The following is a 72,089-nucleotide window of genomic DNA, read 5'->3' on the forward strand; positions in this document are numbered from 1 at the left end:
CTAGGAAGGTGGGTTAGAGGCTTGACATGGCAATATGGGAGGCATGATAAACAAGTGGTAGGTAGTGCGACATAGCGATATAGCGAACAACTAGCAAGCAAATATAGAAGTGATTTCGAGGGTATGGTCATCTTGCCTGAGATCCTGCAAGGAAGAAGAATGAGTCCATGAAGAAGACAAACGGACGTAGTCGAAAGGATCCTCACAACTCCGGAACGAAACCGAAGCTAACGAGAGAGGCAACCCGGAAAGAAGCAAGCAACATAGTAAACAACCATCACATGAACATGGCATGATGCACAACCAAGGATGATGCATGTCGGGTTTAAATATGCATGGAATGGCAAAGTGCACAAACAATACTACAAATTAATTTGAGCTCAATATGCAACGAGTTGCATATTGACGAAACACCACATTCGATTATTTAGTTCTCTCCCGTTTATGTACCCAACAATATTAAATGTTGTTAAACATGGCAAGAGGTGGGACAAAAGTAAACTACACCTTCTAAACAATTTAAATGGGGCCGGAAACATCAAACAACAATTCCGGTAAATCCTCATGTGCATTAGCAATTTAATGCAACAACAATTCTAAACATTTTAAATGTTGTTAACATGATGCAGATGACATATGAAAGTTTATGCAATTTTATGAAAATGTTGACATGAGCATATTATGAAGCATTTCTCATCGTGGTGGAAATGAAAAGGGGTGCCACGGGGACGAATCCGAAAATGATGCCATGACAACATATCAGTTCTGGTAACTCATGGAGATACCGATGCAAAAGGAAAAGTGATGGGAGCGTGTCATGCAAGGGTGGTGGGGTGCTCCCAGTTACCGGGTTCCCACATGCCGGTGACAAGGCAAAAGAAGGGCAATGTGCACTGACAGTTCAGACTCGAGGCAAACAAGGGTGGATCTCATACAACATGCATTCATTCGCGGGCAGTCATTCTCGACGGTTATACCTTCAAAGCGTGTGTTTCGAAGCGGATCGGTTCGTAGATGGAGTAGTCGTTCACGGGTCGTCGAGGGAAGTAGTGGTTCATGACGACGGTAGAGGTACTCGCGATATGGGCGACGGTAGAGGTACACGTTTTCTTGTCAAAATCACAGCGACAGTAGTTGTATATGGTTCGTAGATGTTCGAGTCACCAGTAGAGGTACTTTGCATAGCGTTACAAGGTCGGTCTCGCCGGTCTCAGTCTCGGCAGCGTAGTTGTACAAGCGCTACATCGGACTTGTGGAATCCGAACTCTTCGGGGGCGTCGTAGTACTTGGTGAATCTGCGTAGTCGTGCATGTTCCAACATCAAATTGGAGGGACACCGACGACGTGGTACTTGGCGAATCCGGGAGACGGTACTTGACGATCCAGGTATGGTTCTTGGCGGGCTCAACGATTCCAAGTGGCACCGGCACACATCCACGGTAGTCTTCAGATTTGGTCTCCGGATAGATGACTTGAAGGTCTCGGTCAGGAGCACTCGCGGCAAAGAAGTGCCCGCCTGCGAGACGGAGCAGCACAAATAGGAGGTCGAGCAAGCTGCTAGTGGCCGAGGCCCGTCGACGAAGGTGCAACAGAGAAAGGGCGTGGGTAGCAAGGTGTGATGCCCCGAGACCGATGTGCCAGGTGTCCTCCAGTAATTCGCTGTTGTTTCCTTGTCATTGCTTGCGTGTCATGCATGTCATATCATGTCATCATGTGCATTTCATTTGCATACATGTTCGTCTCATGCATCCGAGCATTTTCTCCATTGTCCGTTTTGCAATCCGGTGCTCCGATGTCATCCGGTGTCCCTTTCTACCTCTTTTCGTGTGTGGGTGTTAAACGTTTTCGGATTGGACCGAGACTTTTCATGCGGCCTTGGTTTACTACCGGTAGACCGCCTGTCAAGTTTCGTGCCATTTGGACTTCGTTTGATACTCCAACGGTTAACCGAGGGACCGAAAAGGCCTCGTGTGTGTTGCAGCCCAACACCCCTCCAAAGTGGCCCAAAACCCACCTAAACCTCCTCCATCATCTTGGTCGTTTGATCACGATCGCGTGGCCGAAAACCGCACCTCATTTGGACTCTCCTAGCTCCCTCTACCTATATATATGTGGCTTCCCCCGAAATTTTCGCGGATGAAACCCTAGCTCCTCCTACCTCGCGCCACCGGACAAAATCTCCCCGCGCCGGACATGTCCGCACCGCCGCCTCCAGCCAACCGGAGCTCGCCACCTCACCGCCTCCGCCATCTGTCTCCTCCCACCGCGCCAGGCCCGCCGAGCCCAGATCAGGCCCGCGGAACCCGTCCCGCCGCCGCCGCGTCCCTGGCCGCCCCCGCGCCGGCCCCGTCTCCCGCGCCGCCGCCCTTCGCCGAGGATCGCCGCCACACGCCTCCTCGCCGGTGCTGGCCACCGCGCGCCGCCGCCCGCCGGTGACCCGCGCCCTCGTTGCCGGCGCAAGCACCCCGCCGCCAACAGCCGCCCGGCGCCCTGCCGAACCTCGCCTCCGCCTTCCCGTGCCCAACCACCACCGCCGTGCCCGGATCCGGCGCCGTCCGGCCAGACCTGGCCATCCCCGCTGCCGGATCTCCTCCTCGCCGTCGTCCAAGCTCGCCGGAGTCCGCGCCCACCTCGCCGGAATCCGCTCCAGATCCGATCCGGCAAGGTGGATCAGATACACCAATTCCCTGAACCAAACACCCTCGCCCAGATCCAGATCCCTCCGTCCCGCATGTCTCAGTCCCGGGTTGACTTTCTCGGAGAGGTCTAAATTTCGTCTAAGTCCCAGTAATTTTATGCACTTTTCATCGCATCATAACTCCCTCATCGTAGCTCCGATTCGCGCGTGTAGCATATCAAAATGTTCGTCTCGACGAGTACATCATTTCATCTCATTGCATCATTTTCATTTGAGCTCATCTTGATGCCCGAAATACTGTTGGAAGAGGGCTATATGAGGAATATGTCAGATCTGTTTCAGCAAATGGCCTTTTGTCATTTTTGCCATGATTAATGTGTGTATGCTATGATCCTGAGCTCTACATGTGTTTTGTAGATTGCCATGCCATCTTTACAGGGGTGTATGCCATGTATTTTTGTGATCTATGTGGTGACTAGCACAAGCATGCAAAGTAGCTTACTCGATGATGCTGATTTCAGTGACTTAGAATTTCACTAAGTCCTTGCCCTGTCATTATTTTTATGCCATATGTTCATGTTGTTTCCTAGTGATCCGTGCCTCTTTTGAGGATGATCAGCAAGGATGTTTTGTTAATATTGTTGTGCTCTATCCATCCATGTCTTTGTTTGCAATTATGGAGCACCCTAGCTTGAGTCAGTCGAGCTCTACTTTTGGTATAAATTGTTCCTGGCAGATCGTTAACATGTTTAGCGATTTTGCCAAGGTTGTCGTAGTTGATCTGTGCATGCTATATTGTTGTTCTTGCCATGTCTAGCTTCTATGCCATGTCTATTTGCTGGGTGTATGCTTAGTTTGTCATGCAATGCCTCGTAGTGAGTGCATCGAGCTTGTAAACATGCCTACTCGTTAACTGTTTTGCCGTGCTCCAGTTTTTCACTAAGTCTAAATCTGTTTATGTTTTTGCTATGTTCACATGCTTGCAATTGTATTTTCTGATCCCTTTTGGCTCAAGGTCACTAAGGGACTTTTGTTATATGATTAGAGTAGCTTCTTGTCATGCCTTGCTTTGCCATGATATGTTCCTGTAGCACGTAGTTTTCATGCTCTAAAGATTGCTTCCTGATGATAAATTCCTGATGTGCTGTTAATTTCACTAAGTCTGAAACCTGTTATCATTTGCACTTTTGCCATGATTGTTTGAACCTGTTAATGAGTGAATTAGCCTTAGCTCAGTGTTCATCTTTTGTCAAGCATCATGAGTGGATTCCTGCCATGTATTTTGTTGTCATGTTTGAGTGATGTAGCATGTTTATCATGATGCATTTAGATGGTCACTTGCTGATTATCGCAGACCGGTGCCATATTTGTTTTGCTTGCCATTTCCAAACCATGCATCCGATTTCGGTGATCTTTATATTGATTTCGACCGAAATCAACTCCCCTTTCCAGTGGCACTCTTGGAATTCCATGTTGAGGCCAGGTTCAATCATTCCTTTCCAAATCATGCATATGCATCGCATACCGCATCCTGCATATTATGCCATGTTCATGTGTTGGTTGTTTACTATGTTGTGTGCTTCTTTCCGGTGTTGCTCCTTTGGGTTGGTTCCGTTAAAGTCGCGTTTGTCAGGACCCGTTTGACTACATCCGTTTGCCTTCTTCATGGACTCGTTCTTCTTCCTTGCGGGATTTCAGGCAAGATGACCATACCCTCGAAATCACTTCTATCTTTGCTTGCTAGATGCTCGCTCTTTTGCTATGCCTATGCTACGATACCTACCACTTGCTTATCATGCCTCCCATATTGACATGTCTAGCCTCTAACCCACCATGTCCTAGCAAACCATTGTTTGCCTAAGTTACCGCTTTGCTCAGCCCCTCTTATAGCGTTGTTAGTTGCAGGTGAAGATTGGAGTTTGTTCCTTGTTGGAACATGGATATTTTGTTGGGATATCACAATATCTCTTATTTAACTAATGCATCTATATACTTGGTAAAGGGTGGAAGGCTCGGCCTTATGCCTAGTGTTTTGTTCCACTCTTGCCGCCCTAGTTTCCGTCATATCGGTGTTATGTTCCCGGATTTTACGTTCCTTACATGGTTGGGTTATAATGGGAACCCCTTGACAGTTCGCCTTGAATAAAACTCCTCCAGCAATGCCCAACATTGGTTTTACCATTCGCCACCTAGCCTCTTTTTCCCTTGGGTTCCGCGGACTCAAGGGTCATCTTTATTTAACCCCCCCGGGCCAGTGCTCCTCTGAGTGTTGGTCCAAACTAGAGCCCTTTGCAGCGCCCCCTCGGGGAAACTCGAGGTTTGGTTTTAGTTGTACGGAGCGCTCATCTGAGTGTGCCCTGAGAACGAGATATGTGCAGCTCCTATCGGGATTTGTCGGCACATTCGGGTGGTGTTGCTGGACTTGTTTTACCATTGTCGAGGATGTCTTGTAACCGGGATGCCGAGCCTGATCGGATTGTCTTGGGAGAAGGAATATCCTTCGTTGACTGTGAGAGCTTGTGATGGGCTAAGTTGGGACACCCCTGCAGGGATTTGAACTTTCGAAAGCCGTGCCCGCGGTTATGGGTAGATGTGAATTTGTTAATGTCCGGTTGTAAAAAACCTGAAGTTGATCTTAACTAAAATACACCAACCGCGTGTGTAACTGTGATGGTCTCTTCTCGGCGGAGGGAAGTGGACACAGTGTTGGAGTAATGCTTGACGTAGGTTGTTCTAGGATCACTTCTTGATCATAGTTGTTCGACCGTGCTTTTGCCTTCTCTTCTCACTCTCTTTTGCGAATATGTTAGCCACCATATATGCTAGTCGCTTGCTGCAGCTCCACCTCATACCTTTACCTTACCCATAAGCTTAAATAGTCTTGATCGCGAGGGTGTGAGATTGCTGAGTCCCCGTGACTCATAGATACTTCCAAAGCCAGTTTGCAGGTGCCGATGATACCGTGCAGGTGACGCAACCAAGCTCAAGGAGGAGCTCGATGAAGATCTTGTCCTTTGTGTTGTTTCGTTCTAGTTGAACAGTAGTGGAGCCCTGTTGGGGTCGATCGGGGATCTGTGTAGCATTTGGGGTAGTCTTCTATTATTTTGGTTCCGTAGTAGGACCTTGTGTGTATCTGGATGATGTAATGCTATATTCATGTATTGTGTGAAGTGGCGATTGTAAGCCAACTATGTATCTCTTTCCCTTATGTATTACATGGGTTGTGTGAAGATTACCTCACTTGCGACATTGCTTTCAATGCGGTTATGCCTCTAAGTCGTGCTTCGACACGTGGGAGATATAGCCGCATCGAGGGCGTTACAAGTTGGTAATCAGAGCCTTCCCCGACCTTAGGGCCCCCTGCTTGATCGAATCGTTGGTGTTGTGGAGTCTAGAAAAATGTTTTGAGTCTTATAGGATTATATATATCGGAGAGTAGGATTCTTTTTACTCGTCAGTCCCTTCACCGCTCTGGTGAGGCATCCTGACATAGAGTTTTGACTCTTCTCTTCTCAAATTTCACTAAATTTGTTTTAGGATCACGTGGGTATCTTGGAATCGTTCCGATGGTTTTGTGACAAGAACATTGTTCTTGGTGCCTCCTGGCATTTAGGGGTTGTGGCCGTGTCCCGGGGAGTTGAGCTCCGAGGTGTTGTTGTCACAATTTTATCGTTGAGATTCTGGAATACCTTATTTTTTTCGCCAACATCGAAAATCTCTTTTATGCAGTTGTTGGTGAGATAACCTCGACGCCACCCAGTACTGGGGCGGGAGTTCGGGAGGATTGCCATAACTCGTATAACAGATGCTTTTCGAAGGTTGAGGTAAACGATTTCCGAAGGTTTCTTGGTTATGTGTTGAAGGATGGATACAGCTGGATGTAGGATTTGTTAGTTTTGGGTGAGATATTATGCTTCCCCTGTATCCCCAACACCTGATTGCATAACCGGAAAGGTTCAGGAGTTTATAAGTGGGAATTCAAGTAACTCTTAGGATATCTTTTCGACAGATGTATGATATGAAATTGGGGTTCGACGTCTAGTGGTCCGCCTATCCATGGTTGGTTTTACAGTGGTCTCGTTGTGTCTTAAAGAGTCCTTGGCTATGCCGACTCGGGGACGCTTCATATGTCATGTGCACTGCCTTGTACATGATGGTGCTGTACGATCGAGCCCGTGTAGGCCCCACCACGAAAACTTCGGACGAAATCTCTATCATATGTTTGTTCCGGCTTATTCTGCAAGTCAATCCTTTGTTTTGTTTTGAGTTGTGGTATTCGAGTTGCTTCAATGTCAAATGTTGATTCCATACCTTTCCTAAGCGGTGTTCTCATACTCCGATGTGAATACCAATCCTTCTTGATCTTCGAGATTGTTTTGTCAATCCTTTTTAACCGGTGTGCTTCTCTTCAAGTGGATCCGATCATTTAAACATCCGCAAGATCAAGTATCAGTTCTTCTCAACGGTGTTTGTTTCATCCGTCTCCAAGTTGCCTTTATTTTTCCCGCCCACCCACCCTTTTTCTTCAAGGACTAAGTTTTCTTTATCAAGTATCTATCTTATGATTATGAAGTCGCTCCATTCTTTTCCGTCAATGCTCTTACCCGGTGGTTTTCATGAAGATGCTCTACTAGTTCATCATTCTTCGCTCTCTTTCTTCACCGGTGGAACCAATTCAAGCTTTGTTGATCGTATTCTTTCCTCGTTTCAAATGCCTTCTCATACCAGTGCACCTCATAATAATTCACTTCTCGCTATTCTATCGTTGCGGAGTGCTGAAAATATCTCGGATGATTCGTTTCCATTGTCAATCCGTTCAAGATATTTCGAGGATGTTATCTCATTCAAGCCTTTTAATTCAACCGGTGCAATATCTCTTTTAAATCGTTCTATGGTGTTTCTTTTGAGTGGGCCCTAACCCACAGGTCTTTTCCAGGATCTTACCTGACTCTTCGTATTTTCCCGGAGTTTTTCTCAATTCTTTTTCGAAGTTTGACATAAAAATGATTTATCATCAGTCAAATGCCTTTCTCCAAGATCTTTCAATTCTTTCATTGTTGGTTCAACCTTTCTAATTTTTGTCCCGGAGTGTCTCAACGATTCTTGGTGGTGTTTCTCATCGTCATTTTCAACACTTGAAGACCGAAGAAGAGTTTTTTTCCTACATATCTTACCCGTTCTCTCAAGATTCATGATTCTAGCTTGTTGCCATCCCCTTATAATTATTTTTGATTGTGGGAATTCTTTTCACCCATCCAGAGAAAATTCAGGAGTTTTCTCAGTTTGATTATCCGGAGTCCATAAATTCAGGTTTATTCATTCTTAGTGGTCAATTATCATTCTTCAATCATACCGGTGCATCATTCAAGTATTCTCTTATCACCTCGTGATTTCTAAGCTCTCATGTATCTAGATTGTCTCAAGTATCTTCGTTCATTTCACAATTCTTACCCGGTGATTCATCCCTTTATTTCGTTCATCTCCAATTCTTACGGTGGTTCTTCCAAGTTTCTTCTTCCTTCGTTTATCATACCTACGCATTCCCGCTTTCAAAATCCTACAGGTGGATCCATCAAGACCTTCTCAAGTTGACGCTATATCTATCTTAATTCTTTCTCCGAGAATAAGTAGTATGCCAAATCCGCAGCTTGTCATCAATTTAAAATGGTGAAGGATAAGCTTAACATAATTCTTTTTTTGTTCATCCAAGTGATTAATTCCTTATTCCGGAGGCTCATCAAATTCTCGGTTTCATTTGTTTCATTTTTTCTTTCCCGGAGTTCCAAGCTCTCGCATTTACATCACCACAGAGATCCATCTAAATCATTACAAGGATTCACCTTGTGTTTTCAAATTCTCTTTCTTTTTGTTTGATCATTCCTTTTGTTTTCCGGAGTTCTTCATGGAGGCCCATCATGGTGGTTCATCAAAGGATTTATTCCCTTCTCCAAGTGTTCATTGAGATTCTTTTCAGAGTAGCTCAAGTTTTGTTCATCCTGCAATCCGGAGTGCAATTCTTTCTACCGTATCATCGGAGGGGATATTATGTCATTCTTGATAATTTGAGTTCATGTTTAATGATTCACATGTTGTTAAGAACGAGGTATTTTAAATCCATCAACCTCTTCGTTGGGGTTATCTTGTGTCATGTTTCACCTAAAGCCTTCCCTAAGGATTGTTCCTATCTTCTCCGTTCTTTTGTTCCAACGATCCAACTTCTATTCTTTCTCCCAGAGGTCTAGCGATGTTGCTCTTTTCACCCCTCATCTCGGTTTGTCAAGACCATATTCTTTCCTTTGCTAATCCTTTTCCAACCGGAGTGTCGTGTTTTCATTCAAGTATCTTCTCATCTTATCAAGTTCTTATTTAATTCCTTTTCTTTTCAATCGGAGTGCTGCCCGAAATTGTTCTTCCATGTTCCTCTTGTCTAACGGAGTGTTTTCAACTTCATTCATCTTCATTGTATTCTTTTCTTGAAATGGCTTAACCTTTTCAAGGTTCTTTGGTCTCACTTGTTTGTCAAAGAAGCAACTTAGTTTTACATATTCTTTTCTCTTCTGTTTTTCCCTTTGGTGCCATTCTAGATCTTGGGACGAGATCCTGTCGTAGTGGTGGAGTGTTGTGACGCCCCGAGACCGATGTGCCAGGTGTCCTCCAGTTATTCGCTGTTGTTGCCTTGTCATTTCTTGCATGTCATATCATGTCATCACGTGCATTTCATTTGCATACATGTTCGTCTCATGCATCCGAGCATTTTCCCCGTTGTCCGTTTTGCAATCCGGCGCTGCTATCTCACCCGGTGTCCCTTTCTACCTCTTTTCGTGTGCAGGTGTTAAAAAATTTCGGATTGGACCGAGACATTTCATGCGGCCTTGGTTTACTACCGGTAGACCGCCTGTCAAGTTTCGTGCCATTTGGACTTCGTTTGATACTCCAGCGGTTAACCGAGAGACCGAAAAGGCCTCGTGTGTGTTGTAGCCCAACACCCCTCCAAAGTGTCCCAAAACCCACCTAAACCTCCTCCATCATCTCGGTCGTTTGATCACGATCGCGTGGCCGGAAACCGCACCTCATTTGGACTCTCCTAGCTCCCTCTACCTATATATATGTGGCTTCCCCCGAAATTTTCGCGCATGAAACCCTAGCTCCTCCTACCTCGCGCCACCAGACAAAATCTCCCCGCGTCGGACATGTCCGCGTCGCCGCCTCCAGCCAACTGGAGCTCGCCACCTCACCGCCGCCGCCCTCTCTCTCCTCCCACAGCGCCAGGCCCGCCGGGCCCGGATCGGGCCCGCGGAGCCCATCCCACCGCCGCCGCGTCCCTGGCCGCCCCCGCGCTGGTCCCGTCTCCCGCGCTGCCGCCCTTCGTCGGGGATCGCCGCCGCACGCCTCCTCGCCGGCGCTGGCCACCGCGCACCGCCGCCCGCCGGTGACCCGCGCCCTCGTCGCCGGCGCAAGCACCCCGCCGCCCGGCGCCCTGCCGAACCTCGCCTCCACCTTCCCGTGCCCAACCACCACCGCCGTGCCCGGATCCGGCGCCGTCCGACCAGACCTGGCCATCCCCGCCGCCGGATCTCCTCCTCGCCGGCGTCCAAGCTCGCCGGAGTCCGCGCCCACCTCGCCGGAATCCGCTCCAGATCCGATCCGGCAAGGTGGATCAGATACACCAATTCCCTGAACCAAACACCCTCGCCCAGATCCAGATCCCTCCGTCCCGCATGTCTCAGTCCCGGGTTGACTTTCTCGGAGAGGTCTAAATTTCGTCTAAGTCCCAGTAATTTTATGCACTTTTCATCGCATCATAACTCCCTCATCGTAGCTCCGATTCGCGCGTGTAGCATATCAAAATGTTCGTCTCGACGAGTACATCATTTCATCTCATTGCATCATTTTCATTTGAGCTCATCTTGATGCCCGAAATACTGTTGGAAGAGGGCTATATGAGGAATATGTCAGATCTGTTTCAGCAAATGGCCTTTTGTCATTTTTGCCATGATTAATGTGTGTATGCTATGATCCTGAGCTCTACATGTGTTTTGTAGATTGCCATGCCATCTTTACAGGGGTGTATGCCATGTATTTTTGTGATCTATGTGGTGACTAGCACAAGCATGCAAAGTAGCTTACTCGATGATGCTGATTTCAGTGACTTAGAATTTCACTAAGTCCTTGCCCTGTCATTATTTTTATGCCATATGTTCATGTTGTTTCCTAGTGATCCGTGCCTCTTTTGAGGATGATCAGCAAGGATGTTTTGTTAATATTGTTGTGCTCTATCCATCCATGTCTTTGTTTGCAATTATGGAGCACCCTAGCTTGAGTCAGTCGAGCTCTACTTTTGGTATAAATTGTTCCTGGCAGATCGTTAACATGTTTAGCGATTTTGCCAAGGTTGTCGTAGTTGATCTGTGCATGCTATATTGTTGTTCTTGCCATGTCTAGCTTCTATGCCATGTCTATTTGCTGGGTGTATGCTTAGTTTGTCATGCAATGCCTCGTAGTGAGTGCATCGAGCTTGTAAACATGCCTACTCGTTAACTGTTTTGCCGTGCTCCAGTTTTTCACTAAGTCTAAATCTGTTTATGTTTTTGCTATGTTCACATGCTTGCAATTGTATTTTCTGATCCCTTTTGGCTCAAGGTCACTAAGGGACTTTTGTTATATGATTAGAGTAGCTTCTTGTCATGCCTTGCTTTGCCATGATATGTTCCTGTAGCACGTAGTTTTCATGCTCTAAAGATTGCTTCCTGATGATAAATTCCTGATGTGCTGTTAATTTCACTAAGTCTGAAACCTGTTATCATTTGCACTTTTGCCATGATTGTTTGAACCTGTTAATGAGTGAATTAGCCTTAGCTCAGTGTTCATCTTTTGTCAAGCATCATGAGTGGATTTCTGACATGTATTTTTTTGTCATGTTTGAGTGATGTAGCATGTTTATCATGATGCATTTAGATGGCCACTTGCTGATTATCGCAGACCGGCGCCATATTTGTTTTGCTTGCCATTTCCAAACCGTGCATCCGATTTTGGTGATCTTTATATCGATTTCAACCGAAATCAACTCCCCTTTCCAGTGGCACTCTTGGAATTCCATGTTGAGGCCAGGTTCAATCATTCCTTTCCAAATCATGCATATGCATCACATACCGCATCCCGCATATTATGCCATGTTCATGTGTTGGTTGTTTACTATGTTGTGTGCTTCTTTCCGGTGTTGCTTCTTCGGGTTGGTTCCATTAAAGTCGCGTTTGTCAGGACCCGTTCGACTACGTCCGTTTTCCTTCTTCATGGACTCGTTCTTCTTCCTTGCGGGATTTCAGGCAAGATGACCATACCCTCGAAATCACTTCTATCTTTGCTTGCTAGATGCTCGCTCTTTTGCTATGCCTATGCTACGATACCTACCACTTGCTTATCATGCCTCCCATATTGCCATGTCCAGCCTCTAACCCACCATGTCCTAGCAAACCATTGTTTGGCTATGTTGCCGCTTTACTCAGCCCCTCTTATAGCGTTGTTAGTTGCAGGTGAAGATTGGAGTTTGTTCCTTGTTGGAACATGGATATTTTGTTGGGATATCACAATATCTCTTATTTAACTAATGCATCTATATACTTGGTAAAGGGTGGAAGGCTCGGCCTTATGCCTAGTGTTTTGTTCCACTCTTGCCGCCCTAGTTTCCATCATATCGGTGTTATGTTCCTGGATTTTGCGTTCCTTACACGGTTGGGTTATAATGGGAACCCCTTGATAGTTCGCCTTGAATAAAACTCCTCCAGTAATGCCCAATATTGGTTTTACCATTCGCCACCTAACCTCTTTTTCCCTTGGGTTCCGCGGACTCAAGGGTCATCTTTATTTAAACCCCCCGGGCCAGTGCTCCTTTGAGTGTTGGTCATCTTTATTTAAACCCCCCCGGGCTTGCTCTTGCTCCCCATTGGGCATTGAATACATTTCAATAATGGCCTGAAAGAAAGCAGAGAGAGAACAAAGTCAGTCGACACAGTATAGGCAGCTGCACGAGTCAATTCAGATTACAAGCAAAAGCCCAGAATCAAACCTTCTCTGGTACATGGGAATGGACAAATGGAGGAACTCTCCTGGCTCCCCTGGGGTTGTCCTTGTTTCCAGTCAGGCCCGACAGCCACTTCTCCAGTGTGTCATCGTCGACCTCCTCCGGGTGGATCCGAGTGGAGTCTTCAAGACCCGAATACATCCACACCGGGTGGTCTCGGGCTCGAAGAGGCTGGATGTGCCGCTGAACGAATACCTCCAAGTGATACATACCGGTGACACCGTCACGGATAAGCTGGACCACTCGCTCGACCAAAACCCTCACCTGCGCCTTCTCCTCCACTTTACAGTAAAACCAGGTCGACTGCCATCCGCGAACTGAGTCGGGAAGAATCATTGCCGGAAAGGAGCTTTTTCCTCTCATATGGATACCAAGACCCCACACATCTGGATCACTTGAGTCCTCTCGTCACTCAGATTAGCCTTTTTCACTGTCTGGGAGCGACAGGTGAAAATATGCTTGAAAAGACCCCAGTGAGGGCGGCAACCCAGGAAATTCTCACACAAAGAAATGAAAGCGGCGAGATAAATGATTGTGCTGGGAGTAAAATGGTGGAGTTGTGCCCCAAAGAAATTCAGAAATCCTCGAAAGAAAGGGTGAGGAGGCAAGGAAAATCCACAGTCGACGTGGGTGGCAAGAAGAACGCGCTCACCCTCCTGGGGTTGCGGCTCGGATTCCTTCCCCGGAAGCCGCGCTGAGTCATAGGGGATCAGCCCTCCCTCGGCCGGGTCGTCAAGGTTGTCCTGGGTGAGCTTCGAGTGGATCCAGTCGCCCTGAATCCAGCCCTTCGGCAGGCCGATTCGCGAGGAGGATCCGCCCCGGCTGGTCGCCTTCCCCTTCGACTTCGCCGTCGCCTTCTTCGCCCGCTCCAGAGCCGCTGTCTTCTCCTTCCCCATCATCGCCGGCGAGACGCGTGCAGAACGGTGGCGCGAGGGCGAGAGCGGGCGCAGCGGAGGAGCGTGAAGAGGAGAAGAGATAATGGGGACGCACTGTTCGGGGAACCCCGGTCCAACGCCTTATATGAGGCAGCTTCCGAGTGGCTGACTAGTAGGCCCGGGCGGTTCTGTCAAATCCCGTAACGATCGCGCGCGCGATACGTGGCAAAAAAGGTGGCGCGGGGATCGAGGCAGCTCCGCTCTATCCCATCCAATTACTGCGGCCTCCCCCGTCCCGCGCACTTCCCAAAATTCGGATCCCACAAAATCTGCGGGCAGCGGAACAACTTGACAGACCAAAGATCTCCTCCGCACCGTCACTCGGAGCCTTTCAAGTAAAGAAACTCACTCGACAAAACCCTAAGAATGGATCAAGGCGACTGGAAAGGAAGTCGCTGTCATCGCTCAGGTTCATTGATCCGAAACAAGAATCACGGCATGAAAAATGAGTCGGAGAAGTGCTCAATCCCTTTCCCACTCAAACCTCAATCCATTCGGGGGCTAATGATGAAGCTATGTACCTAGGGTAGGGGCATGGGCCTGTCCAAACTGACCTACCCAAGGACATCTCCAGAAGAAAACATCTTTCAGTCGACTTAGAGGTGTTCCACTCGACAGACTCAAAGATACTCGACCAAGAAGCAACCACTCGACCAAGACCAAGCCACTCGACAGTCAGGAGACTGAAAGGCACTCCGCATGACAACGGTCGGTTATTAAGTAGCTTTTATGGTCATCATAACACTTTATTACTAGCGTTACCAGTAATGCCCTGCCTTAATGTACATTGAACCCTTTGTAACGTGGGATGGCTGGGGTCCTGGCGCACTCTATATAAGCCACCCCCTCCTCCGAGACAAGGGTTCGCACGTATGTAATTCATACACACATAATCCAGTCGACCGCCTCCGGGCTCCGAGACGTAGGGCTATTACTTCCTCCGAGAAGGGCCTGAACTCGTAAACCATGCGTTCTTACAACTTCTCCATAGCTAAGATCTTGCCTCTCCATACTTACCCCCCTACACTATTGTCAGACTTAGAACCACGACAGTTGGCGCCCACCGTGGGGTCGGTGTTTTAGAGTTTTGTCGGATGAGTTGCGACCTTTTCCGACCCGAATCATCATGGTTTTTGGCGGAGTTTTGGTGGAGGGCCACGAGATCCGTCTCGGCGCACTCACGTTCATCGCCGATGACTCTGCTTGGCTTCAGGAGGCTCCGCTCGACGTGGACGCGCTCCCTGTTTGCGGGGCAACACACTTTAGCGCGTGCGTCCGCGGCGTTCTCCTGTGGCAACCGTCGACCCCCTACCGGTCGGCTCCTGTGTTGTCCTCCCTCCCTGTTTCCCGTCGGCGCAAGCGCTCCGGTCGGTCGAGACTTCAGCGGTGGGTGAGACACGCGGTGGCACGCAAGCCGGCCACCCCTCAAGTTGTGGCGATCGAGCCCGATGAATCCCTCTACGGCCTTTTCGACTGGCTCCGCAGAGACCGCATCCGAGTGCGACAGCAGCGATCCGGCGGCGGAGGTTCTGATGGTCGATGGACCGCCCAGTCCTCCCGGTTTTCCCCGCACCGACGGAGGCGCGGGTGGAGGCGACCTGTCACGTCCCCATGAGGAGTATCTTCCCGAGCCTCTCACATCGCTGCAGAGAGAAGAACTTCGCCGCCGGAACATGGATGCACTGCATACTCCTATCGTTGGAGAAACCCCCAAGGCTCGCGCCTTGGAAGACGCGCGCCTGGCAAACTTGGCCGAGCGCGCTCGACTGGAGAACCTTCAGCGGGCACTCGACGAGCGTGCGCGACAACGGGTTCCCGAATCTAGTTGACGTCAGCTCTTCCCGCCCCCGCAGGTATATCGAACTCCGATTCAGAATTTAGCAGCTGCAACCCGTATAGTAGAGTCGATTCAGCCTTCCCAGTCGGAGGCTGGCAGAGGCTTGCTGCAGATCAGAGCGTTACTCCGGGCAGCAGGAGACCAGAATTCCGCTGTTTCTTAGTCGCGGAACAGGATTCATAGCAGATTTGTTGCCGCAGACACAGTCTAGTTGGCTCATAGCCCAAGATCGCCCCCGAGGCGTGAGGGACGTGGAGACCGGCGTAATCAATATGGGAACCATGAGCAGTATGATCGCCGAGTCGATCGTGACGGTCGACGTCGAGTGCCCACCCCTCCCCCAAGGAGCGGGTCGTATGTGCCACGCCAGCAGGATGACAGGCGCCCGCATAGTGTTGGGCGAAGGATTCCAGTCGACCCCAGGGAGCCAGGCTTTGATGCGAGATCCATTCTCGTTTAGGGTTTGGTCGACAGGAACAGAGCTCACCGAGAAGGTCACGACAGAGATGCACAGACCAACAGCAGAGTACATGTTCCGGGGCCAGAGTGCTTTAGCAGAGCCATCAGGGCCGCTGTGATTCCTCCGAACTTTAGGTTGGCGACTGGAGTCAGTAAGTTCACTGGCGAGTCCAAGCCCGATACTTGGCTTGAGGACTACCGAGTGGCCGTCCAGATTGGCGGCGGCAATGATGAAGTGGCCATGAAGCACCTTCCTCTCATGTTGGAGGGCTCGGCCAGAGCGTGGCTGAACCAGTTAGCGCCTGGCAGCATTTACACTTGGGAAGATCTTTCCCGAGTGTTTGTCACCACATTTGAAGGCACATGCAAGCGACCGGCAGGGCTGACGGAACTGCGGTCTTGCATGCAGAAGCGGAATGAAACTTTGAGGGATTACATCCAGAGGTGGATCACGTTACATCACACGGTGGAGAATGTTCCCGACCACCAAGCAGTTTGTGCCTTCAAAGAAGGCGTCAAGTACAGAGAACTGAATCTGAAATTCGGTCGAACCAGAGATATGTCCCTGAATCGGATGATGGAGATTGCCACCAAGTACGCTAATGGTGAAGATGAGGATCGACTCAGGAGTGGCAAGCTCAAGTCAGTCGCCCAAGAAACCGGAGGAAATTCCAATCGGAAACAGAAGCGGAAAGCCGAGCCAGCTGCTCCCGGGGAAGCCTTGGCTGTAACCCAAGGAAAGTTTAAAGGGAAACCTAAAGGGCCTTGGAACCCCAAGAAGGTTAAAGACCAGGACGGAAATGATGTGTTGGATTTACCATGTCTCGTCCACACAAAGTAAGATGAAGAGGGTAATTTCATTTACCCGAAACATACCACTCGGCAGTGTCGACTCTTGATCCAGCAGTTCCAGGGCAAGCAGCCCAAAGATAAGGAAAAGGAGTCGGACAAAGTTGAGGACAAGGAAGATAGTGACGACGGATACCCTCAGGTCAATTCCACTCTGATGATTTTTGCTGATGTTGAAAGCAAAAGTCGACTGAAAGTTATTAACCGAGAGGTGAATATGGTCGCTCCGACGACACCCAGTTATCTGAAATGGTCTCAGACTGCCATAACATTCGACCGGTCCGATCACCCAACGCACATCGCCACCCCTGGGAGGCAAGCTTTGGTGGTCGACCCAGTTGTTGAAGGCACTCGACTGACCAAAGTCCTGATAGATGGTGGCAGTGGTTTGAACATATTGTATGCTAAGACATTGAAAGGGATGGGCATTCCGATGTCCAGACTCAGTGCCAGCAACATGAGTTTCCATGGAGTCATTCCTGGGAAGAAGGTGAGTCACTCGGCCAGATTGCTCTTGATGTGGTTTTCGGTGATTCCAAAAATTACCGCAAAGAAAAGTTGACATTTGAAGTCGTAGACTTCCAGAGTGCCTACCACACTATTTTGGGCAGGCCGACTTATGCACGCTTCATGGCCCGACCATGTTATGTGTATCTCAAATTGAAGATGCCCGGCCCCAAAGGTGTGATCACTATCACGGGCAATCGGAAGAAAGCGGAAGAATGTTTTCAGAAAGGTTCGAAGATCGCTGATGCTCAGATGGCAGTGGTGGAGTTGCAGGAATACCAGAAGACTGCAGACCCGAGTGATTTGTTGCGAGCCAAGAAGCCTGCTACAGAATCAACTTTTCGGTCGACTGGCGATACAAAGACAGCTCACATCCACCCGACCGACCCCAGCGCTGCTCCAACTCATATCTCGACAACACTCGACTCCAAATAGGAAGAAGCGCTCATCCAGTTCCTCCATGAGAACTGGGACATTTTCGCATGGAAACCTTCTGACATGTCGGGTGTTCCCAGGGAGCTGGCTGAGCACCGCCTAAGAGTCGACTCAAAAGTAAAACCTGTCAAGGAACATCTCCGACGGTCCGCCGTCCAGAAGAGAAAGGCCATTGGTGAGGAGGTGGCTCGGCTCTTAGCAGCGGAGTTCATCCGAGAAATCTACCACTCCGAGTGGCTCACCAACGTTGTCATGGTCCCCAAGAAGGACAAATCACTTCGCATGTGCATTGACTTTAAACATATCAATCGGGCCTGCCCGAAAGATCATTTTCCTCTCCCCCGCATCGACCAGATAGTCGACTCGACTGCGGGATGTGAGCGACTGTCTTTTTTAGACGCCTATTCCGGGTACCATCAGATCCGTCTGTATGGGCCTGACGAGATCAAAACAGCTTTCATCACTCCATTCAGGTGCTTCTGTTATGTTACCATGCCATTCGGCCTCAAGAATGCCGGGGCCACGTTCATGAGGATGATTCAGAAGTGTTTGCTCACCCAAATCAGTCGGAATGTGGAGGCGTACATGGATGATATTGTGGTCAAGTCACGGAAGGGTTCCGACCTGCTGACTGACCTTGCTGAAACCTTTGCCAACCTCAGAAGGTATGATATCAAGCTTAATCCATCAAAATGCACATTCGGAGTTCTTGGCGGAAAATTACTCAGTTTTCTCGTTTCCGAACGGGGAATCGACGCCAATCCAGAAAAAGTCGGTACTATACTCCGAATGAAAAGTCTTGTGCGAATGCATGATGTCCAGAGGCTTACTGGTTGCTTGGCGCCCTAAGTTGATTCATATCTCGTCTCGGTGAAAAGGCATTGCCTCTTTACCGATTGATGAAGAAGTCCGACAAGTTCGAGTGGACTCCTGAAGCTGACGCAGCGTTTGCAGAGCTCAAAACTCCGCTCTCCACCCAGCCGGTGCTTGCTGCCCCAATCAGCAAGGAGCCTTTGCTGCTTTACATTGCAGCCACAGGACAAGTCGTCAGTATGGTACTTACGGTCGAGCGGGAAGAAGAAGGAAAAACCTTCAAAGTTCAGCGCCCAGTATATTATATTTCTGAAGTCTTGACCCCATCGAAGCAAAGATATCCTCATTATCAGAAGCTTGTATATGGGATTTATATGACCACAAAGAAAGTTGCTCACTACTTCTCTGATCATTCCATTACAGTCGTCAGTGACGCTCCATTGTCAGAGATCCTGCATAACAGGGACGCAACTAGTCGAGTGCCAAAATGGGCGATTGAACTCCTTCCTCTAGATATCAAGTTTGAGGCAAAGAAAGCTATCAAGTCCCAGGCAATCGCGGATTTCGTCGCCGAGTGGATTGAACAGCAACTGCCGACTCAAGTTCACTCGGAGCATTGGACCATGTTCTTCGACGGTTCCAAGATGCTGAATGGTTCCGGCGCCAGAGTGGTGTTGGTCTCCCCCAGAGGAGATAAACTCAGATATGTTCTTCAAATCCACTTTGATTCCTCTAACAACGAGGCAGAATACGAAGCACTTTTATATGGGTTGCGCATGGCCATTTCACTCGGCGTCCGTCGCCTCATGGTCTATGGCGACTCAGATTTGGTGGTTAATCAGGTGATGAAGGAATGGGACGTCAGAAGTCCAGCCATGACTGGTTATTGCAATGCAGTGAGAAAGCTGGAGAAGAAATTTGAGGGGTTAGAGCTTCATCACATACCCCGACTGAAAAATCAAGCAGCTGATGATCTGGCAAAAATAGGTTCCAAAAGAGAAGCCATTCCCAGCAATGTGTTTTTGGAACACATCCACACACCATCAGTTTAGGAGGATCCCTTCACTGAAGAGGTCCTGCAACCAAAAAGCGCCACGGATCCGACTGAAGTTGAAGTTCCAGCTGTGGTCGAGCTGATCATGAAAGTCTTGGTCATCACTCCCGTCTGGACAGTACCGTACATCACGTACATCCTAAGGAAAGAACTCCCAGAAGACGAAGAAGAGGCTCGACAGATCGTCCGTCGATCCAAGGCCTTTACAGTCATAAAGGGACAATTATATAGAGAAAGCGCGACTGGGGTCAGCCAGAAGTGTATTACACTAGAAGAAGGTCAGATGATCCTTAATGATATCCACTCGGGGACCTGTGGTCATCATGCGTCCTCTCGGACCATTGTGGCTAAAGCATACCGAGCGGGGTTCTACTGGCCAAGAGCCAATGAGATGGCAAAAGAGATAGTCGACAAATGTGAAGGATGTCAGTATTACTCCAATATGTCGCACAAGCCCGCGTCAGCCCTGAAAACCATTCCACTCGTTTGGCCCTTCGTTGTTTGGGGGCTGGACATGGTTGGACCACTGAGAACAGGCAGGAGCGGCTTCACTCATGTACTGGTAGCGGTCGACAAGTTCACCAAATGGATTGAAGCCAAGCCTATCAAGAATCTTGATGCTTGCACCACTATCAGTTTCATCAGAGAGTTGATATTCAGATATGGAGTTCCGCACAGCATCATCACCGACAACGGGTCAAACTTCGATTCCGACAAATTCAGGGCCTTTTGCGCCTCTCAGGGCACTCGGGTCGACTATGCTTCGGTCGCTCACCCCCAGTCGAATGGGCAAGCAGAAAGGGCGAACGGCCTAATTCTCAAAGGACTGAAGCCCCGATTGATGCGCAATCTCAAGCACGCAGCAGGTGCATGGGTCGACGAGCTTCCATCAGTCCTTTGGGGATTAAGGACAACCCTGAATCGATCGACCGGAAGAACCCCATTCTTTCTGGTCTACGGAGCCGAGGCAGTCTTACCGAGTGACCTGCTTCACAACGCCCCCCCGAGTCGAACTCTACTTTGAAGATGAAGCAGAACAAGCCCGGCAGGACGCAGTCGACCTCCTGGAAGAAGAAAGAGAAATGGCCTTGATTCGATTGACCATCTATCAGCAAGACTTGCGTCGATTCCATGCCAGAAACATGAAGAGTCGAGCCTTCCAAGAAGGAGACTTAGTCCTCCGAGTGGATCAGCAGAAACCACACAAACTTGCTCCTACTTGGGAAGGCCCCTTCATAGTCACCAGAGTCCTCCACAATGGAGCATACCACCTCTACAATGTCGATCGCCAGATTGATGAGCCACGAGCCTGAAATGCGGAGCTACTCCGCCCCTTTTACACTTGAATTATCATTCAGATAAGATGTAATAAGAAAAAACTACTGTAGTTTATTTATCAAAAGACAAGAGCATTATAATTTTCCCAGTGATTATTATTATTTTTGTTTACGTAAGAAATCCCCCAGTGGGTGGCTTAGCTGTGAATCCACTTCGCCTAAGTTTATAAAAATGATTTCCTACCGAGTGGTGAGCCAGCCTCCCACTCGGAGTCTTAGCTGCGAATCCGTTTCACCTAAGTTCGAAAAAAATCCTACCGAGTGGAGAGCAGCCCTCCCACTCGGGGGCTTAGCTGCAGTCCAGTACTCGCCTAAGTTCTCTCACTTGAGGACTTAGCTGCAGTCAGGCACTCGCCTAAGTTTGAAAAAATCCTATCGAGTGGAGAGCAACCCTCCCACTCGGGGGCTTAGCTGCAGTCCAGTACTCGCCTAAGTTCTCTCACTTGAGGACTTAGCTGCAGTCAGGCACTCGCCTAAGTTTGAAAAAAATCCTACCGAGTGGAGAGCAGCCCTCCCACTCGGGGGCTTAGCTGCAGTCCAATACTCGCCTAAGTTATCTCACTTGAGGACTTAGCTGCAGTCAGGCACTCGCCTAAGTTTGAAAAAATCCTACCAAGTGGAGAGCAGCCCTCCCACTCGGGGGCTTAGCTGCAGTCCAATGCTCGCCTAAGTTCTCTCACTTGAGGACTTAGCTGCAATCAGGCACTCGCCTAAGTTTGAAAAAATCCTACCGAGTGGAGAGCAGCCCTCCCACTCGGGGGCTTAGCTGCAGTCCAGTCCTCGCCTAAGTTCTCTCACTTGAGGACTTAGCTGCAGTCAGGCACTCGCCTAAGTTTGAAAAAATCCTACCGAGTGGAGAGCAGTCCTCCCACTCGGGGGCTTAGCTGCAGTCCGGTACTTGCCTAAGTTCTCTCACTTGAAGACTTAGCCACGGTCAGGCACTCGCCTAAGTACAAAAACACATCCCGCTCTGCAGTAACAAGCTGCAGGTAGACGGCCGCCTCCTTCTTGGAGAGCTTCGCCACAAATACAACATGCACTCCATCCTGCCCTGCAGTAACAAGCTGCAGGTCGACGGCCGCCTCCTCCTTGGGGAGCTTCACCACAAATACAACGTGCACTCCATCCTGCCCTGCAGTAACAAGCTGGAGGTCGACGGCCACCTCCTCCTTGGAGAGCTTCGCCACAAATACAACGTGCACTCCATCCTGCTTTGCAGTAACGAGGTGCAGGTCGACTGCTACCTTCTCCTTCGGAGCTGTGCCACAAGTACAAAAAAGTTGTCTCGAATGAAGAACTATTTCCACTCGACGGGAGATTTATAAAGATATTCAACGATAAACCGAGTTCAGATAAATCCTAAAGGTTCTGGACCACAGATCAAAGTGCTTAGGCATTCAGCCCGAAAGAGTTTAACGGTTACAAAAACCACTCGGCATTCCGAGGCAAATTTAAGGTGGGGCATAAAAGTTTGTTCACTCCGCAGGAGGAGGGCTGGCAAGCTCGACGAACTCGTCCAGGTCGACGCCATCGGCAATCCGAGTGGCGGCAGAGATGAAAGTCTCCATAAAAGTTCGGAAGTCATGCTTCTGGGTGTTGGCGACCTTGATTGCGGCCAGCTTATCTTGTCGCACCTCCTTGCAGTGGACACGAACCAAAGACAGAGCCACATCAGCGCCACACCGAGCAGAAGACTTCTTCCACTCCTGCACTCGGTCAGGGATTCCGTTAAGTAGAGTCATCAGGGACTCAAGATCGTTTTGGAGCGTAGCTTTTGGCCAAAGTGCCGGGTCGATCCGTGACATGGCAACCTTCAGTCGAGCCAAGTAGTCCACGACACCGTCGATGCGAGATTCCAGTCGGAGCAGATTCATGGCAGTTTCATCTTTCACGGGAGAATTGATTGGATCCAAACCTGGTTCGATCCGCCCAGTCTCCTCTTCAAAGTTCTGGCAAAACTCTGCATTCACGATCCAAGGATAAGTCAATTTTCGTACACTGAGTCGACACAAAAAAAATCAGTCGGAACAAAATGAGCACCTTCAAGCTTGATGAACAACTTCTTGGCAAGGCTCCTCAGATAGCTCTCCAGATCGTCCCTCCTGCGAGCAATGCTTTCCATCTTCTCGCCTAAGATGAGATTCCCCTTCTTCCAGCGCGAGCACTCCTTGTTGGTGTCGTTGAGAGCAGATTTCAGCCTGGTATTCTCTTCTTCCAACTGGCCGACCGAAGCCAGTTTCTGTTCAGCTAGAGCGTTTCTGTCGTCAGCTTCCTTTCGAGCAGCAGCCAAATCTTGGTCCTTTTTCGCCAGAGCTTCTCTCAGCTTTTCTGCAAAGAAATGGTGCTTGATTCAGAAAGAGCAGAAGGGTACTCAAGCCCAAGACAAACCAGTCGACGAACTCGTCTTACCATTGGCGCCATCCTTAGCCTTTTGCAGCTCAGTCTTGGCCAACTCCAAGTCAAGGTTCAGTTGGATCTGCTGTTTCTCCAAATCAGCAAAGCGAGCTCCAAGATCACAAGATTTCTGCAATCAAAGAGGAGAAGTTATTTTACAGCGAAAAACAACAAAGACAATAAATACTAAGACTACGGTCGACTGCCCGCAGTCCACCATAGTCTCGGGGACTACACCCAGTGGGTGCACTTTGCGTGCCCCCACCGGTTCTGATCCCACTCGACCGGTCCGCCGAAGTCGAGTCCAGGAAGTAAAAAAAAGGCAGAAAGAGAGAAAGTAGAACTCAGACTACAGTCGACTGCCAGCAGTCCATCATAGTCTCGGGGACTACACCTAGTGGGTGCACTTTGCGTGCCCCCACCGGTTCTGATCCCACTCAACCAAACCGAGTGGAAGAGACAAACTACCAGTTTGGTTTATACATTCGAAAAAATACAACAAGTACAGTCGACTGCCAGCAGTCCACAGTAGTCTCGGGGACTACACCCAGTAGGTGCACTCAACGTGCCCCCACCGGTTCAAAAATTTCAATCAACGCACCCAGTGGGTGTACAGATGCAAAGATTTTTCGGAAAGAGTCTTCAGATAGCATATCCTAACAGAATAAGCAGTGACCAATTAACCTGAACATTGCTTTGGAGGGCCGAGCTGGCATCGTAGGCGGCCTGAATGGCGTCCCGCACCGTCCTCATCTTCTCCATCATGATGCCCGCCTGACATATGGCTTCCTTGGCAGCATTCGCTTCGTCCTCTGGGACATGATGGGTCGCAAAAACTGAAGGTGGGACAACGGGAGCCTGAGCAGTCGACGAAGAAGGCAAGGCACTCGACAGTGGCACAACAAAGGTAACAGAACCTCGATTGGCGTCGCCAGCGTCCTGAACGACTGGTTCCGTCCTCGGCGTCGACTGTAGCGCCTCGCTTGTAGGAGCCTGCCTACTCTTCCTCGTCAAAGGCCTCTCGGGCTCTTCATCATCATCGGGGAGGTCAATAATGTTGGGAGCTATGCAAAGTTCAATTGCCAAAACCACATCACCCAATGATGCACATTGCAGTTGAATCGACCAAACAAAGACAGTATGGCGGAAATCATACCTGGATTAGAAGTGACCGCATCCTCCATCACCTCATCATCGTCCCTGTAAGCTGAGGTCCCTGAAGTGGCAGCGCTGACAGTTCCAAAGTTCGTCCGGTTAAAACAAGAAAAACAAACAGCACAGAGCGTCGAGTGAATACAAAGGGAGACACTCACGCGGAGGCGACAGGGATGTCAATCTTGATCTTCGGCAACGCCTTCCGAGTCTGCGGCTCGGCAACTTTGGGATGCTTTGGTGCTTTCTCGGTCGGGGTTGGTGAAGAGATCCGAGGACGCTTCGAAGACTGACCAGCCTTAGCCGTTGCCTTTTCACGGGCGCTCGGTCGTTCTTGGGCAAGCTTGGATCGCCTCTCCCTGCGAGGAGGCGACTCGACTTCTTCTCCGTCGCTTGAGTCGTCGCTCTCTCCGTCCCCTTCACCGTCGGAAGTCCACTCGCCACTGTCGCCGCTGCTTGCCTCACCTTCCAGAGCTTGCTCTTGCTCCCCGTTGGGCATTGAATACATTTCAATAATGGCCTGAAAGAAAGCAGAGAGAGAACAAAGTCAGTCGACACAGTATAGGCAGCTGCACGAGTCAATTCAGATTACAAGCAAAAGCCCAGAATCAAACCTTCTCTGGTACATGGGACTGGTTGAATGGAGGAACTCTCCTGGCTCCCCTGGGGTTGTCCTTGTTTCCAGTCAGGCCCGACAGCCACTTCTCCAGTGTGTCATCGTCGACCTCCTCCAGGTGGATCCGAGTGGAGTCTTCAAGACCCGAATACATCCACATCGGGTGGTCTCGGGCTCGAAGAGGCTGGATGTGCCGCTGAAGGAATACCTCCAAGAGATCCATACCGGTGACCCCGTCACGGATAAGCTGGACCACTCGCTCGACCAGCACCCTCACCTGCGCCTTCTCCTCTGGGAGCACCTTCAAAGGAGATGGTTTCCTCACTTGGTCCATGGTAAAGGGAGGGAGGCCAGTCGAATGCCCTGGCGTCGACTGGTCTTTACAATAAAACCAGGTCGACTGCCATCCGCAAACTGAGTTGGGAAGAATCATGGCCGGAAAGGAGCTTTTTCCTCTCATCTAGATACCAAGACCCCCACACATTTGGATCACTTGAGTCCTCTCGTCACTCGGATTAGCCTTTTTCATTGTCTGGGAGGGACAGGTGAAAATATGCTTGAAAAGACCCCAATGAGGCCGGCAACCCAGGAAATTCTCACACAAAGAAATGAAAGCGGCGAGATAAACGATTGTGTTGGGAGTAAAATGGTGGAGTTGTGCCCCAAAGAAATTCAAAAATCCTCGAAAGAAAGGGTGAGGAGGCAAGGAAAATCCACGGTCGACGTGGGTGGCAAGAAGAACGCGCTCACCCTCCTGGGGTTGCGGCTCGGATTCCTTCCCCGGAAGCCGCGCCGAGTCATAGGGGATCAGCCCTCCCTCGGCCGGGTCGTCGAGGTCGTCCTGGGTGAGCTTCGAGTGGATCCAGTCGCCCTGAATCCAGCACTTCGGCAGGCCGATTCGCGAGGAGGATCCGCCCCGGCTGGTCGCCTTCCCCTTCGACTTTGCCGTCGCCTTCTTCGCCCGCTCCAGAGCCGCTGTCTTCTCCTTCCCCATCATCGCCGGTGAGACGCGTGCAGAACGGTGGCGCGAGGGCGAGAGCGGGCGCAACGGAGGAGCGCGAAGAGGAGAAGAGATAATGGGGACGCACTGTTCGGGGAACCCCGGTCCAACGCCTTATATGAGGCCGCTTCCGAGTGGCTGACTGGTAGGCCCGGGCGGTTCTGTCAAATTCCGTAACGATCGCGTGCGCAATACGTGGCGAAAAAGGTGGCGTGGGGATCGAGGCGGCTCCGCTCTATCCCATCCGATTACTGTGGCCTCCCCCGTCCCGCACGCTTCCCAAAATTCGGATCCCACGAAATCTGCGGGCAGCGGAACAACTTGTCAGACCAAAGATCTCCTCCACACCGTTACTCGGAGCCTTTCAAGTAAAGAAACTCACTCGACAAAACCCTAAGAATGGATCAAGGTGACTGGAAAGGAAGTCGCTGTCATCGCTCAGGTTCATTGATCCGAAACAAGAAATGCTCACGGCATGAAAAATGAGTCGGAGAAGTGCTCAATCCCTTTCCCACTCAAACCTCAATCCATTCGGGGGCTAATGAAGAAGCTATGTACCTAGGGTGGGGGCATGGGCCTGTCCAAACTGACCTACCCAAGGACATCTCCAGAAGAAAACATCTTTCAGTCGACTTAGAGGTGTTCCACTTGACAGACTCGAAGATACTCGACCAAGAAGCAACCACTCGACCAAGACCAAGCCACTCGACAGTCAGGAGACTTAAAGGCACTCCGCATGACAACGGTCGGTTATTAAGTAGCTTTTATGGTCATCATAACACTTTATTACTAGCGTTACCAGTAACGCCCTATCTTAATGTACATTGAACCCTTTGTAACGTGGGCTGGCTGGGGTCCTGGCGCACTCTATATAAGCCACCCTCCTCCGAGACAAGGGTTCGCACCCCTATAATTCATACACACATAATCCAGTCGACCGCCTCCGGGCTCCGAGACGTAGGGCTATTACTTCCTCCGAGAAGGGCCTGAACTCGTAAACCCTCCGTTCTTACAACTTCTCCATAGCTAAGATCTTGCCTCTCCATACTTACCCCCCTACACTACTGTCAGACTTAGAACCACGACAATGCCCGCGGTTATGGGCAGATGTGAATTTGTTAATGTCCGGTTGTAGAAAACCTGAAGTTGATCTTAATTAAAATACACCAACCGCGTGTGTAACCGTGATGGTCTCTTCTCGGCGGAGTCCGGGAAGTGGACACGGTGTTGGAGTAATGCTTGACGTAGGTTGTTCTAGGATCACTTCTTGATCATAGTTGTTCGACCGTGCGTTTGCCTTCTCTTCTCGCTCTCTTTTGCGAATATGTTAGCCACCATATATGCTAGTCGCTTGCTGCAGCTCCACCTCATACCTTTACCTTACCCATAAGCTTAAATAGTCTTGATCGCGAGGGTGTGAGATTGCTGAGTCCCCGTGACTCACAGATACTTCCAAAACCAGTTTGCAGGTGCCGATGATACCGTGCAGGTGACGCAACCAAGCTCAAGGAGGAGCTCGATGAAGATCTTGTCCTTTGTGTTGTTTCATTCTAGTTGAACAGTAGTGGAGCCCAGTTGGGGTCGATCGGGGATCTGTGTAGCATTTGGGGTAGTCTTCTTTTATTTTGGTTCCGTAGTCGGACCTTGTGTGTATCTGGATGATGTAATGTTATATCCATGTATTGTGTGAAGTGGCGATTGTAAGCCAACTATGTATCTCTTTCCCTTATGTATTACATGGGTTGTGTGAAGATTACCTCACTTGCAACATTGCTTTCAATGCGGTTATGCCTCTAAGTCGTGCTTTGACACGTGGGAGATATAGCCGCATCGAGGGCGTTACACAAGGCGACGATGACAGAGCTGCCATGGATGGCAGTAGCGCCATGGAAGATGCAGGGGCGTGAGGGCGGCGGGAAGCAGCAAAGGTGGACTTGGGCGCCAGAGGAAGCAGCAAGGCAGCGTCATGGAGATCCTGGACGATGGCGGCGCGCCTGCTGGCCCCTGGAGTGGCGGAGCGACGGGGACCTGACGGCGAGATCCAGCGATGAGGCGTCGAAGATGGCCAGAACCAAACCAATTCGGGTCAGGGAGGTAAGGTAGCAGGCCGGTGGCGTGGTGGTTGAGCACCTGGAGAGAGAGAAGTCAGAGGAGAAGAAAGAGAGAGGGAAGGAGAGAGACAGCGGGAGGCGGGCGGAGGAGCTACGGCCTCTTGAAGGTCGAGGTCGCCGGCGGGGGTCTGGAAGTTGCCGCTGGAGGGTGCGACTTCCGGGGTCGACGAGGTCGACAGGGAGGCCTCGGGCGCGAGGAGAGAGGGTGAGGGCTCGGGGCTTCTTCCTAGCGCGTGAGGAAAGAGAGCGAGAGGAGGGAGAGATGGGGATCGAGCGATGCGGGTGTGGCGGCAGGCACAGGAACGAGAGGGAGAGGTCGGGGCCTAGGGTTAGGGGCGCGCGGGCTGGGCCTTAGAGGCCTCAGCGCAAATGGGCCGGCCTGGCAGGACTAGGCCCAAGAAGCTGGTGGGTGTAGGCTCTTTCTCTCTCCCTTATGCCCTTTCTATTTATTGCGTAAACAAAAATAGAGAGAAAATTACAGAGGGTTTGGGGTTGAAGTAGGGATGGAGGGACATATTTCTGGAAACCATGAAATATTCCCGATTTAATCAAATTAGTTTGGGAATTTTTACATACTATAAATTTAAACATGTTCGAATTTAATTCAAATATGCATGAATTTATAACCTAACCAAACTGAATCCAAATGGGCTTAAATTTTATAGGATGACCCTACATAGTAAATATGATTTACTGGCAAAACATGAACATTTATTTGAGCAATTCTATTTGCAAATCAAATAAATAGAGAAAAGGGAAAGAAGGAAGTGGCATAGGGATTTGAATCTTGGGTGAAACCAAGTTGGAAGTGAGCATGGGGTTGATGGAAGGATCAAGAGAAGAAAAAGAAGTTGCAATGCACATGAGCAACTAAATTAAACAAACACAACAATGGTATGGAGAAGATGCATGATGCAAAATAAAATAAAACAAACATCACAAGCGAGCAAGCACGCATGAACATAACACAAAATAACAATAAAAATGGAGGTCTCGGTCTTGGGGCATCACACTAGTATCTTCAACATCCTTCCCTCCCTTTCGCCCTCCACTCCCATTTGAAGGTAGATTTTGGCCTGATTTCCTCCAAGATGGTCCATCACTTCCCCAACCATTGCCACTGTTAGCCCATCCATACTTCCTTCTATTCAGCCCGCCAGTATTCTCTACCACAACCCTCCTTCGATCATCCAAACCCTGGTTGCTCTTAGGTAAATATCGGAGCCATCTCCCATATTGGGCTACCTCTCCACACTTCAACTTCTGCTTACATTCGCGATCTGTGTGACCCATTCTACCACAAGTATAGCAGAAATCTGGCAAAAACTACTGAAAATGGCACCAATTTTTATTTCCATCCTCACCATCCTTGCCTTTCCCCTTCTCCCCCACTATTGTGTCACCATCCTTATCCTCTTCATCATCTAAGAACATTCCTCTCATAATTGGTTCCTCCACCCTGATACGAACCTTAACTCTCAAAAATTGTGCTAGAGCCGTACCATCCTCCTCGGTATCTACTTCCATCAATTCACCAATTTGTTCCCCCGTATCCTATGCAAGCTCCTTACACATCATTCCCAAAGGCACATTAAATATGCGTACCCAGATTGGCACCTTCTCGAACTTATACTCGTCTAGAGTTTTTGCTGGGTTGAACTCCTCCATGATCAACAGTTCTTTTCCAAACGTCCATGGTCCGTTTTCCACGGCCTTCCTCTTCGCCGCTTCCTGCTGGAACATAAACAAAAATATGTTTCCGCCCATCTCCTTGACTTTCAGTCTACTCATCGGGCACCATGCTCTTGGCAAAGCTACCTCCATACCTGAAGCATACCCCGGTTTGTTCGACAGTAGTTTCCACATCGCCTTAACTACACCCCCTCAACATTCTTCTACAGAGTCCTCCTCCATCCTACCTTCACCCCTTCCTTTCAGCCTCCGATAAGTTCATCCGCTTGAGCATCCCTTCCACTCTCTCCATCCCTCCTAATCTGCCTCTAGATCATGAACTAGGTTCAAGTGTTTTACGACTAGGTGCCCTAGTACATCCAGAAGGCCTTTGGTGGTGGGAAGGTTCGAAGCACAAGAGATCACGGAAGGACACGAGAACCCCACTCCTCGCAAGGAAGACGAAGAGAAGGATCAAGATTGGTTTGGCGTGGACGCTGAACCTTAGCGGCGGCTTGGTTTTGGTCGTGGGGCGGATCGCCAGACATAAAACCCTAACCGTCACCCACGGGACGGACCTCTTCATCAGCGATAACCCACAACTCTCAAAAATGCTCTATGAGTAGTATTTCCATATGTTTGTGGTTCACGAATCATACAAGATACCCATGGTGATACTCAATTTAATTGGCCCTGCAGGCATATGGTTGCGGTCAGTTCATAAGAAACTGACTGGGCTGACATGGTAATCCTTCGCTTCCTTGTTATGCACACAATTTGGACGAGATAAAGACCAATCGCTAATTTGGTGGTTTCATGCGATCGAGCAACTTACATTTGTTGTTGATTTTATCGAGCACTTTGAAACATTGATGAATCATTTAATCTCATATTCAAAACTGGCGCATCCTTATTTTGTCCTACCCATTTTTTCGAGGGACTGCGGCCATATATCCGAGCAGAGGTGCTCATGCAACGACCGCCGGGTCTCAAAACAGGAAACACCATGGAGTGTGGTGGTTGACTAAGCGTGGCAAGAAATGTTGCTCTATGCTAGGTGCATCGGCTGCAATATAAATTTTGTCTATGCGTAGATCAATCAGGAACATGCGACGGGAGATGGATCATAGATTGTTACCACTAGACGTGCAATGCCGTGCAGGGGATGTAGAGTTGAGGCAGCGCGTCTCCGGAGTCATCTTCTCCTCGTCGATCTCCCACGTAACCGATCGAATCCCATGAACAGGTTTGTCGGAGCGGCGCAAGTCCACCGCCTCTAATGGTATCCGCGCGAGCAGAAGAAACATCGTGTGACAGACTGCTAGGTCCAATCATATAGCCGGCGGCGAGTGGAGGTGGCTATTTGCAATACATACAAAGCCCTTGTGACGGCGCCAAAGTGATCAATTGAAACCGTATGCCGCACCCCCACTATATATATGCATCTGTTGCGGGCTCAACACTTGGGCCTCGCACGGATTCTAAAGCCCGAAGTCTTTTCGGCATGGATCCAAGTCCGAGTAGGATCACATCTGATTTGTGTAGTCAAATCCAGCCTCACAAGTTCATTCCCTTAAGCGTGCGACCCCTTATGTTCAAGTCGGCTTGGTCGCAGGTCGGATTATCTCCGATCTGCTCGGCTGGTAGCGGCCTCTAGCAAGCCGCACCAACCACCAAGTAGACAATGAAGCCGGTTGGTGAACCCGTACAACATGTCACATTTTGGTTCCATTTGCCTATGTTGTTGGGATCAAGGCGAGTTTATTATCCTTGTGCTAGCCGATCTCTTTCCCGTTTCAGTGATGTCGACCATAAAACGGATTATCACATAATCCCTATCGCATGGCCATGCTTATCTTGATCAGATCACACGATGAGCCCAGAGTATATCTCTCCTGATCGGAGGGGCGAATCACATCTTGCTCAACCATGTCTCCAAGCATGGGTCTGGACAAGTCCGAAATCTACTTTTATAACTATCCAGTTACGGAGTAACGTTTAGTCAGCCCAAAGCAGGTCTATTACCCTCCCGACTACATGCGCTAGCTCAGATCGATGCGTCTCGTGGTTGGGTCTGCCGACTCGGACCTTATTTGAACTCCGATCCAACTACGTCAAATCTGACCAGATCTTTCTGAGTCCATATTTCTAGCATCCAATGCTCCATGACTAGTGAGATCGAGCCATCCACCGTGTTATATGCTAGTCTAGTCAGCAGCGCTTTCGACTAGGGACTTTTTAGGACAATCATCGTACAATGCGTAGTCTCACAAACAAGTCACATACTTGTTGATACACATCATTAATAACATTCAAGAACTATCTTTATTCATAAACACATAGAAAATATTGAGTCTAAGGCATTTCTCTAACAAGAACATCAAAGGAGCAATCGTACACATGACCGAGGATTGCCCATCGAGGTCGCCCTGCGCCGTTTGGAGCTGTGGGTGCAGCGTCTGTTGGTGGATTTGGGAGACTGACATGCTTTGCCTTAGGATTTGCACTTGAAATAGTCTAAGGCGAAGACCGCAAAACATGCAACGGAGCCGCCGATATTCGTTTCGATAAAAGGAAGATGCCGATTTGAACGCAGAAACTGCAGACTATTATTACTCTGGAAAATGTTCATGTACACTCAGAAGAGGTGGTGACACACTGAAATATAAAGACCAAACCGTGAACACAAAACACATACATGTTCGTTCTTGGTGACAAAAAATACACATGCGCATCTAACGACTATACATTATTAGTCCAGGGAAGTCCTGATAATTTATTTTTCTTTTGTTTAAAGCAGCGAGGGTGTGACGAAGAAGCTTGATTTACTCGTCCATCCTCATGACGCAGCGAAGTCCCTCTCCCTTGAGCATGAGGTCGAACGCCGTGTTGATCTGCGAGAAAGGCACGCTGTGGGTGATGAACTTCTCCACGTCCAGCTCCTTCCTCATGTACATCTCCACGACTTCCGGGAGGTCGGTGCGCGGTTTGTAGTTGCCGAAGAAGGTGCCCTTCAGGGTCCTCTCATTGAGGAAGTTCATCGGGTGGGTCTTGAACACCGCCTCCTTGTGCGGAACGCCCACCAGCACCGCCACGCCCCACCCCTACATTCAAATTTCAGAATTTCAGTTTAAAGCAGAAACACACATCAAGGCTCAAAATGATCAAATTACAACTGTGTCGAGAACATACATCGTGAACGCATTCGAAGGCGGATATCATGGCGTCGACGTGACCCGTGCACTCCACGGCTCTGTCGACTCCACCGTTTGTCATCTCGATAAGCACCTGGAGCACAATTCAACTGTGAGCATTTGGCACAGTATTTTGCAGCCCATGAACAAACTAAGGGAGTGATGCATGCTCGGGCAGAGAACTTAACAGACCTCTTGCACTGGCTTGGTGTGGTCCTTTGGGTTTACAAAGTCGGTGCAGCCAAACTTCTTGGCTGAAAATTGACATGTTGCTAAAGTTCAGTGTGTTATCCATAAACCCACGTTCACCAAAATGGATTTATTTTACTTTCTGAAGATAGCAGCAGACTGTACCTTGTTCGTATTTTGCAGGGTTCAAGTCCACACCGATGATCCTTGATGCCCCAACCATCTTGGCCCCTTCCATGGCCTGATCGTGTGAAAACATACAGCAATTAGTCATGGTTATTGACAATAATTCTCATCAACCTGCAGTAGTACATTGTGGAAGATAAATATCCTTTGTCACTTACAGCAAGGCCCACAGCTCCAAGGCCGAAAATTGCCACCGTCGAACCCTTTTTTGGTTTTGCGACATTGAGAGTCGCACCAAGACCTGAAGAAAACAAATGACTGCTCAGTAACTTATCATCGAGGCAACATGAATATGGTGTTTCACCGGAAAATATCAATCAGAACAATCTCTTACCAGTTGAGATACCACAGCTGAGAACACAAACTTTGTCGAGGGGTGCCTCAGGGTTGATCTTCGCTAGGCACCCAACATGGATCACGGTATACTCGCTGAAGGTAGAGGTCCCGACGAAGTGGAATATAGGTTTCCCACCGATGGTGAAACGGGACTGCCCATCGCCGATCATCACGCCCCGGTCGACATTGATCCTGAGGAGGTCACAAAGGTTGCTCTCCTCTGACTTGCAGTGAGCACAATCCTTGCACTCGCCAGTGAACACCGGCAGAACATGGTCACCTGGCACAAGCTCGGTCACGCCCTCTCCGACGCTCTCAACAATGCTGCAAGGAAAAAAAATTATTTGGGGAAAAGACTTACTTAACTGTTAAGAGTAGCACAGTATTTGCCTTAATTAAAATGACAACTAAAGACTGAATTTAGAACAGCGAAGGAAATAAGTCCTTCTAAATAATCTATAAAATATGTAGTTATGTGCTTGTTGTTTTCTTTGAGAATTACTAATGTGCTAGTGATGAAGAAAAATGAGATCACAAACATAGAGAGTAGATGCATGCACTTTCCTACAGAACATGAAAAAAAATATAAAAAATAGAATTATTCTACAAAGCAAAGCACTTTGAGGGAACTTGTGTGACAAAGCTGTCCCATAATTCTTAAGGTGTTATTTTTATATCATGGCAATAAAATAAATTATAATAACAACTAAGGATTCAGGATGAAAACTAACATGAATAAACCGTATAATATAAGATTCAAGATTCCACCAAATTAACAGCAAAATTGTAACAGAATAAGATAGAGACACAGAAGATGCGTACCCTCCAGCCTCATGGCCCAAGATCCTTGGGAAAACCGGAGTTTGCCCCTACACAACACAACCACGCCATGTTAGCCACTGGTCCATGTCTCCATCACGGCTACGCACTTGAGAAACCTGAAACTATGGTCTGAATGTCTGATGCCCGGACATACCTTGGCTTCCCAGAAGTAGACGTCAGTGTGGCAGAGGGCGGTGTAGAGGATCTTGACACGCACCTCCATGGCCTGCGGCGGCGCCACCTCCACCTCCTCGATCGACAGCGGCTTCCCGGCCTCCCATGCCACTGCCGCTGCAGTCACCCAAGAACCAAGCCAAACCAATTAGCACTGATGAAATTCCGGAGGTTCTTCACTGATCAAGCAAATTTTCGGCGGATATTTGAAGAGCGAACCTTTGCACTTGATCACCTTCCCGGCGGTCGCCATCAACTCCCCCGATCGCTCCGGAAACTCAGAGAGAAAGATGGATCTTTGCTGCTGTTTCTGCTTTGCAGTTGGTTGATTGTAGATTTTGGTGAGGAACGAAGGTGTGGCGAGCCCTGTATATATAGTCCTGGTGCTGGAGGAATCGGCGAGTAATTAAGCGCAGGCTTGGAGCGCAAGTGGGGAAGGAAGAAGGATTGTTTTTTCTTGGAGAAGGTAGCCGAAACAGGGGGTGGCCGTGGCTCCGCCGCTGCTGTCCCGTTTCGTCTGCGCTGCGCGCGTCTCCGCCGGTTTCAAGACTTTTTGCCCCGGGTGGTTTTCCAGTTTGCTGTGGGCGGATGGGATGGCACCGCGGGACGATCGCAGCCGTCTATTTACATGGCATTCTTCCTTGTCGTTTCGTCTGCAACCTTCGTAATAATCAATCAAGCTGATTGATTGATGGTTTAGGAGGTGGTGTTGATGCTTGCCTATCGAAAGCAGATTGGTTGATTCGACGTCTTATCAAGTTTTTCAAATAAATTTTAGTACCCTAGTAGGTAACCTTCTTTTTATTTGTGGTACTCATTAACTGTGTATTCGCTTGACAAACGTAAACATTGTTGACTATGTGCATTCCTTCGGTACAAAGGCGTGTAGATATTGTGAACTAGCGTAACTTTGATGGTCAGATTTCTTGTGGTGCAACCTACTCAGCTGGGTTTAAGTCCTAAATGTTGTGTATGTGCTCGCCCTTTTGTGGATTTATTCTAAAATTTAACGATTTTATTCTTTTAGTGGTAAACTATGTGCCCATCGACGGTGAGACACCCGTGATAACTTCATCAATCTCAATACCCGCCGATTCAATCCCTCGAAGGTGCGTGTAGGGCGTGTATGTATGTGTGCGTGTTTGTTTCTATACTATGCATGTGTGTGTGTACATATATATCTTAGCATTTAAACACCCCTGTAAACAACCATTTTTCTATTCTAGGCAATGCTCAGACCAATTAACAATCATAAGACAGTGTTACTAAATCTCAGTCAACTGAGACTTGATATGTCTTGGTCGATGATGTATTCGTGAGATCTTGCGTGAAGGTTCTGCAAAATTTTCTTTTACCTTTTTATCGGTTACGTCACTTGATTGGGATTTTGTTAAGTCCCAGTTGACTGAGACCTAACCACACTTCCTAAAATGGTAACAAATGAGGTACACAATACTACAAAAGAAATTAGCAAATTACCACGGGTGTCTTTTGAGGTACACAATTTTTTTCTCACAGTTGATTAAGGCTTAATTTTTCACATCTGCAAAATTACAATTGGGAAATTAGGCCTTTGTACACAATTTTTTTTCTCACATAGTACATACTAACAACCCTAATCATGTACGTCAGTGCACATCTTGAAAACAAGCCATATATACAACTAATATATATGGTCCTCGCAAACGCGGCAAAAAAAACACATCTTGCATATGCCACCCAAAGGCCGTAGGCACCGCCCCTACCTCCCCGTCCTCATGTCCCCTCACCATTGCTAGAGACTAGTGGTCAAGCCTAGCCCTGGCACTGGTCGATGATGGTTGAGATGCGATCTATGTGCGGCATCTTGAGGCAGAGGGTATGGTTATGCGGCAGTTGTGGTAGCATTTTTCGGCTGGTCCGACAACCTCTTGTGGTGTGGAAAAAGTGTCCACAATCCCGTCTACAGGTACGTGGGCGGCAACATCGGCCTTATATCTCCCAACGATGCGGCCCTCCACTCGAGCGTGTGGGTGGCATTGTGGTCCATGCTGCTAGGCGGTTGCTACAAGGGAACAGAGGGTGTGACAACGACGAGCATGTTAGCGGGCCGATTTTGCCACCACATGCAAGGACGATGCGTGCTGACGGAGCGTCTCAAATTGGGATTTTGATGGTGCATCTTCCTTCCTCGCCAATCTCTGTAACATCTATGATGACGACCTTCGTTGTTCTAAGCCTTTCATGGCAAACGACTCCTCCCGCGGCTTGACTACCTACTTGTGCGGGCATGGTCTTCACTTTGTGGCGTCTCACATCAAAAACCGTGTTGTTTTCTTGTCTCGATCACCACATTATCGACGTAGGCCTTAACATTGACGTTGGTATGACCATGAAGACACTTATTATCGTGCATTGGTAGGTCACACCAGCATTCTTGAACCCAAAGGGGCATGGTGATATAGCAGAAGGGTCCAAATGGTGTGATGAAGTTTTCTCCTGGTGTGTCACCTTCATCCGAATCTAGTGATATCTTGAATATTCATCCATTAAGCATAAACACTCACACCTCCCCGTGGAGTCGATAACTTGAGATGCGGGGGAGCGGGAACGAATCTTGGGGCATACCCTATTAAGGTCGGTGCAATCAACATGCATGCACCAAGTAAAATCCTTCTCCCGCGCCAAAACTGGGCTCACTAGTCAGTTCGGGTATGACAGTTCTCGAATGAACCCGATGGCAAGAGGCCGGGAAATTCCTCCCTGATGGCCATACGTAGATCCATCGCAAACCAGTGCAAGGCTTGCTTCATAGAGCGAGTGCCCTTCTGTACGTCCAAGATGTGCTCAGTAATGTCCATTGGGACACATATGATGGCGGATGGCTGTCATGCAATAATATCTCAGTTCTCACAGAGGAAATCACCGAGTGTGCTTTCCTATGCAGGGGTTAGGTCAGCGCCCTAGTGACCATTTTCTCGGGGTTGGTCGGGTGGACCTAATGCTTCTTGGTGTCTTGTCTCGACTTGAAAGCCAAGACAGACTTGGGTTTCTTAGTTAAAGTAGCGCTATCGGGATCCACCATCTTATTGATTGCTTTGAGCTCAACAGCGGCAAGGGCGGTGTTGGTGACCTCGTAGTCATGAGCATTCTTGAAATTGCCGCATATTGTGAATACCCCATTGGGGCCCAACAGCTTGAGCTTCAAGTACGACAACAAGGGATCGACATGAATTTTATGGACGCTAGTCGCTCAAGGAAGGTGTGATGGGCCCCTCAAAAAGGAGGACCTCAAAAGAAAGCGCCTCGGCCTAGAATTTTTCAAGGGTTCCAAAGATGACCTCCGAAGAGATTTGGCCCAATGGCGGGGCCTTCTTTCCAGGAAATATATCATGGAAGTGGGTCAAAGTGGCACTAGTGCAGGCGACTTCTATACATACGGTTTTTACCCCCTTTCCGTGACAGAGTTTTAAACCGTCGCCTTGTCTGTGTGTGCGATACCGGGGGGGGGGGCATTCCACATGACCCAGAAACCGTTAGTGATAGGTCCTCCTCTCACACATGTGGGGAAAAAGAGCTCGTGTGCGACCAGGCGAGCCATCACATGGGTTTACTTCCTAGAAACTGCATGGGTTGTCTCAGGTCATCGCCCACGGTGTTGTCTCAGTAACCGCTTGCAATAGAAAACCCCAATAAGCAGGTTAATTGCCCTATTTTTTAAATCCATTCAGTAATCAAATTGACATTTCATATTAAACACACAATATATTTCATTTTCGTATTACAACAATCAGGATTTTATAATTGAAATACATCAAAATACAACATTATATAGCTTCAGCACTCAGTTACACCATATAGGCATATAGCTTGCTACCCCATTACACAAAAACACCAAGTTTCACATGCATCATCTAAAACCTTTGGAAATTAGAATCATAGATGGTAGATAGAAAGATGAATCTCATCTACAAAACTGTTGAAGCGGAAGGCGAATATTGAGCCTTCATTATGGGCCAATGCATGTGGATGATTGGTCGCCCATCCTTCGTCCTCTTGATTACCATGGGTGTTGTATGTATACCTTCCTTACCTCTTGACCATACATGTGGTTTGAGAGACAATCATCAGTGAAATACTTTGGAAAGGCCTAAAAACAAAGATATGCATAAATATCTTCTCTTAATTTTGAAATGGCACAAAGGAATAAAAAATAAGGTATAAGAGTTAGTACCATCATGTAGTTCACTGATATCTTCTTCGTTCTGCAGACAAATATCTTGTTGTTTTTCATCGCTAGTTTCTTTATCCTAACAATATTTTTGAGTTTTTTTGACTTGACGACTGATATTCATGGACATCTCATTTCACAATTTGCAAAAAGAGTCAAACAGTGGGTCAAAACCTCTGACAGCAGGACCTACATATGCAAGACCAATTTATTAAAAATCTAAATATTGGAATGGTTTATGCAATTGCACAATAATGTTCTATGAACCAAACGACCATGCATGTGCAAACCTCGATGGTAAACCTCAGTGCATCCCAATGTTTCCCTGCAACACATATAAGTTAGTTATTGATCAGATTAAGTGAGAGTTGGCATACTATCAGTAAAATATGTTGATGAAAAATAAATACATTGCAGATTCAACAGATTAATTCGAGCCATATGGAAAAGCCAGTTATCAAAACCAAACATGCTTAAGAACTAGGAAATATAGCAATTGTATTTGTTTCTCATGTATTTAGTACAACCAAATTCGATTTATTTCTTACATGCATAACAATACAAAATTGTACCTACAACAATCACACAGTTAAGCAAACCAAGCATGCTTAACAACTTGAAAATATAGCAATTGTATATGTTTCTCATGTATTTAGTACAACCAAATTCAATTTATTTCTCACATGCATAACAATACAAAATTGCACCCACAAGAATTGAACATCACATTGCAGAACTGAACCAAACAGTTAACAGAACATGAGTTTCCATATTTTTATTTAATATTGTGGATGCCAAAAAAAATTTGCTCTGAATTTTGTCGAAGTTATAGAAATTTGACTCTCTAAAAACCTAATGTTCCTTAGATTTTGGAACTGATGGAATATTTAGTTTGGCGGGTAAGGGAGATGATGGAGTGTTTTTTTATAATGTGGTGATTTGGTGTCTTTCATGGTGTGATTATGTGTTATCTGCTACCAACCTATATTTATGTGAGAAAATTTCTGCGTCGGTGGCTGCATGTACTATATTGGTGCTACAGTATCACATGTGGCACTTCTTTTTTCTAGGTGGCAGGAGGGTGCGCGGGATGGATATGTTTTTATAGGGCGGTTGCTGCTGATTGATTTGTAAAATTGTTGGCCCAGTCAAAATCATAAACCAAATCCAAAATTTAATACCTCAATTGAATGAAAGAGTTTTAAAATTAGGAAATATAGTGAATTAAAAATAAATAAATAAATAAATGAGAGGGCTGCTTGAGAAATTGTTGACCCGGTTGAAATCGGGTGACCCAATCATAAACTAAAGACCTTAATTAATTGTGGGGCATTAAACATTAGGAAGCACCGTGTATAGTATAAAAGAATTGAATGGGATAGCTTTGAGAAACTGTTGATCCAGTCAAAATTGAGTGACACAATTTCAATTGGAGATCTCAATTGAATGTGGGCTCTTTGAAAGTAGGGATCATAGTTGAATGAAATAGTTTTAAAATTAGCAAACATAGTGAATTAAAAGAATTGAATGAGAGGGATCCTTGAGAAATTGTTGACCCAGTCAAAATGGAGTGATCCAATTCTAAATTTGAGACCTCAATTAATTGTGAGTCCTTAAAAATTAGGAACCATAGTGTATAGTTAAAAGAACTGAATGAGAGAGCCCTCAATTGAATGTGAGCTCTTTAAAAGTAGGGAGCATAGTGTTATAGAGGATGTTACCTCTTGCTTCATGTTATGTTATTTTTTACTCTTACGTACGAAGTACTATGGTGATGTATGGCTTGCTTTGCCATGTTGGGCTTAATTTATAAAGTCGCGCATACATCTTTTACCTTAAAATATGCACTTTTGGACCAGGAAGTACTTTGTTTCCTGATCGACTTATCTTTCGATCTATATCCATAAAAAATGCAAGCAGTTGCATGTCATATTTAAATAACACACTGGTATCCCAGGGAAGTTAAAAAATTGCAACTTGATAGGAACTTTTAGAGGGACTCTATTCTAGGAAATATTTGTGTAGTTGTTGAAATATGAATTTCACATAAATTTTCAAAAGAAAAATTCATCTAATCTAACCTCGTGAAATTCTCCTTTGCCATAAAGTAACCGAATGCCTAACATTTTATGAATATCCTTGAAATGGTAATATGATGCAATCAAACGGTTTAGTTTATATACCCTCATCTTTTTCAATTAATGCATGTTTTAGCATACGATGATATCTAATTCTTATTGTATACAATTCACATGTGTTGTTTTGAACATTGACAATTTGACATGGCCTTCAGGATGTAATTAGTATCACTAATTTCTGTTATAATATGTAAATGTATAATACCCCAACAAAATATTATTCTAAGTTTTGTTAGCCAAATATGTACATGTTCTCAGTTTTCTGATCTGAATATTTGAAACGACATTGAGAGTATGTTGTTTTATTCTTATGTTTTGAACCATTGTCGAGGGGGTGGAGGATTATTGGCAGCCAATTTCAGAGATCTCGATTTCAAAAAATTGTCCAAATAAGTACGTATTTATGAACTGGAACTAGATAATTGCTCGAACATTACAACAAGATATAAATATTCTACTACGTTAACCCATCATTTACCTGCTCATATTAATGTGATTGTATAAATAAATATTTAAAAATATTGCTCAGTCTTTGCCTTCCTAAATACATTTTATGATTTCATTGAGTTAGCAATTTGGTAAAAGCTTATTGCTATATCAAAGAAAAACATAATCTTGTGTGGTAAGTCAATTAAATGCGGGACAGCAACGCTGTTTTTAAGAAAAAACATACATAAAGGAAAAGTCAAAACAAAGATACTGAGGAGGAAACATTGGTAAGGTTGAAGGAAAGACCAAAATCTTAGCTTCTTTACCTAAAAAATCATTCTTTTTAAGTAGAAGCTAAGAGCAAGTTGTTCAGTTCATATGATCTTTAAATCCCACGAATCAAATAGTGGAACATTTCCTGTCTACTCCCTGCATTTCAATGAATAAGGCATGTACACATTTTAAAATTGAACTTTGACCATTAATTAGGCCAACCAAATGTGGGTTATATGTGATGAAAATCATATCATTAAATCCGTCTGAAAAGAAGTTTTCAATGGTATAATTTTTAATTGAAGTCACAAAATTTACATTATTGACATAGTTTACAACCAAAGTTAAATTTTACTCCCTCTGCTCCTAAATATAAGTCTTTTTGGAGATTTTAGTATGGACTACATATGAAGCAAAATGAGTGAATCTACACATTAAACTATGTCTATATACATGTGTATGTAGTCTTATTGTAATCTCTAAAAGGGTTTATATGTAGAAACAAAGGGAGTAGAAAACATGCCCCCCTTGCGCATTGGAATGGAGGGAGTACAACACATGTGCTAGTCCTGCGGTTGTTGGGCTCCGAAGTAGCTCACTAGCATCCACAAGTGAATTGTCTCGATGCTTTGTAGCAATGATTCACTACACTACAAACAGTATACTCGGGATAAGGAAGTGTTGGTGGGTCGGCTTATTAGCAGCCTGGCTAGCTAGTGAAGCAGCAATTGACATCCTAATTCTAAAAAAACAATTTGCATCCTGAACCAATCAAAAACAACAAATAATGGGGGAGAAAAAACCCTGGGAGTTCTACACTTTTCGCTGCGGCAAATGCATGCATCCAATTGACCAATCGATCAATCCGATCGAATTGTGATGTGAGTGCTGTGAAATGCACACATGTGCTAAGGATACCATTTGTCCACTGCAATTATTTTTGCTCCGTCAACATATGTATTTCTGGACCTGGGCATTGTTAGGTCGCATCGATCGTGAACTTAATAGATTTCCTTGTTGACGTTTGGCATGCGGACCTTTTCGTGTGGCGGTGTTCTACTCTTTTCTCAAAGGACTTGTGATATCTAGAACTACTTTAAAACTTCTGGAGCTTAGCGCATGTCCAACCGTACTCATCAGATTGGCTCACTCACATATCCGTAAACTCACATTTGTCCGCGAATATAATTGTATACAATAGTGATGGAGGTGAAAGAGCCTTTACCTTCTTTCGACAAAAGGTGAATTTTATGGAGGGCGTGTTCTGAACCCCTCCCAACTCCAACGAATCCACAATTTTAGCTTTTAGAGCGAGCTTCTGACTTCGGCCAGTGATCGAAAAGTGTTCTGGAGAGAAGCTGGCTAGCTGGAGGCAGCCCATTTGGCAGCAGATTTTTTTAACACAGTTCTGATGGCTTGGGCTGACTGGCATGTGACAAATAGGACTGGGCGTACGTGGTGATGCCTTGGGCTGAATGCATGCACATTTTTTTACACAGTAGCTATTGAAGCGATTTTTGTTGTACAGAAACATGTATAGAGAGCATTTCTTTGGAACATGGAGTAACAAACATACAACAATCATGTAGTATTTCTAAAGATCCCAAATTTTCTCAGCTAACATAAATTATAATTTAGCAGAAAAACTAGTTACTCATGTGTCATACAACAAAAGCTCCATTTGCATATGAATTTGCAAATCAATATGGTCACACATCTAAAATCATGAACATGATTACTTCACCAACTAAGAGCAATGGCAGTAGCTAGTTCATGCCTAAACAAATCCATGTTAAGACCACTTTCTGCCATTGTTGAAGCATCCGATGCATTTGAAGGAATAGCATACTTCTTGTATCTATTAGGAATAGTTGGAGCATAATCAAGATCCCTCTCGCACCGAAGAAAGTGGAGATCCTCTTTGTCATGGAGGCAGACATAGTTGTGTAGTGTAATGGTAGCCGCGGCAATCAGTTTTTGTGTTGCAATCGAGTAGTTTGGCATCTTGAGAAAGATTTGTCATTTCATCTTCCACACACCAAAGGTTCTCTCTATCGTATTACGCTTGGAAGAGTGGATCCAGTTGAACTTCCCTATGGGAGTAGTTGGGGGCGCACCTCTTTGGAAGTCGGGGACATGATAGCGTTCTCCTTTGTAGGGTGCTAGATAGCGATCTCTATTAGGGTAGCCGACGTCTACAAGGTAATACTTGCCTACACAAAGTAACAACGAGAGGATTAGGCCGGCGACGGGGAAGGGAGGGCAGCGGGCGGTGGCGGCGCGACTGACAACGGCGGTGAGGGTTCGAGAGGGAGTTGTGGGTGAACGAGCGAAGGAGTAGGGAACGATTCGAGAGAGAGGGCCCTGCTCGCTCGGTTCTGTGCACAAGCCATGGGAGGGCCACGCAAATCGTTTTCCTGGGCGGTGGCAATATCTTATAAATACGGGGAACTCCAGCTTCTGTTGATTCGCGGAGCTCGGTTTTCCTTCCTCCGCAAAAATGCACTATGGCCCAACACAGCTTCGCGATTTCAGCTCCATGGAGCTAAAGCGTTTGGCTTTATTTTCTGTCTGGAGTTTGTGAAGCTGGGAGTTTGAGAGGTTCGGAACAGGCCCTTAAAATGAAGCATCAAGAAGATATGGACACAATGAGCACATACTCGGTCTCTGCATAGGTAGGATGCACACAACGAACACAATACACACACACAACATGCCGACGACTAGCAAAGTTATATAAGACCAAAACTATATGTAGACGAGAAAAAACCCAAGAGCGATTAGATCTGCAATCGGCAACTGTGGCAGTGACCATACCCGCATCAACCAAATCATGACACCACATGGACGACGAGATATTTCAACGGCAACGCCTTCAAGAAGGGAGCGAGGCTCAAGCACCGTCGTTACCGGATCCAGCCATGAATGCCAGAATTTATGTTTTTGATACGTCCATTTTGCATCATGTTTACCTACTGTTATTTATAATATTTTTATGCATAATAATTCTTTTTGGAGTAATTCTATTGTCTTTTCTCTCATAATATGTAAGGTTCACACAAAGAGGGAGAACTCCGGCAGCGGGAAATCTGGACCTGAAAAGCTATGCCAGGCTACCTATTCTGCACAACTCCAAATGAGCTAAAACTTCATGAGAAATTTTTATGGAATAAATAAGAATTATTAGAGCGAATAAATACCAGAGGGGGCCCATCAGGTGGGTGATAACCCACAAGTATAGGGGATCGCAACAACTTTCGAGGGTAGAGTATTCAACCCAAATTTATTGATTCGACACAAGGGGGCCAAAGAATATTCTCAAGTATTAGCAGCTGAGTTGTCAATTCAACCATACCTGGAAACTTAGTATATGCAGCAAAGTGTTTAGTAGGAAAGTAATATGATAGTGGTGGTAGCGGCAACAAAAGTAAAGACAACAAAAATAATGTTTTTGGTATTTTGTAGTGATTGTAACAATAGCAGAGGGATAGTAAATAAGAGAAAACCAGTATATGGAAAACTCGTAGGCACTGGATCAGTGATGGATAATTATGTCAGATGCGGTTCATAATGTAACAGTCATAACATAGGGTGACACAGAACTAGCTCCAATTCATCAATGTAACGTAGGCATGTATTTCGTATATAGTCATACGTGCTTATGGAAAAGAACTTGCATGACATCTTTTGTTCTACCCTCCCGTGGCAGCGGGGTCCTATTGGAAACTAAGGGATATTAAGGCCTCCTTTAAATAGGGAACCGGAACAAAGCATTAGCACATAGTGAATACATGAACTCCTCAAACTACGGTCATCACCGGGAGTGGTCCCGATTATTGTCACTTCGGGGTTGCCGGATCATAACACATAGTAGGTGACTATAGACTTGCAAGATAGGATCAAGAACTCACATATATTCATGAAAACATAATAGGTTCAGATCTGAAATCATGGCACTCGGGCCCTAGTGACAAGCATTAAGCATAGCAAAGTCATAGCAACATCAATCTTAGAACATAATGGATACTAGGGATCAAACCCTAACAAAACTAACTCGATTACATGATAAATCTCATCCAACCCATCACCATCCAGCAAGCCTACGATGCAATTACTCACGCACAGCGGTGAGCATCATGAAATTAGTGATGGAGGATGGTCGATGATGATGACGGCGACGAATCCCCCTCTCCGGAGCCCCGAACGGACTCCAGATCATCCCTCCCGAGAGGTTTTGGGGCTTAGCGGCGGCTCCGTATCGTAAAACGCGATGATTTGTTCTCTTTGATTTTTTTCTCTCCGAAAGAAAATATATAGAGTTGGAGTTGGCGTCGGAGGGTCTCCAGGGGGCCCACGAGGTAGGGGGGCGCGCCCTAGGGGGGGCGCCCCCACCCTCGTGAGAAGGGTGTGGGCCCCCTGGTCTTCATATTTAGCGAGGATTTTTTATTATTTTTTCTAATACCTCCCGTGGAGTTTCAGGTCATTCCGAGAATATTTGTTTTCTGCACATAAAACAACATCATGGTAATTCTGCTGAAAACAGCGTCAGTCCGGGTTAGTTCCATTCAAATCATACAAGTTAGAGTCCAAAACAAGGGCAAAAGTGTTTGGAAAAGTAGATACGACGGAGACGTATCAACTCCCCCAAGTTTAAACCCTTGCTTGTCCTCAAGCAATTCAGTTGACAAACTAAAAGAAAGAAAAACTTTTACAAACTCTGTTTGCTCTTGTCACTACTAGGAAAAGGGCTACTAATGGCGCACCAGTTTTGCCTACTAATGGCGCATCACTGGTGCGCCATTAGTATCACGCAACTAGTATTTTTTACTAATGGCGCACCACTGGTGCGCCATTAGTATAGGCAACGGTGCGCCATTAGTATGGGCCACTGGTGCGCCATTAGTATAGGCCACCGGTGCGCCATTAGTATTTTTGAATTTTGAAGGCAGGAAAATAGTAGTGGCGCACCGTCTAACCCCCACCGTGCGCCATTGCTATTTTTGAATTTGGATCTGGATCGTGATTTTTTTGCCCATTTTTTGCTTGTTTTTTTGCTCGTTTTTTGGCACGATATTATTTCAAATTTTGTTCCTGTTTTTGGATCTTGTACGTTCTTTTGCCGTGTTCTTTTGCCGGAGAGGAGTTCGCCGGAGAGGAGGAGGAGGAGGTCACCGGAGAGGCGCTCGCCTACATCACCGGAGAGGAGGAGTAGGTCGCCGGAGAGGAGTTCACCGGAGCATCGGAGAGGAGGAAGGAGAAACCATGAGGGGATGGGAGGAGAGGAGGGAGGAGGAGCTCACCGGAGAGGAGGGAGGGGGAGCTCACCGGAGAGGAGGAAGGAGAAACCGTGATGGGAGGGGAGGGGAGGAGAGGAGGGAGGAGGAGGTCGCCGGAGAGGAGGAGGAGGAGGTCGCCGGAGAGGAGGGTAGTATGGTGGAGGAGAGAAGGGAAGATGGAGTGGAGGAGAGGAGGAGATGGAGTGGAGGAGAGGTAGAGTGGAGGAGAAGAATAAAGAGGTAAGAAGGAGAGGACCACGCCCAGCCATATATAAGGCATAGTAATGGCGCACCGCGGGCAGGAGCGCCATTACTATTTTTTTTATTTTTTGATTTATTTTGAATTTCGAAGGCGGGAAGATATTAATGGCGCACCATGGGCAGGTGCGCCATTAGTAACTTTTTTTATTATTTTTTTGACTTATTTTTAATTTTGAAGGTGGGAAGATAGTAATGGTGCACCATGGGCAGGTGCGCCATTAGTAAGTTTGAATTTTTTTGAATATTTTTACCTCCCCAGATCTTAAAAGCCCCGTAACTTTTTTTCTGTTAGGTTTTTGAGGATTTTGAAAATATTTAACAAGGTTCCCCCGTTAAATTCGGATGTAACTTTTCGAGTAGATGATTTTTCATATAAAAAACTTTTTCATCCGAGTTCATACGCAAAAGTTATGCCCATTTTACAAATTCTCGAGAGATTTCGCAAATAAAGTCGAAATTCATATTTGTAAATTTTCACAACAACTAGACCACATATCACATGGGAAACTTATTTTCTTTTATTTTTTTTGACATTTCCGTCATTTATTTATTTATTTTTTAAACTAAAAAGGCAGTCCAGGGGGGTGCATTCGGTGGAAGTGGTGGCCAAGTTACTAATGGCGCACCGTGGCATGGTGCGCCATTACTAGTTCAACTAGTAATGGCGCACCACTCCCACGGTGCGCCATTAGTAGTTTTGACAAATTTTTAAAAAAAAATTACTAATGGCGCACCGTGGATGTGGTGCGCCATTAGTATTTAGTAATGACACACCACATGTACAGTGCGCCATTAGTGTCCATTCCATCTATAGCCCTTTTCCTAGTAGTGTGTTGTTGTAAGTATGTCAAGCCAGCATTCAAGTTTTTAGCATAGATCATAACTAACCACACTTGCAATAATTCTCAGGTCTCATCATTACTCATATCAATAGCATAATCAGCTAGCAAGTCATAATAATAAATCTCGGATGACAACATTTTCTCAAAAGAATCATAATATGATATAACAAGATGGTATCTCGCTAGCCCTTTCTGAGACCGCAAAACATAAATATAGAGCACCTTTAAAGATCAAGGACTGACTAGACATTGTAATTCATGGTAAAAGAGATCCAATCATAGTCATACCCAATATAAATTAAAAGTGATGAATGCAAATGACGGTTGTGCTCTCTAGCTAGTGCTTTTTAATAAGAGGGTGATGACTCAAAATAAAAGTAAATGGATAGGGCCTTCGCAGAGGGAAGCAGGGATTTGTAGAGGTGCGAGAGCTCGGTTTTGAAATAGAGATAAATTGTATTTTGAGCGGTATACTTTCATTGCCAACGTAATAACTAAGAGATGGCGATATCTTCCATGCTAAACACATTATAGGCGGTTCCCAAACAGAATGGTAAAGTTTATACTCCCCCTCCACCAACAAGCATCAATCCATGGATTGCTCAAAACAACGAGTGCCTCCAACATACATTAGGTCCCAGGGGGAGTTTTGTTTGCAATTAATTTTGATTTAGTTTGCATAAAGCATGGGACTAGACATCCCGGTGACCAGCCATTTTCTCGTGAGTGAGGAGCGGAGTCCACTCCTCTTGAGAATGACCCGCCTAACACGGAATATAAGGACAACCTTTGTTGATACATGAGCTATTCGAGCATACAAAATAGAATGTTTATTTGAAGGTTTAGAGTTTGGCACATACAAATTTACTTGGAACGGCAGGTAGATACCGCATATAGGAAGGTATGGTGGACTCATCTGGAATAACTTTGGGGTTTAAGGGATTGGATGCACAACTAGTATTCCCGCTTAATACAAGTGAAGGCTAGCAAAAGACTGGGAAGCGACCAACTAGAGAGCGACAACAGCCATGTACATGCATTAAAATTAATAAACATTGGATGCAAGCATGAGTAGGATATAATCCACCATGAACATAAATATCATGAAGGCTATGTTGATTTTGTTTCAACTACATGCGTGAACATGTGCCAAGTCAAGTCACTTAAAACATTCAAAAGAGGATACCACCCTATCATACCACATCATAATCATCTAAATAGCATGTCGGCATACAAGGTAAATCATTATAACTCATAGCTAATCAAGCATGGCACAAGCAACTCTGGTCTCTAATTGTCATTGCAAACATGTTTATTCATAATAAGCTGAATCAAGAATGACGGGCTCATCATATTTACAAAAACAAAAGAGGTCGAGTTCATACCAGCTTTTCTCATCTCAGTCAGTCCATCATATATCATTATAATTGCCTTTCACTTGCACGACCGAACGGTGTGAATAATAATAAGAGTGCACGTGCATTGGACTAAGCTGGAATCTGCGAGCATTCAATAAACAGGAGAAGACAAGGCAATATGGGCTTCTTGGTTAAATCAACAATAATGATGCATATAAGAGCCACTTCAACAATTTAATTATAGTCTTCTCATGCTGACCCCCAAAGAAAAGAAAAGAAATAAAACTATTTACACGGGAAAGCTCCCAACAAGCAGAAGAAGAACGAGAAATATTTTTGGGTTTTCTTTTTAATTATTACTACTACTACAGAGAAATAAACTACTACTAATTTATTTGGTTTTTCTTAAGGTTTAACAAACACACAAGAAGAAAGCAGGAAAAAGAAAATAAACTAGCATGGATATTACAGTGAAAAAGTATGAGCACCGGCATCTAGCAATGAGTGTGTGTGAACATAAATGTAATGTCGGTGAGAAATACGTACTCCCCCAAGCTTAGGCTTTTGGCCTAAGTTGGTCTATGGCCACGGCTGGCCTGGTGGATATCCATAATAATAGTTGTTGGGGTCGTACTGTGATGAGGAAGGATAGTTGGGATCATACTAATGTGCAGCGGTTATCGCCTGCTGAGCTGCAGCGTGGAGTCGGGCTGCCTCCGCTCTCCTCTCGTACTCTTCTGCCTCCTCTCTGGTAATAACATATCTTACTTTTGTCTGTGAATCAAAGAAGGCAGGAGTAGGGAGAGTAATACGGAAAACACGTCGTTTATCAAAAATTAAGCGATATAAGAGAGGTGATTCAGGCCTCTCGACAAACTGGTGTGAAGCCATAGAGTTATAATCTAAATATGCAGAAGGCAACTCCATATCACCCTCACGAATGTCTATTTCAAGAAAATGAGCTAAGCGGGTTGCATAAATTCCTCTAAAGAAATCTCCATTATGTCTATTATGATGCAACCTACAAGCTACAATGGCTCCCATATGATAAGATTGGTCTCCTAACACAGCACTCCTAAGAATGCTAAGATCAGGGACACACATGTGACATGCTTCATCCTTAGCATTTATACATCTATCGATGAAGAGAGCAAAATAATGTATAGCAGGAAAGTGAATGCTCCCTATGGTAGCCTGCGTTATATCTCTAGATTCCCCCACAGTTATACTAGCAAAAAAGTTTCTAAATTCAGATTTAGGGGGATCCCTAACACTACCCCATGATGGAAGTTTGCATGCAAGAGTGAAATCCTCTAGGTCCATGGTATAAGATTTGTCATAAAGATCAAACATGACTGAAGGAGAATTACGCGAAGATGAATACTCAAACCTCCTCACAAATGAACTTGTGAGATCACGATACTGGGGGCATTTGTTAGCCTCAAAATTCTCAAGACCGGCATTGCGCAAATATGATTTGAATTCTTCTTTAATTCCCGCACGGTCCATAAAATTTTCCGACGGCCATTCGCAAGGCCGTACTGGAGCGTCTCTTGGTGGATCCTCGTCAGCATCGCGCATAGCAATCCTGGGTCCTTGCTTCTTAGAGGAACCACCTTGGAACATCTTCCTAAACATATTTCTTTTCTCTGAAAAATTCTGAAAATTTTAGTAACTTCAAACAAAAATGAAGCAAACTCAATAAAACTGATAGCAACTACTCCTACAAGTGCCTAGAGCCTATATCAAGCATTAGAACTACTTGGAACCATATAAATTTGACATGCAAGCTCAAGAACATGCTCACCTATGTAGAAATTTGCAAAGAATAAAGCACTAGAACAAAAACTAATTGGACCAATGGAGGAATCACATACCAAAGAACAATCTCCCCAAGCAGTTTTGAGAGAGGTGCTGTGAGTAAGGAGATCGAAAATCACGGCAAAAGTGGCTGGAATTCATGCTTGAGTTGGTTTTTCGGGTTTGTGTGAGATAGAGGAAGAAGATGGGTGCTGGGATAAGTGAAGGAGGGCCACCGTGGGCCCACGAGGCAGGGGGCGCGCCCTATAGGGGGCGTCCACCACCCTCGTGGCCAGGTGGCAGCTCCTTCCGCGGTAATTTTTGCACAGTAAATCCTCAAATATTCCCGAAAAAATCATATTAAATTGGCATGCCATTCCGAGGACTTTTATTTTCGGAATATTTTTATATTGCACAGATAAGTCAGGAAACAGACAGAAAATACTATTTTTACTTTATTTAATATAAATAACAGAAAATATAGAGAGGGTACAGAAGTTTGTGCTTCTAGTTTCATCCATCTCATGCTCATCAAAAATAATCCACTAACAAGGTTGATCAAGTCTTGTTAACAAACTCATTCCGATAATCATGAAACCGGAGAAATTTCGAATAACACTAAGTTACCTCAACGGGGATATGCACATCCCCAATAATAAGAATATCATATTTCTTCTTGACAGTAGGAAGAGGAAATTCAAAACCTCCAAATATAATCGATGGAATTTTTCCAATAGAATTGATACTATGAACTTGAGGTTGTTTCCTCGGAAAGTGTACCGTATGCTCATTACATTTAACATGAAAAGTGACATTGCCTTTGTTGCAATCAATAACAGCCCCTGCAGTATTAAGAAAAGGTCTTCCAAGAATAATAGACATACTATCATCCTCGGGAATATCAAGTATAACAAAGTCTGTTAAAATAGTAACGTTTGCAACCACAACAGGCACATCCTCACAGATACCGACATGTATAGCAGTTGATTTATCAGCCATTTGCAAAGATATTTCAGTAGGTGTCAACTTATTCAAGTCAAGTCTACGATATAAAGAGAGAGGCATAACACTAACACCGGCTCCAAGATCACATAAAGCAGTTTTAATATCGGGATCAGGAGGTTCTTCAGTAAATAAATAATAACTATCATATGTTTCTTCAATAGGCGATGAATTAAGACCATGTATTTCTTCAATAGGAGGTAAATTCTTAATGTCTTCAGCTTTAATACCTTTTTCTTTCATAGATTTCTTTGCCTCTTGCATATCTTCGGGACTGAGAAATAGAATACCTCTCTTCTTCGGAGTTGGTTTAGGAATAGGCTCAGTAATTGGAGCTGGAGATGGCTCAGGAGCTGGCTCAGGAGGTGCCCAATTATTTTCATTTGTTAACATAGTATTCAATATAATTTCAGCTTCATCCGGTGTTCTTTCCCTGAAAAGAGAACCAGCACAACTATCTAGGTAATCTCTGGAAGTATCGGTTAGTCCATTATAAAAGATATCAAGTATTTCAGGTTTCTTAAGAGGATGATCAGGCAAAGCATTAAGTAACTTGAGAAGCCTCCCCCAAGCTTGTGGGAGACTCTCTTCTTTAATTTGCACAAAGTTATATATTTCCCTCAAAGCAGCTTGTTTCTTATGAGCAGGGAAATATTTAGCAGAGAAGTAATAAATCATATCCTGGGACTACGCACGCAACCAGGATCAAGAGAATTAAACCATATCTTAGCATCACCCTTTAATGAGAACGGAAATATTTTGAGTATATAAAGGTAACGCGATCTCTCATCATTAGTAAACAGGGCAGATATATCATTTAACTTAGTAAGATGTGCCACAACAGTTTCAGATTCATAGCCATAAAATGGATCAGATTCAACCAAAGTAATTATATCAGGATCAACAGAGAATTCATAATCTTTATCAGGAACACATATAGGTGAAGTAGCAAGAGCAGGGTCGGGTTTCATTCTATCTCTAAGTGATTCGTTGTTCCATTTAATTAATAACCTCTTAAGCTCATATCTATCTTTGCAAGCAAAAATAGCAGCAGAAGATTCCCTATCAAAAAGATAACCTTCAGGAATAACAGGCATATTTTCATCATCACTATCATCATCGTATTCAGATTCAATAATTTCTTTTTCTCTAGCCCTAGCAATTTGTTCATCAAGAAATTCACTAGGGGCACAGTAGTATCAGGCATAGAAGAAGTTTCATCATAAGTATCATGCATAGCAAAAGTGGCATCATCGATAACATGCGACATATCAGAACGAATAGCAGAAGCAGATGTAGGTGTCGCAAACTTACTCATAACAGAAGGTGAATCAAGTGCGGAGCTAGATGGCAGTTCCTTACCTCCCCTCGTAGTTGAGGGATAGATCTTGGTTTTTGGATCTCTCAAGTTCTTCATAGTGTCCAGCAGATATAAATCCCAAATGACTCAAAGAATAGAGCTATGGTCCCCGGCAACGGCGCCAGAAATTGGTCTTGATAACCCACAAGTATAGGGGATCGCAACAGCTTTCGAGGGTAGAGTATTCAACCCAAATTTATTGATTTGACACAAGGGGAGCCAAAGAATATTCTCAAGTATTAGCAGCTGAGTTGTCAATTCAACCACACCTGGAAACTTAGTATCTGTTGCAAAGTGTTTAGTAGCAAAGTAATATGATAGTGGTGGTAGCGGCAACAAAAGTAAAGACATCAAAAGTAATGTTTTTGGTATTTTGTAGTGATTGTAACAATAGCAGCGGGAAAGTAAATAAGCGAAAACTAGTATATGGAAAACTCGTAGGCACCGGATCAGTGATGGATAATTATGCCGGATGCGGTTCATCATGTAACAGTCATAACATAGGGTGACACAGAATTAGCTCCAATTCATCAATGTAATGTAGGCATGTATTTCGTATATAGTCATACGTGCTTATGGAAAAGAACTTGCATGACATCTTTTGTCCTACCCTCCCGTGGCAGCGGGGTCCTATTGGAAACTAAGGGATATTAAGGCCTCCTTTTAATAGAGAACCGGAACAAAGCATTAGCACATAGTGAATACATGAACTCCTCAAACTATGGTCATCACTGGGAGTGGTCCCGATTATTGTCACTTCGGGGTTGCCGGATCATAACACATAGTAGGTGACTATAGACTTGCAAGATAGGATCAAGAACTCACATATATTCATGAAAACATAATAGGTTCAGATCTGAAATCATGGCACTCGGGCCCTAGTGACAAGCATTAAGCATAGCAAAGTCATAGCAACATCAATCTCAGAACATAATGGATACTTGGGATCAAACCCTAACAAAACTAACTCGATTACATGATAAATCTCATCCAATCCATCACCGTCCAGCAAGCCTACGATGCAATTACTCACGCACGGCGGTGAGCATCATGAAATTGGTGATGGAGGATGGTTGATGATGACGACGGCGACGAATCCCCCTCTCCGGAGCCCCGAACGGACTCCAGATCAGCCCTCCCGAGAGGTTTTAGGGCTTGGTGGTGGCTCCGTATCGTAAAACGCGATGATTTCTTCTCTTTGATTTTCTTTCTCTCCGAAAGCAAATATATAGAGTTGGAGTAGGCGTCGGAGGGTCTCCAGGGGGCCCACGAGGTAGGGGGCGCGCCCTAGGGGGGCGCCCCCACCCTCGTGAGAAGGGTGTGGGCCCCCTGGTCTTCATATTTGGCGAGGATTTTTTATTATTTTTTCTAAGACCTCCCATGGAGTTTCAGGTCATTCCGAGAATATTTGTTTTCTGCACATAAAACGACATCATGGTAATTCTGCTGAAAACAGCGTCAGTCCGGGTTAGTTCCATTCAAATCATACAAGTTAGAGTCCAAAACAAGGGCAAAAGTGTTTGGAAAAGTAGATACGACGGAGACGTATCAGTGGGCACAACCCACCTATTTGCGCCAGGGAGCCTAGGCGTGCCCTGGTGGGTTGTGCCCTCCTCGGCCCATCTCCGGTGCCCATCTTCTGGTATATAAGTCATTTTGACCTAGAAAAAGTAAGGAGAGGACTTTCGGTATGGAGCGCCGCTATCTCGAGGTGGAACTTCCGCAGGAGCACTTTTGCCCTCTGGCGGAGCGATTTCGCGAGGGGAACTTCCCTTCCAGAGGGGGAAATCATCGTCATCATCGTCACCAACAACCCTCTCATCTTGGGGAGGCCAATCTTCATCAACATCTTCACCAGGACCATCTCCTCTCAAACCCTAGTTCATCTCTTGAGTTCAATCTTTGTACCGGAACCTCAGATTGGTACCTGTGGGTGACTAGTAGTGTTGATTACATGTTGTACTTGAGCACTATATGGTTTATTTGGTGGAAGAATATGTGTTCAGATTCATTATGCTATTTAATACCCCTCTGATCATGAACATGTTTATCACTTGTGAGTAGTTACTTTTGTTCTTGAGGTCATGGGAGAAATCATGTTGCAAGTAATCATGTGAACTTGATATGTGTTCGATATTTTGATAATATGTATGTTGTGATTCCCTTAGTGGTGTCATGTGAACGTCGACTACATGACACTTCACCATATTTGGGCCTAAGGGAATGCATTGTGGAGTAGTTATTAGATGATGGGCTGCTAGAGTGACAGAAGGTTAAACCCTAGTTTATGCGCTACTTCGTAAGGGACCGATTTGGATCCAAAAGTTTAATGCTATGGTTAGATTATATCTTAATACTTTTCTCATATTTGCGGATGCTTGCGGGGTGCGGGGGGGGGGGCTCATAAGTAGGAGGTTTGTTCAAGTAAGAACAACACCTAAGCACCGATCCACCCACATATCAAATTATCAAAGTAGTGAACACAAATCAAGCCAACATGGTGAAAGTGACTAGATGAAATTCCCGTGTGCCCTCAAGAACACTTTGCTTATTATAAGAAACCGTTTTGGCCTGTCCTTTGCCACAAAAGGATTGGGCTATCTTGCTGCATATTATTTGTTGTTATCGTTACGTGCTCGTTACAAATTATCCTGCTACCAAATTATCTGTTACTTGCAATTTCAGCACTTGCCGACATTACCTTGCTGAAAACCACTTGTCATTTCCTTCTGCTCCTCATTGGGTTCGACACTCTTACTTATCAAAAGGACTACGATTGATCCCCTATACTTGTCGGTCATCAAGGCTCTTTTCTGGTGCCGTTGCCGGGGAGTGAAGCGCTCTTGGTAAGGAAAAATTATTACTACATGCCGAAATTTATTGTCACTTGTTACTATGGAGAACAATCCTTTGAGGGGTTTGTTCGGGGTATCTTAACCTCGATCGTAACCAAAATTAGTTGCCCCTCAACCCACTGCACCTACTGAAAATGTTGAATATGAAATTCCTTTGGGCATGGTAGAACAACTGCTAGCTAATCCTTAAGCGGGAGATGGAACCAAACATCCTGATATGCACTTGATATATGTGGATGAAATTTGTGGATTATATAAGCTTGCAGGTTTACCCAGAGATGAAGCTAAGAAGAAGGTTTTCCCTTTATATTTGAACGTAAAGGCATTGACATGGTATAGGCTATGCGATAATATTGGATCTTGGAATTACAATTGGTTGAAATTGGAATTCCATCAAAAAATTATCCTATGCATCTAGTTCATCGTGATCGGAATTATATATATATATATATATATATATATAATTTTTGGCCTCGTGAAGGAGAAAGTATCGCTCTAGCTTGGGGGAGGCTTAAGTCAATGTTAGCTTGGGGAAAATAAAATACCCTACTAATTTTCTTGTTCTTGGTTCCCCATAGGATGACTTTTGTCCCATTATATTTGGTAGACCTTTCTTGCACACCGTTAATGCTAAAATAGATTGTGAGAAACAAACTGTCAGTGTTAGCTTTGGTGATGAGTCTCATGAGTTAAAATTTTCCAAGTTTAATAGAAAACCTCATAAAAAAGAATTGCCTAGTAAGGATGAAATTATTGGTCTTGTGTAACGCCCCGGATGTAACTTACATTGTTTGCACTCCGACTCTTTCCATTTCCGGCTTTAAGTTATGAGATTCGTGGTTGGTTTCTTGTCTTTGTTTTGCATTTTGCTCATGTCATGCATTTCATATCATGTCATCATGTGCATCTCATTTGCATACGTGTTCGTCTCATGCATCCGAGCATTTTCCCCGTTGTCCGTTTTGCAATCCGACACTCCTATGTCCTCCAGCGCCCCCTTTTGTCTCTTTTCGTGAGCGGATATTAAACTTTCTCGGAATGGACCGAGATTTGCCAAGCGGCCTTGATATACCACCGGTAGACCGCCTGTCAAGTTTCGTACCATTTGGAGTCCGTTTGATACTCCAACGGTTAACCGGGGAACCGTAAAGGCCTCGTGTGTGTTGCAGCCCAACACCCCTCCAAAGTGGCCGAATAACCCATCCAAACCCCCTCCATCCTCTCGGCCGTTCGATCACGATCGCGTGGCCGAAAACTGCTCTCCATTTGGACACTCCCACCTCCTTCTAGGTATAAATATGTGCACCCCTCTCCAAATTCGGGCGAAACCCTAGCTCTCCCTCTCCCCGCCGCCGCCGGACACGTCCGGTCCGGTCGGACAGATTGCACCGCCGCCCCGCACCAATCACAGCCCGCCACCTGTTACCGCGCCGCTCCCACCGCCGCCGGCCCGCCAGGCCCGCGCAGGGCCCGCCGAGCCCGTGCCGCCCCCGCGTCGTCCTCCCGCCTCCCCGCCGCCCGTGCTCCGCCCGTGCCGCCGCGGAGCATCCCGCCGCCGCACCGGCCGCGAGCTGCGCGTCGCCCAGCCCCGGCGACGCCCCGTCCAGTGCCACAGCTCGCCACCCCACGACGCCCGCGCTCCGGTGAACCGCACCGCCCCGACGTTCTCCTCCACCGCGCGCCGCCCCGCCAGGTCCCCTCCTCTCCGGCGACTCTCCAGCTCCGGCGACAAACTCCGGCCACCGCGACGCACTCTAGTGAGATCCGCAGCGAACCTCGACGTCTGTGCCCCGCGAACCCTAGATCCCGTTGACTTTCGGAGAGGTTGATTTTTCTCTAAGTCTTTGTCCCTGCTCGTATTTTCATGCACTATTCATCATGCCATAACTTCATGTGTACTGCTCCGTTTTGTGCGTGCTATATATCAAAATGTTCATCAGGATGTGATGTTCATTTTGTTCCATTGTGCCATGCTTGTTTGAGTCCATATTGATGCTCAAATGACTGATGCAAGAGTGCTATAAAATGTTAGGTGCTGATTCTTATCAGAGTATGAGTATTTGTCATTTTTGCTACATTTGTTGTGTGCTGCATATGGACTTGAGCTCTACATGTGTTTTGGGCTATGCCATGCCATCTTTACAGGGGTGTACGACATGTATTTTTGTGATCAATGTGGCAACTAGCACATGCATGCAAAGTAGCTCTCGTGATATTGCTGATTTCAGAGGCTTGGAACTTCACTAAGTCATTTCCCTGTTGTTATTTTTATGCCATGTATTCATGATTCTACAGAGTGATCCATGCTTGTTTTGAGTATCTTCAGTAAGGATAATTTTGACATATAGTTATGCTCTATCCATCCATGCCCCTGTTTGCAATTATGGAGTGCCCTAGAATGACTTAATCTTGCTCTACTTTTGCTATAAAATGTTCCTGGCAGATTGTTTACGTGTTAATCAATTTTGCCAAGGTTGTTGTGGTTGATCCAAGCATGCTATAAACTTGTTCTTGCCATGGGTAGCCTTCTGGTCATGTCTTCTTGTTGTTAGTATGCTTAGTTTGTCATGCAAGGCTTTGTGATGAGTGAATCGAGCTCGCAAAGAGGCCTTCATAATTCTGTTTATGCCATGCCCAGTTTTCTGTCAAGTCTGAATCTGTTAACGAAACTTGCTATGTTTACATGGGTTCCATCATATCTTCTGATCCTTTTTGGCTTATGGTCATTAAGGGACTTTTGTTCTATGCTTTGAGTAGCATGTCATGCATTTGTTTGCTATGTTCTGTTCCTGTAGCTTGTTTTTTGCTTGCTCTAAACATGGCTTCCTGATGTTAATTCCTGACATGTTAATATTTTCACTAAGTCTGTGATGCTGATATCTTTGGCACTTTTGCCATGCTTGTTTGAACCTGCTCTTGTGTGTTTTAGCCATAGCTCAGTGTTCATCTTTTGTCAAGCATCTTGAGTAGATCACTACCATGTGTTTTGTTGCTATGTTAGAGTGCAATAGCTTAGTTTCTTGTTGCATTTTAGATGGCATCGTGCTGTTAATCGCAGATTTGTGCCATTATTGTTTTGCTTGCCATTTGCAAACTGTGCATCCGATTCCGGTGATCTTTATATCGATTTCGACCGAAATCAACTCAACTTTCCAGCGGCACACTTGGTTTTCCAAGTTGATGCTTGTTTAAATCTTTCCTTTCCGAAGCACGCATATGCATTGCATATCACATCCCGCATATCATGCCATGTTTTGCATCATGTTGCTTGCGCATTGCACCATGATTGATTGTTGGTCTTTTGCTTGTGTGCTTGTCTTGGGTAGAGCCGAGAGACGAGTGCGTGATTGAGGAACCCGTTGAGTACGCTTACGAGGATCAAGCTTTCGTCAACTCGGAGAACTTTGCAGACAAGATGACCATATCCTCGAAATCACTTCTATCTATGCTTGCTAGTTGTTCGCTCTATTGCTATGCCGCGATACCCACCACTTGCTTTATCATGCCTCCCATATTGCCATGCCAAGCCTCTAACCCACCTTTTCCTAGCAAACCGTTGTTTAGCTATGTTACCGCTTTGCTCAGCCCCTCTTATAGCATTGCTAGTTGCAGGTGCAGATGGAGTTTGTTCCTTGTTGGAACATGATTAATCTTGGGATATCATTATTATATCGTGTTTACTTTAATGCACCTATATACTTGGTAAAGGGTGGAAGGCTCAGCCTTATGCCTAGTGTTTTATTCCACTCTTTCCGCCCTAGTTTCCGTCATACCGGTGTTATGTTCCTTGATTTTGCGTTCCTTACGCGGTTGGGTTATAATGGGAACCCCTTTACAGTTCACCTTGAATAAAACTCCTCCAGCAAGGCCCAACCTTGGCTTTACCATTTGCCACCTAAGCCTTTTTCCCTTGGGTTCCACGGACTCAAGGGTCATCTTTATTTTAAACCCCCGGACCAGTGCTCCTCTGAGTGTTGGTCCAAACTAGAGCACCGTGCGGGGCCGTCCCTTGGCAACTTGGGTTATGTTGGCTCCTGTACACTTAGCTTATCCGGTGTGCCCTGAGAACGAGATATGTGCAGCTCCTATCGGGATTTGTCGGCACAGCGGGCGGTTTTGCTGGACTTGTTTTACCATTGTCGAAATGTCTTGTAACCGGGATTCCGAGTCTGATCGGGTCTTCCTGGGAGAAGGAATATCCTTCGTTGACCGTGAGAGCTTGTGATGGGCTAAGTTGGGACACCCCTGCAGGGTTTTGAACTTTCGAAAGTCGTGCCTGCGGTTATGGGCAGATGGGAATTTGTTAATATCCGGTTGTAGAAAACTTGACACTTAATCTAATTAAAATGAATCAACTGCGTGTGTAGCCGTGATGGTCTCTTTTCGGCGGAGTCCAGGCAGAGAACACGGTCTCGTGTTATGCTTGAACGTAAATAGTTCCAGGATCACTTCTTGATCATTATAGCTTCTCGACCGAGCTTTGCTTCTCTTCTCGCTCTCATTTGCGTAAGTTAGCCACCATATATGCTAGTGCTTGTTGCAGCTCCACCTCACGACCTTTCCTACCTAAAGCTTAAATAGTCTTGATCGCGAGGGTGTAAGATTGCCGAGTCCCCATGACTCACAGATACTTCCAAAACCAGATGCAGGTGCCGATGATGCCAGTGCAGGGGACGCTACCGAACTCAAGTGGGAGTTCGACGAGGATTCAGGACGTTACTATGTGTCTTTTCCGGACGATCAGTAGAGGAGCCCAGTTGGGGCGATCGGGGATCTAGCTTTTGGGGTTGTGTTTCTTTATGTTGGTTCCGTAGTCGGACCTTGATTGTATTATGGTTGATGTAATGCTATATTTATGCATTGTGTGAAGTGGCGACTGTAAGCCAACTCTTTATCCCTTTCTTATTTAGTACATGGGATGTGTAAAGATTACCCCTCTTGCGACATGCCTACCATGCGGTTATGCCTCTAAGTCGTGCTCCGACACGTGGGAGATATAGCTGCATCGTGGGTGTTACAAGTTGGTATCAGAGCCTTCCCTGACTTAGGAGCCCCCTGCTTGATCGAATCGCTGGCGTTGTTGAGTCTAGAAAGAAAATGTTTTGAGTCTGATAGGATTATATATATTAGAGAGTAGGATTCTTTTTACTCCTCAGTCCCTTCGTCGCTTTGGTGAGGCCTCCTGACGTAGAGTTTTGACTATTCTCTTCTCAAATTTCACTAAAAAAATTTAGGATCACGCGGGTATCTTGGAATCGTTCCAATGGTTTTGTGACGAGAACATTGTTCTTGGTGCCTCCTGACATTTAGGGGTTGTGGCAGTGTTCCGGGGAGTTGAGCTCCAAGGTGTTGTCGTCACAATTTTATCATTGCAGTTCTGGAATACCTGAGTTCGCCGACATCGAAAATCTCCTTTATGCAGTTGTTGGTGAGATAACCTCGATGCCACCCAATACCGGGGCGGGAGTTCGGGAGTATTGCCATAACTCGTATAACGGATGCTTTTTGAAGGTTGAGGTAAATGATTTCTGAAGGTTTCTTGGTTATGTGTTGAAGGATGGATACAGCTGGATGTAGGATTTGCTAGTTTTGGGTGAGATATTATGCTTCCCCTGTATCCCCAACACCTGATTGCATAACCCGAAAGTTTCGGGAGTTTCACAGGTGGGAATTCATGTAGCTCTAGTATTTCTTCCCGCGGATATTTGGTTTGTGATTGGGTAATCCTTACCAATTATTTGTTCATATCCGTACCTTGTTGCTTTATTCATCTATCTCTATCTAAGTGGCTTCTCAACTTATGGAAGTGTGATGATTTACTTTGGAATTCATTCGTTCATTCTTGTTCGAATGTTAAGACTATATGTTGCAATTTCGATCCATTAATTCAGCTTGAATATATGTCTTTCAAGATGCTAACGGATGTCAACCTCTTCAGGATGGCTCCTCCAACGCGTCAGAATCCGGAACCTCCACCACCACCTCCACCTCCGGAGGCATGGCAAGCTGTCATGGCCGCCACCAACGCCAACACTCAGATGCTTTTGCAACTCTTGCAAGAGCGCAACCAAGGAAATCAAGGCCAAGACAACAATCAAGCTCAGTTTTCTACCCTCAATTAGTTCCTCGCAAACCAGCCAAAGTCCTTCAGTAACTGTGTCGAGGCCACAGACGCTGACGATTGGCTCGTGGATATCTGCAAACATTTTGAGTGTAGCAATGTCAGGCATGAGGACTTTGTCAAGTTTGCTTTCGTTCCAACTCAAAGACTAAGATGCTGAGTGGTATCAACAATACAAGGATTCCAGAGGAGGTCGTGTGATTAACTGGGATGATTTTCGCCGAGACTTCAAAGCTGACCACATTCCACAAAGTGTTGCTGAGAGTAAGCGCGAGGAGTTTCGCAATCTCAAGCAAGGCAGCTTGTCTGTTTACCAATACAACATCCTGTTTCAGAGGCTCGCTCGCTTCGCTAAACAAGACGTCCCTGACGAGAAGAGCATGATTTGTCAATTCAGAGGTGGCTTCAGAGAAGATCTGCAACTAGCTCTGAGCCGACCAAGTATGATGATTTCTACAACATGGCACTAAAGAAAGAAGCTGCTCAGCTCAAGTGCGATGCTTCTAAGAAGAGAGTCAGGGACGCAGCTCCGTCTTCTTCTTCAACTCAAGTGGTAGCTAAGCAACAGAAGTTCTGGTTGCCTCCTCCTCCTCCGTTCCGTCAGCCTTATCAGCAGAAGAGTAAAGGTGGCAATGGATCTTCCCACCCACCCAACCCAGGCTATCAGAACAAAGCGCAGTCGCATGCTCCAAGGTCAAGTGCTCCTTATCAGCGGCCGCTCTCAGAGGTTACTTGCAACAAGTGTCAGCAGAAAGGGCACTATGCGAACAAATTCTTCAACCAAAGGTGCCTTCCGCCTCCTCCTCCTCCTGTGAGATCTGCCATCAATGCAGTGGTCAAGCATAATCCCAAGCATGCCAAGGTCAACATGTTGAACGCAGCTCAGGCAGAGGACTCTTCAGAAGTGATCACGGGTAACTTCCCAGTTAACTCTACTCCTGCAAAGGTCCTTTTTGATACTGGTGCATCACATTTTTTCATGTCAAGATCATGTGTTTCAAAGCATGACTTCGTTTCAGAAATGTTGGGTAAACCCACGGGAGTGGTTTCTCCGGCCAAGTCTATGAGGGCTACCACGATGATCCTGAATGTTTCTATCGAGATGGATGACTATAGATTTCTGTCTTCTCCAATGGTCCTTGGTGACTCGAATATTGATCTAATTCTCGGCATGGACTGGCTTGCTAAGCACAAGGCTCAACTTGATTGTGATGCCAGGCAGATTCAATTGACACACTCGTCTGAGGATGTGATCATCTATGCAGCTCGTGACGAAACCATTCGACTGTTTTCTCTCAATGAGAAGGGCGAGTTGGATGCCATCTCTCAGATTCCAGTGGTTTGTGAATATCCAGACGTTTTTCCAGAAGGGCTTCCAGGAATGCCTCCTCACCGACCAGTTGAATTCGTCAGCGATCTTGAGCCTGGCACGGAACCTATTTGCAAACGTCCTTACAAGCTTGGACCAAAGGAATTGAAGGAATTAAAGAAACAACTCAATGAACAAGAGCGTGTGGGTCTAATCCGACCGAGTTCTTCTCCATGGGGTTGTGGTGTTCTTTTTGTCAAGAAGAAGGATGGCACGGACCGACTTTGTGTCGACTACCGCCCATTGAACAAGAAGACAATTAAGAACAAGTATCCACTTCCCAACATCAATGAGCTTTTCGAGCAACTCAAAGGTGCCCAAGTATTCTCCAAGCTTGACCTCCGTATGGGCTATCATCAGATTCGCATTCGTGAACAAGATATCCCCAAGACAACATTCAGAACAAGCTATGGTTCTTATGAATATACTGTCATGTCTTTCGGCCTTGTCAATGCTCCTCCAATGTTCTCTCGCATGATGAACTTCACCTTCAACCCTTACACAAATGATTTCGTCTTGGTGTATCTCGATGATATTTTGGTCTTTTCCAAGAACAAGGAGGATCATGCCAAGCATTTGAGATTGGTACTCGACAAACTTAGAGAACATCAATTCTATGTGAAGTTTTCAAAGTGTGAGTTTTGGCTCGATGAGGTTCTCTACCTTGGCCATATCATCTCAGCTAAGGGCATAGCAGTTAATCCAGAGAAGGTGTCTGCAATTGTGAATTAGGAACCGCCTCAGAATGTCAAGCAGCTCCGCAGCTTTCTTGGGCTTGCAAGCTATTGTCGAAGATTCGTTGAGAATTTCTCTAAGATTGCAAAGCCTCTTTCCAACCTCCTCCAGAAGCATGTGAAGTATGTCTGGACGCCTGAATGTGACATCGCTTTCAACACCCTCAAAGAGAAGTTAGTCACAGCTCCAGTTTTGACTCCTCCTGATGAATCCAAACCATTCGAAGTTTTCTGTGATGCTTCCCTGCAAGGTCTATGTGTTGTGTTAATGCAAGAGAAGAAAGTTGTGGCTTATACCTCTCGCCAGTTGAAGCCCAACGAAAAGAACTACCCCACTCACGACCTAGAGTTGGCGGCAGTTGTCCATGCTCTGTTAACATGGAGACATCTCTTGTTGGGAAGGAAAGTGGACATCTTCATTGATCATAAGAGCCTCAAGTACATCTTCACTCAACCCAACCTCAACCTCAGGCAGACTCGTTGGGTCGAAATAATTCAAGAGTATAATCCGAGTATTGAATATTCTCTAGGCAAGGCCAATGTCATTGCAGACGCTTTGAGCTGGAAGGCTAACTGCAACAGCTTAATTATCAAGCCCTTCCAACTGGACCTTTGTGAAGCTTTCCGCAAACTTAATCTCCAAGTTGTTCCTCAAGGATTTCTTGCCAACCTCCAAGTCTCTCCTACTTTGGAAGATCAGATTCATGAGGCACATCTTCTTGATGCCATGGTAAAGAAGGTGAAAAATGGGATTGCCAAGAGCCAACCCAAGTACAAGTGCTATCGCCTTGATGACAAAGGTACTCTTTTCTTCGAGGATCGAATTGTGGTTCCTAAAGGCAACCTAAGGAAAGTCATTATGAACGAGGCTCACAATTCACTCATATCTATTCATCCTAGAAGTACAAAGATGTACCATGACCTCAAGCAGTCGTATCGGTGGACTCGAATGAAGTGAGAAATTGCTCAATTCGTGAATGAATGTGATGTTTGCAGAAGGGTGAAAGCAGAACACCAATGGCCAGCTGGTCTCCTCCAACCTCTTGCCATTCTAGAATGGAAGTTTGACCATATTGAGATGGACTTTGTAACTGGTTTTCCCAAGTCCAAACGTGGAAATGATGCTATCTTTGTTGTCATCGACAAGCTTACTAAAGTGGCTCATTTTCTTCCTATCAAAGAATCTATCACAACAACTCGGTTGGCAGAGCTATACACCTCTAGGATTGTCTCCTTGCACAGAATTCCGCAGGTGATATCTTCAGATCGTGGAAGCATCTTTACTTCTAAGTTATGGGACTCCTTCTAGAAGGCCATGGGCACCAACATTCGGTTCAGCACAACCTTCCATCCTCAAACTAGTGGACAAGTCGAGCGAGTCAATCAAATTCTTGAAGATATGCTCAGGGCTTGTGTCCTTTCCTTTGGTATGAAGTGGGAAGATTGTCTTCCATATGCCGAGTTCTCCTACAAAAAAAGCTTCCAAGCAAGCTCTGGCAAGGCCCCATTCAAGATTCTCTATGGCAGAAAGTGTCGTACTCCTCTTAATTGGTCAAAGACTGGTGAACGCCAACTTCTTGGCAATGACTTAATCACAGAAGCTGAAGAAATGTGCAAAGTCATCCGTAAAAATCTCAAAGCCGCGCAATCGCGCCAGAAGAGTTACTATGATAGCAAGCATCGTGACTTGGCTTTCGAGATCGGAGACCATGTCTACCTCCGCGTCTCTCCAATGAAAGGTACTCGCCGCTTCGGTATCAAAGGGAAGCTTGCTCCTAGATACGTGGGTCCTTTCAAGATCATTGGCAAAAGAGGCGATCTCGCCTATCAACTTGAGCTTCCATCCAACTTCGCAAATGTGCACGACGTGTTTCACATGTCTCAGCATCGCAAGTGCTTCAAGACGCCTGAGTGCACCATCAACTTCGAAGAGATTGATATCCAAGAAGACATGTCTTATCATGAGCATCCCGTTGCTATTCTGGAAGAAACTGAGCGCAAGACTCGCAACAAGTTAATCAAATTCTTGAAAGTGAAATGGTCACACCATTCCGACCGAGAAGCCACCTGGGAACGCGAGGACCACCTCCGTTCCGAATATCCGGAGTTCTTTCAGTCCTAAATCTCGGGACGATATCGTTTCGTAGTGGTGGAGTGTTGTAACGCCCCAGATGTAACTTACCATAGTTGTAGTCCGACTCTTGCCATTTCCGGCTTTAAGTTATGAGATTCGTGGTTGGGTTCTTGTCTTTGTTTTGCATTTTTCTCATGTCATGCATTTCATATCATGTCATCATGTGCATCTCATTTGCATACGTGTTCGTCTCATGCATCCGAGCATTTTCCCCGTTGTCCGTTTTGCAATCCGACACTCCTATGTCCTCCGGCGCCCCCTTTTGTCTCTTTTCGTGAGCGGGTGTTAAACTTTATCGGAATGGACCGAGATTTGCCAAGCGGCCTTGGTATATCACCGGTAGACCGCCTGTCAAGTTCCGTACCATTTGGAGTCCGTTTGATACTCCAATAGTTAACCGGGGAACCGTAAAGGCCTCGTGTGTGTTGCAGCCCAACACCCCTCCAAAGTGGCCCAATAACCCATCCAAACCCCCTCCATCCTCTCAGTCATTCGATCATGATCGCGTGGCCAAAAACCGCTCTCCATTTGGACACTCCCACCTCCTTCTAGGTATAAATATGTGCACCCCTCTCCAAATTCGGGCGAAACCCTAGCTCTCCCTCTCCCCGCCACCGCCGGACACGTCCATTCCAGCTGGACAGATCGCGCCACCGCCCCGCACCAATCACAGCCCGCCACCTGTCACCGCGCCGCTCCCACCGCCACCGGCCCGCCAAGCCCGCGTGGAGCCCGCCAAGCCCGCGCCGCCCCTGCGTCGTCCTTCAGCCTCCCCGCCGCCCGTGCTCCGCCCGCGCCGCCGCGGAGCTTCCCGCCGCCGCTCCGTCCGCGAGCCGCGCGCCGCCCAGCCCGGACGACGCCTCGTCCGGCGCCGCCGCTCACCGCCCCACGGCGCCCGCGCTCCAGTGAACCACGCCGCCCCGACGTTCTCCTCCACCGTGCGCCGCCCCGCCGGATCCCCTCCTCTCCAGCGACTCTCCAGCTCCGGCGACGAACTCCGGCCACCGCGACGCACTCCTGTGAGATCCGCAGTGAACCTCGACGTCCGTGCCCCGTGAACCCTAGATCCTGTTGACTTTCAGAGAGGTTGATTTTTCTCTAAGTCTTTGTCCCTGCTCATATTTTGATGCACTATTCATCATGCCACAACTTCATGTGTACTGCTCCGTTTTGTGTGTGCTATATATCAAAATGTTCATCAGGATGTGCTCTTCATTTTGTTCCATTGTGCCATGCTTGTTTGAGTCCATCTTGATGCTCAAATGACCGATGAAAGAGTGCTATAAAATGTTAGGTGCTGATTCTTATCAGAGTATGAGTATTTGTCATCTTTGCTACATTTGTTGTGTGCTGCATATGGACCTGAGCTCTACATGTGTTTTGGGCTATGCCATGTCATCTTTACGGGGGTGTATGCCATGTATTTTTGTGATCAATGTGGCGACTAGCACATGCATGCAAAGTAGCTCTCGTGATATTGCTGATATCAGAGACTTAGAACTTCACTAAGTCATTTCCCTGCTGTTATTTTTATGCCATGTATTCATGATGCTACATAGTGATCCATGCTTGTTTTGAGTATCTTCAGTAAGGATGATTTGACATATGGTTATGCTCTATCCATCCATGCCCCTGTTTGCAATTATGGAGTGCCCTAGCATGACTTAATCTTGCTCTACTTTTGCTATAAAATGTTCCTGGCAGATTGTTTACGTGTTAATCAATTTTGCCAAGGTTGTTGTGGTTGATCCAAGCATGCTATAAACTTGTTCTTGCCATGGGTAGCCTTATGGTCATGTCTTTTTCTGGTAGTATGCTTAGTTTGTCATGCAAGGCTTTGTGATGAGTGAATCAAGCTCGCAAAGAGGCCTTCATAATTCTGTTTATGCCATGCCCAGTTTTCTGCCAAGTCTGAATCTATTAATGAAACTTCCTATGTTTACATGAGTGCCATTATATCTTCTGATCCTTTTTGGCTTATGGTTAGTAAGGGACTTTTGTTCTATACTTTGAGTAGATCCATGCCATGCCTTTGTTTTCTATGTTCTGTTCATGTAGCTTATTGTTTGCTTGCTCTAAACATGGCTTCCTGATGTTAATTCCTGACATGTTAATATTTTCACGAAGTCTGTGATGCTGATATATTTCGCACTTTTGCCATGATTGTTTGAACCTGCTCTTGTGTGTTTTAGCCGTAGCTCAGTGTTCATCTTTTGTCAAGCATCTTGAGTAGATCACTGCCATGTGTTTTGTTGCTATGTTAGAGTGCAATAGCTTAGTTTCTTGTTGCATTTTAGATGGCATCGTGTTGTTAATCGCAGATTTGTGCCATTATTGTTTTGCTTGCCATTTGCAAACCGTGCATCCGATTCCGGTGATCATTATATCAATTTCGACTGAAATAAACTCATCTTTCCAGCGGCACACTTGGTTTGCCAAGTTGATGCATGTTTCAGTCTTTCCTTTCCAAATCACGCATATGCATTGCATATCACATCCCGCATATCATGCCATGTTTTGCATCATGTTGCTTGCGCATTGCACCGTGATGGATTGTTGGTCTTTTGCTTGTCTGCTTGTCTTGGGTAGAGCCGGGAGACGAGTGCGTGATCGAGAAACCCATTGAGTACGCTTACGAGTTTCAAGCTTTCATCAACTTGGAGAACTTTGCAGGTAAGATGACCATACCCTTGAAATCACTTCTATCTTTGCTTGCTAGTTGTTCGCTCTATTGCTATGCCGCGATACCCACCACTTGCTTTATCATGCCTCCCATATTACCATGCCAAGCCTCTAACCCATCTTTTCCTAGCAAACCGTTGTTTGGCTATGTTATCGCTTTGCTCAGCCCTCTTATAGCATTGCTAGTTGCAAGTGAAGATGGAGTTTGTTTCTTGTTGGAACATGATTATTGTTGGGATATCAGTATCATATCCTGTTTACTTTAATGCGCCTATATACTTGGTAAAGGGTGGAAGGCTCGGCTTATGCCTAGTGTTTTGTTCCACTCTTGCCACCCTAGTTTCCGTCATACCGGTGTTATGTTCCTTGATTTTGCATTCCTTATGCGGTTGGGTTATAATGGGAACCCATTTATAGTTTGCCTTGAATAAAACTCCTCCAGCAAGGCCCAACCTTGGTTTTACCATTTGCCACCTAAGCCTTTTCCCTTGGGTTCCGCAGACTCAAGGGTCATCTTTATTTTAAACCCCCGGACCAGTGCTCCTCTGAGTGTTGGTCCAAACTAGAGCACCGTGCGGGGCCTTCCCTTGGAAACTTGGGTTACGTTGGCTCCTGTAGGCTTAGCTTGTCCAGTGTGCCCTGAGAACACGATATGTGCAGCTCCTATCGGGATTTGTCGGCACAGCGGGCGGTTTTGCTGGACTTGTTTTACCATTGTCGAAATGTCTTGTAACCGGGATTCCGAGTCTGATCGGGTCTTCCTGGGAGAAGGAATATCCTTCGTTGACCATGAGAGCTTGTGATGGGCTAAGTTGGGACACCCCTGCAGGGTTTTGAACTTTCGAAAGTCGTGCCCGCGGTTATGGGCAGATGGGAATTTGTTAATATCCGGTTGTAGAAAACTTGACACTTAATCTAATTACAATGAATCAACCGCGTGTGTAGCCGTGATGGTATCTTTTTGGCGGAGTCCGGGAAGAGAACACGGTCTCGTGTTATGCTTGAACGTAAGTAGTTTCAGGATCACTTCTTGATCATTATAGCTTCTCGACCGAGCTTTGCTTCTCTTCTCGCTCTCATTTGCGTAAGTTAGCCACCATATATGCTAGTGCTTGCTGCAACTCCACCTCACTACCTTTCCTACCTTAAGCTTAAATAGTCTTGATCGCAAGGGTGTGAGATTGCTGAGTCCCCGTGACTCACAGATACTTCCAAAACCAGATGTAGGTGCCGATGATGCCAGTGCAGGGGACGCTACCGAACTCAAGTGGGAGTTCGACGAGGATTCAGGATGTTACTATGTGTCTTTTTCGGACAATCAGTAGAGGAGCCCGGTTGGGGCGATCGGGGATCTAGCTTTTGGGGTTGTCTTTCTTTATGTTGGTTCCGTAGTTGGACCTTGATTGTATTCTGGATGATGTAATGCTATATTTATGTATTGTGTGAAGTGGCGATTATAAGCCAACTCTTTATCCCTTTCTTATTTAGTACATGGGATGTGTAAAGATTACCCCTCTTGCGACATGCCTACCATGCGGTTATGGCTCTAAGTCGTGGGTGTTACATCTTGCTTCTTTTGTTGTACCTCCTAATGATCCTTTAGAACAATATCTGCTAGACCATGAAAATATTTGCATATGCACGAAAGAAATGAAATAGATAGAATCTTGTTCAAACAAGAACCTCTGCTTAAGCACAATTTGCCTATCGAAACTCTAGGAGGTCCTCCTCCACCTAAAGGTGGTCCCATGTTTGAATTAAAATAGTTACCTGACACTTTGAAATATCCTTATCTCGATGAGTAAAAGATGTATCCTGTTATTATTAGTGCTAACCTTTCAGAACATGAAGAAGAAAGATTATTGGAAGTTCTAAGGAAGCACCGAGCTGCTATTGGATATACTCTTGATGATCTTAAGGGCATTAGTCCCACTCTATGTCGGCACAAGATTGATATGGAACCTGATGCTAAACCCGTTGTTGATCACCAATGTCGGTTAAATCCTAAGATGGAAAAAGTGGTAATAACGGAAATATTAAAACTTCTGGAAGCAGGTATAATCTATCCTATAGCTGATAGTAGATGGGTAAGTCCTGTCCATTGTGTCCCTAAGAAAGGAGGTATTACTATTGTTCCTAACGATAAGAATGAACTTATTCCACAAAGAATTGTTACAGGTTATAGAATGGTAATTGATTTTAGAAAATTAAATAAAGCAACTAGAAAAGATCATTACCGCTCCGCCTTTTATTGATCAAATGCTAGAAAGATTATCTAAGCACACAAATTTTTTCTTCCATGATGGATATTCTGGTTTTTCACAAATACATGTTTCTCAACCTGATCAAGAAAAGACCACTTTTACTTGTCGTTTTGGAACTTATGCTTATAGACGTATGCCTTTTGGTTTATGTAATGCACCCGCTACCTTTCAAAGATGTATGACTGCTATATTCT

General features: G+C 46.0%; 1 protein-coding gene and 1 pseudogene across 1 annotated transcript; both read right to left on the bottom strand.

Moving 5' to 3' along the window:
• Positions 1-21,844: 21,844 nt before the first annotated feature.
• On the bottom strand, positions 21,845-29,982 carry LOC147974984 (uncharacterized; annotated as a pseudogene).
• A 2,548-nt stretch (positions 29,983-32,530) lies between these two features.
• Positions 32,531-35,167, bottom strand: LOC125550873 (alcohol dehydrogenase 3). Its single transcript, XM_048713982.2, has 9 exons — positions 35,007-35,167; positions 34,768-34,904; positions 34,614-34,660; positions 33,790-34,115; positions 33,614-33,696; positions 33,435-33,510; positions 33,273-33,334; positions 33,079-33,174; positions 32,531-32,990 (listed from the first exon to the last, which is right to left on the bottom strand). The coding sequence occupies exons 1-9, from the start codon at positions 35,038-35,040 to the stop codon at positions 32,712-32,714; spliced, it is 1,140 nt and encodes a 379-aa protein (XP_048569939.1). The 5' UTR covers positions 35,041-35,167; the 3' UTR covers positions 32,531-32,711.
• Positions 35,168-72,089: the final 36,922 nt, after the last annotated feature.

Source organism: Triticum urartu, chromosome 4A, assembly GCF_056163025.1.
Source record: "Triticum urartu cultivar PI428250 chromosome 4A, HENAU_Tu73, whole genome shotgun sequence".
Lineage (NCBI taxonomy): Eukaryota > Viridiplantae > Streptophyta > Magnoliopsida > Poales > Poaceae > Triticum > Triticum urartu.

What these genes read in the sequence shown, in the direction of transcription:
- LOC125550873 (XM_048713982.2), bottom strand. Translation starts at nt 35,040, where the DNA reads ATGGCGACCGCCGGGAAGGTGATCAAGTGCAAAG. An exon ending in GAAGGTGATCAAGTGCAAAG is followed by an intron (nt 34,905 to 35,006) that starts GTTCGCTCTTCA and finishes GGGTGACTGCAG; the next exon opens with CGGCAGTGGCATGGGAGGCC. An exon ending in CCTTCGAATGCGTTCACGAT is followed by an intron (nt 32,991 to 33,078) that starts GTATGTTCTCGA and finishes ATTTGAATGTAG; the next exon opens with GGGTGGGGCGTGGCGGTGCT.